The sequence below is a fragment of the Hylobates moloch genome, unplaced genomic scaffold, assembly GCF_009828535.3.
Source record: "Hylobates moloch isolate HMO894 unplaced genomic scaffold, HMol_V3 SCAFFOLD_6, whole genome shotgun sequence".
NCBI classification, from domain to species: Eukaryota; Metazoa; Chordata; class Mammalia; order Primates; family Hylobatidae; genus Hylobates; species Hylobates moloch.
In genome coordinates this window covers 96,992,738-97,064,826 of record NW_026652281.1, presented here as the reverse complement: position 1 = coordinate 97,064,826, position 72,089 = coordinate 96,992,738, and positions in this window count along the sequence as shown.

Genomic DNA, 72,089 nt, shown 5'->3' with positions numbered 1-72,089 from the left:
TCCTAGCAATGGGTATGTAGCTTATTTTTGGTCTTTTGCTCTTATTAACAACGTAGTGAAAATTTTACTTACAAATACGTGAAAAATCATATAAATACATTTGTATACCTCCATAGTATACCCCTTTTGTGTTTGATAACAAAAGTTATTTGCATTTTTAAATTTTGAATAGTACTGCCAAATTGACCACAAAAGGGATTGTAAAAATTTATTTTTCCACAAATAGTGTCTATTATCTTACATCCTTACCAAGTCAGTCTGTCCGGTCAACTCTGACCAAGGTTTAAATGGAGGATATGGAGATATGCACAAACAACAAGTAATACTTATTTGACATTACATGGCACATGGGTGTATTAGTCCTAGAAGAAGCAGATGGTTTATTAAACTCCCTTCTATCATGTTTTTGTAAGGCATCACTTTTTTACTGGGGCCCTGTTGAATTTACATATGCGTGAACGCTTTTGAATAAGATTATTTATTGGGCTTATCCACACATTCTACATTTAAACCTTGGCAAGAGAGCTGCTTGGCAGGACCTGTGTCTTTAGGTAGAAGAGAACATTACCAAAGTGCAGCTCAGCAGAAAGGGAGAGTACATTCCCTCTTTTCCCACTATCCAATCTCCCGCTTGTGCCTACCATGGGCCAAACCCAGCTGAAACTAGAGGGCAAGGGAGCCCAGTTGACACAGTCCATAGAGATGCTGAGGCATGAAGTGGGGTTCGTAAAACGTAGAAAGTAGATTTGGTGGAATAAATTTTTAAATGCAGGATATTACATATTCACAAATTTGTATATTCATATTCTCGTTTCTATTCCACCAGGAATGTTAATGACTTAGAAAAATCTAGAGACTCAAATGGATAAAATGTTTATGCTGGAATATGGTGGAAGGCAAGATTGTCAAACACAGGAGCGTAGACTACTTTGAACTTGAAATTCCCTATGAGATACATTTTTTTAACCACTTTCATTTTAAAAGGGGAAATGTGTGCCTAGAGAAGTAACTTGTAAAAATGTAGATCTATCAAGGGAAAGTGCTTGAACCTGTGCACAGGGCGTTGATCTCCTTTAGGTCTCTGAGCTTTCTCTTCACCTGTTCATGAAGACTGACTGAGGAATTTATACTTTTATTGAGAAACATTCATTTTGTGGTTCATCTTTCAGAACATCTCTTTTCAAGGTAATCTATGTCTGTTTTGAATAAAAACACTGGTGATTTATAAATGAATAGCTGGAATTATTTTAGACTACTGTCTTAGGCAACTTCCAAAATTACATTTCCTGCACAGAATACTGGGTTTCCAACAAAAATTTTAGTGATGATGTTTTAACAAAATAAAAATAAAAATGGTAGATGGGTATACATGTATGTAGGTGTATATGTGATTGTGTGTATGTACACACACTATTTATACATATGTGTGTGTGTATGCTTCACTATATTATAACAATAATAAATAAACAAATCACATCGCAAAGCAGAATCAACATATATAAACCCTCTTTAAAAATGGGAACATGCCAATAGAATTTGACATGAACTTATTTCATTGCAACGGTATTGTCAGGTGGATATTAAAAACAAACTAAAAAGTTCTTAGAGCTGGAAGATCACTTTCAAATTACCCCTTCCCCCACCATTTGACATATGAAAAAATTCAGGAGATTGGGTTAAGTAATTCTGATTCTCTGATTTGAGAATTAAAATTGAGCTTTACAAACATTTTCCCAGGATCAGAACCTAGAGACAAAAAAAAAATGTGTTGAAATAGAACAAAGAATGTATTTTGCACCGGACTATGTGATGGAGAATCTGAACACAGAAAAACTAGCTCAGCAGTGAAAGATGTATGCCTTGTAAGAGCAGAGAGTCAGAAATGAGAAAGATGATGCTAGACTATGCCTGAGGTACAAGGAAATGCAGAAAGTGTACTCACCAGCTTTCTGGTTCTGGCTCCCATAAAGCCTGGTTGTATTTCTGTTTCTAAAGCTACAAAACATTATTGAAACTATATTCTCACATGTAGAATTGAGCAAGCTTCAGTAGGTTTCTAGTTTTGATATTAAAATAGATTGGGCTGATTTAGAAGTTCTCTATGTCCCCAACCAATATTTTTTCTTGTATTTCAAATTTTGGTAACACTAAATTTAACACCACCTATAAAGATGGCTGGATTTCAGAAAGCTCTACAGCATGTTCATAGAAATCTCAGAAAAATTGATGTCATAGACACTTTCACACAAATCAGAAGTAATGCTTTTTCATTAACGGAATATTGGATCTAGAGATTTTCCTCTATGATTTTAGGTACATCCACTGGAAGTATTTTCTAAAACTCAAAGAACTTCTGTTTATTTATCTATTTTATTGTTTTATTATTGTACTCACTGTCACATTATCAAGCCCTAAAGACATTTTCTTCCTGGAGACAAATTCTTTGTGGGAGTGAAATTATAGAATTCAAGGGCATTAATGTCTTCTAAAGTCATATGGCCATTGTAAATGTTCAAAAGCTTTGATGAATTCTCAAAAGCAAGAATAGAGAAGCAAGTTTTCAGAAGCTGTAAAATCATTTAAGCACAACGTTTTGTGAATTCAGCCACACTTTCAGGTAGCTATGATCTAAGAAATAGTACAGTTTTGGAAAATCTTGACCATCTTTCAACTGGAAAGTAAAGGCTAAAAATTCTAGGTTCTTTCATTCTTCTTCTGGGTATATAATAACAAATAATATAGGAGTTTGAAGAAATCTGAAGCACTCCTACAATCACATTTTAATTTAAAATAATAGGAAAATAGAGAAATTGAAACAAACAAAAGAAAAAGGAAAAAGAAAAAAGTGTTAGACTTGGACCCTAAGGACTCTCAAGCTACTTTTAAACATTTACCTCTCCCCCTAAACATTTCTATAATGATCAAAGATTGAGAAAATGAAAGGAGTATTCTCCAGGGTTACACAATTAATTCCAATGACTCTACAGATTTGAACTCTCTAGTATCTTGCTTTATGGTATTGTTAATAAAGAAATGCGCTCAGGTCTAAATTATGCCTGGATGTCTAGTACAGGTGCCATTTGAATCAAGTGTATAGACCAATCAGTCAGCAACTCCTTGCCTAGAGGCAAGGCTGCTCAATTAGAAGTCTGTGGCTAAAACTTATCTACCTATGGATTGTTGTTTTTTGTTTGTTTTGGCCCACAGAGTCTTTAAACTATGCTATGTTTACCTTTTACCTGTATTAATCAGTTCTCTCACTGCTATAAGGAAATACCTGAAACTGGCTAATTTATAAAGAAAAGAGGTTTAATTGGCTCATGTTTCTGCAGGCAGTGCAGGAAGCATGGTGGCATCCACTCGGCTTTTGGGGAGCCCTCAAGCAACTTATAATCTGTCACATGGCCAGAGCGGGGACCAAGAGAATGAGGGGAGAACTGCCACACATTTTTAAACAACCAGATTGTGCAAGAACTCATCATCGTGCGAACAGTACCAAGGGGATGGTGCTAAACCATTCATGAGAAAAATATGCCCCCATGATCCAGTCTCCTCCCACCAGGCCCTATCTCCAACACCAGGGATTACATTTCACCATGAGATTTGAGTGGGGACACAGATCCACACCATATCAGTGACCAATATTAAAAAACAGAAAGCTTATAGAATTTTGGATTTTTGGCATCTCACAAACATAAACAAACACTGTCAACAGTGGGCCAGTATTGCTGCCTTTGAAGTGCATCTAGTCTCTTTAGACAGGATATACGTGATCTCATTCTCCTCCGTCCCCACTCTGATCCATTAATTTCTGTTTCTTATCTGGCACTAGCATTTGATATTCTCTTAGGTTTTATAGGAAGAACTTCATGTCATATTGGTGTTTCTTTGGAAGCATCCTCATTGTCTTTCCATATGGAATACTTTCATATATACCAATGTATCATATTGTACTATAGTGGCTAAAAATGTGGACTTTAAAATTATAGGACTTTGATTCAGATTCTAGCTTTACCACTTTTTGGTTGTGTGAATTTGGGCATATTATTTAACCATTGTTAACAAGCTACTTGGGTTATTGTGAGCATTCATTCATTAAAAACAGAATACATTTGCCAGAATATGTTCTATGTGTCTTTATATGTATGTGTTTTGGCTATTATGATGTTATCTGTTTAGATATAACTATTATTTCATAAAATGCAAATGTAATTCATGAACTAAACTCCACATGAGAATTATGGAGTCATGTTTGTAGAATGTAGACTTTGCTTACCCAAACAGCATGCACTTTTTCATCATCAAATGTGCAAGGGCAGTAAGCACAGTGCAAGGGCAGTAAGCACAGTACAAGTGCAGCTGCAATGTCAGAGGAGCTGTGAGTTGTCTCTGGGATTTCCTCTTCACAGAAATGCACAGCTGCTACTGACTTAAGTGCTTAGGCAGGAGCAGGGTGATTGTCCTGGAGGCCCTGGTGGAGAGGTACTGCCTCGTTTGGAGTAGTGGAGGTGAGGACCCACATGGAAAACAGGCTGGCCATTTTTCCATAACGCTGCTGCACTGGACTGGGGCTCCAGGTCAGTTCTCAGCCACGGCACTCCCTGCTGAGCCTGAGGGCAACAGAAGCAAGCGCTGCAGTTCGGCAAATTGGTGGCCTGGCTTCTCCCTCTTGGAACTCCGTACAGGGAAGTGAAGAGATTGTACTGGCCCAAGAGCCACCAGGGTGGGTGGCTGGAGTCCCAGGTCGGGAGGCCCTGCCCAGAGAGGGAAAGTAGAAGCAGGACAGGAAGCAGCGCGGAAAAAAACAGTCTGGCCACTTTTCCCTAAGGTAGTTGTGCTGTTCTGTGGGTCTGCGTTAGTCCCTAATCACTGCACACCCTCCCAAGCCTGAAGGCAGCAAGAGAGAGGGTCGCGGACCAGCAAAGATGGCAGCCCGCCTCTCACTCTGGGAGCTCCATTCCAGGGAAGTGCAGAGATGCTCTTAGTCCGAGAACTCAGGCGGGGTTGGAGTGGTCTTCTTAGCATCCCAGGCCAGTGGGCCTTATCCTGCGAGGTGCAGTGGAGGTGAGACCTGCATTCCCTCACTGCTCAGCCACATGGATTTGACCCCTTTCCTGGGGTTCTGCAAGGGAGTCTGGCCTCCGCTGTTGCTGGAGCTGCAGCTGCTGATGCTGGGGTGCCCCGTGAATCAGAGGTTCCTGGGATTCCACGTGTGCCTGAATGGCAGCTCTGCCTAGACTCCACGTAATTCTCCATGCGGGTCTGCAGGCCTGGGTTGGGAGGGTCACACAGGATCTTCTGAGCCCAGGGATTCAAAGGTCTGTGGCAGAAGTGTGGATCTACGGGAAACTCTCACTCATCCACCGCATCCCCGTGGGGAGGGACCTCCCCTTGCTCTGTGCCACTCCTGTGTGGGCAGTTGTCCTGTTTTGTTCTTCTCAGTTCTCCGTGGGTCATGCTGTTTCCTTGATGAATCCCAATGTGTCCACCTGGATGTTGCAGCTGAAGAGCTAGTGTTTGCTCCAGCCATTCTTTCTTCTCTCTCTGAGAGGAGGGCACGCTAGCGGTTTCTCATCAGTTATCTTGGCCCCATCTGTCAGTAATTTTTAGTCATTCAGGTTCTGACACGACTCAGAACAAATATGGAATTAAATTTAATCTAATAAATAATACGTTAATTTTAGCCTAACTACATATGTTTTTTCTTTACTACTTTACTACATTTTAAAAAAAATTTTTTTAAGTAAAAGTTTACCTCAAGATGATGCCAATAACAAGTGCCAATTTGAAGGCATTACTGGAATGAACATTTTTGTGATTGGCTCAGGTAGCAAGTGGCCTTTAGTCTTACTTCAGAAGTATGAGGGCAAGTGCTTATCATTTTCAATCACTTATTTTGCTTGCTGTTACTCCAGTTTAATTTAAAGTAGGGCAACTGATAAAATCAAAGATCAAAGGGACATAAAAGAGAGAGAAACAGAAATCATTAGCTTTTAAATTCTGATATTGTCTTTCAATGACAACTTTCTTTGTTTACTGTGAACATGACAACGAATTGTGCAAATGAGTGACTTTTTTTACCTAGCAATTCAGGGATTCTGTTTTCTCAGTATTTTGCATTTCTTACCAGACAATTTTGGCATGGATAGTCCTTAAGGTCATGTCTCAATAATTGTAATCTGGTAATAAAATTATATTTCATTAAATCTAAAAGTGGTATGATCAAATATGAAGTTAGCTGCAATGTGTGTTAGAAGACTATGTTCTAGTTCAGGTACTTACTAGATGTGGGATGTGGAAGGATTGGAATTCCAGATAGCTTCTAAAGGCCAAAACCTAGTTACTGGAACGAATATAGACCAAAAAAGGGAGGAATCCATTTGCCCAGCCTTAATTACAAGTTAATAAGTGACTGGTTTAGCTGTGAAGACAGAAAGGAGATAGATCAGAGAGTCTCAAATGTCACATCCTTTATGCTTGATAAATACACATACATATCCATACTTAGATTGATTTCCATAATACATGTCACACATTTCACGAAATCAAACTTTTTGCTCTTACAATTTGAATATGAAGCAATAGCCATCACAGTATTTTCTCATTTCCTTTGCTTCTGTCCTCCTGGGTTTTTTTACTTTCAAGAAGGAACATATGAGAATGGAAGAGATTAGTTTCAAATCCTTAGTTCAATGGATAGATCAGAAAATGTATAATGAATTATAATTTTTTAAAAAATGGACATAGTGCCCAATACATATGGTACCAAAATGTCTAGAAGAAAAAAAAAAATCTGGTTTGTTACCCACAATTTGAAATGTCCAGAGACTGTGTATAGGCAACATAATAATAATGAATTGAACTTGCTGTAAATTTCTGTACATTTTCTTTAGGAGAACATTGCAATTGTCTTTGGATTTTCAGCTATTGTGCTTAACAGGTAGTTCATGCAACAATACATCAATTGTTAAGTGAGCTCAATATGTCAGCAAACAGAGCTGGCCACTTAAGTTACCCAAAATCAAGACAGTTTCTTGGCTAGATGAGGGATTCACCACTCTAGTGGGTATTGTCACGTTCTAGTGAACACAGAGAGGCATTAACAAATGCTTCTCTCTGGGAGTTACGACCAATACAATATGCAAGAAGTGAAAAAACAGTAACATCAAACTGTTCATTTCAGTGGTGTCCTCAGGCTGACAAAAATCCCTCTTAGCTTGCCAACTTTTGTCAGTCTGTTTCTTTCAAACGCTTTATAGTTTTCTTGTTCATCATAAGTTTATGACATCCGTTAAGTAGTCTTACTACAAATCAGAGACTACAGATGATATTTGAACATTTCCACTACCTAGTGCTTAAAATGTTAATTCATTCTTGCCCAGGAGCAACTGGAACATCTGGTCTTACTTCCAAGTGAAGTCACTGGTGCAGTTCACCTTCTGAATAGGAATGTGATGGGCGACCTGGAGGGTAAACCAGTGGCATGAGCGTTAGAAAGCAGGCACAACAGAAAAAGGAAGCAGAGGTCTTAGCAACATGCTTCCTGTCGAAAAGACTGGAACATACGTTAGATTTTGATTTCATTTGCAAATGATGCTCATCCAGGTTAAACACCATTTTGAAAGTTGGCCTATAAATATTAAATATATCAAATCATTCCTTGATTGGTGATTGGAAATCTATTAAAAAAAATCATGAGGTGGCAATCTGTGCTTTTCTCACACTATATGGCTTGTTACCACACCAAAAGCTGAACACTTGAGTTCAAATTCAGTGGAAAAGTCTTAGCCACTAATGATTATAACTCTGAAATTGCTTATGTTTGTAGAAAAAAGAAAATGATGAGGCATTAATATAAAAGGTATGAGGCATTATAGATAGTGTTAAAAATGAGGATTTTGTGTGTGTGTGTGTGTGTACTAACTCACTAACACACAATTTTATTTACGAGAGAGTACAGTCAAGAAGAAGCATGGTTGTCCACACAACACACATCAGAAGTCGTAGTACTGAGGCTTTGGAATTTCTGTAAAAACCTATTTGAAAAAATCATTCTATAGCACAGAGGTGAGGATAATTTTTCTGAAGCAAAAAGTGAACTTGTCAAAGCCTATGGGGTTAATGTGAGTTGGAGAGAGAGAACTGTCCTTCTGAAGCTTTTTGTCACATTCAGGACTGCAAACCTGAGCTAAGCTTCTGAAATCCCTAGGAAATGGGCCCTGCTCAGAAAATGGGAATCATAGGTTAGACTAAGTCATCATCAGTTTTTATAATTTTTACCTTTCCTTTTCAAGATTTTAACTTTTTTGAAGATGTGGTACAAGTAAGACTATCACTCTTTGAATGTAATTACAAAGCCCTCTTTGTGGTTTAGTTTAGTATATTTTAGTGTATCTTGTTTATTTTCTGCCTATAACACTATAGTGTTAACTCTATATAGAGTCTTTTTCTTATTTTTATTCACTGGTATGTGACTAGCATTTCAAACATTGCCTAACACTTATTAGATAAATGGTTGACTGAACTCACCATTTATGGAATTGTTATTAGGAAGATTTTTTTTCACATAAGGAAAAGTACACTTGATTTTAAATGTAAATAACTGGTTCAAATCTGGACTATGAATGGAAACAATATGGTAGTGGTTAAGAAAACAGGCTCAGTAATCATCCTGCCTTTAGTACTCGTCTTGAAAGGGCTGAATCCTTCTTCTACCCCTTAATTACTTTAGTTTCCTTATCCTTAAAATGTGGATAATTAAAGTACCTAACTCATAGGGTAGCTATGAGATTTAACTAAGGTAATTTGTTCTGAGAGTGCTGACCATGTAGTAAGTGCCCAATAAATACTGTTTTTTGTTGTTGTTGTTTCAGTTCCCTTCTAAGTTGACATACGTCTGTATAATTAATGCTATGAATATTAATCCAAATCACTAAATGAGATTAAAATCTTTTTTCTGTTTTTAAATAATGATGGTGAAAATCAAATGTAATTAGGTAATAAAATGGTCAAAATTCATTCACTGTCAGTATCAATTCAATTTAGTTATCAGATTAACAACATTTGTTTTGAGTTCCCATAGTGAAAGGTGTTAGAGTTCAATAATAAATAATGTCTGGTGCCAGCCCTCCTATTTATTATAGCTTAATTACAGACAATGGATTCATAAGAGGAGAAACAAACTTTAGAGTTGCATATGTTAAGTTTTCACTAAGTAACATAGGGTTAATGTCAAAAGGCAGAACATCAGGGAAAAAGCATATTGAGGCAGGTGGTGTTTCGCTCAGGTCTTAAATAAAATAATGAAGAAGAATGTAATGAAAACAATATTTAAGATTTATTACTTTTATAAAAAAATGGCATGATTAGTTTGTTTCTAGCATTCTATTTTCTTTTAATAAAAACAAAAGTACCAATTTTTTCTTTTTACCCACAAATGTGCATATTTTGTGTCCCCCTTTAAAAAAAAAAAACATGATATTTAAATATGAAAGACTAGCTGATCTTGAGCTAAAGAGTCTTAACACCAGAGAAACTTAAAGTTGAATCAGTTGGTCACATTTTGCAGGTTTTATCATCAACAGGGTGCTTAACGGAAAAACTGATACATCTATCTCATAGGTTCATCTGAACACAAAATGAGATAATACATCTAAGTTCCATGGTCTCATGTCTCCTGTATATATACGTCGTACATGAGCATGCCATTTTCTGTAATTTTGAAAGGGCAAGAACAGTCTTTTTAACAGTGCTCCTGTGGAGATCAAACATGAAAGATAGATAGTCCTATCTTATTCTCAGATATTTGAATTTCTGTCTCCTAGAGAGAGTGGACTAGCCAGGTTGGCAAGGACTCTGCCAAAAGTAAAGTCTGCTTCCCAGAGCTATAGGTGATGATAAACTCTAGGGAATGCGAGGAATTGAGTCAGATGGAAAATGAGTGAGTTATAGAAGGGAGCACAGTTAAGAAGCAGGCATAAAAGCTTTTGGGTAAATCCAAAGATGCGAGGATAAATAAATGAGAGTGGGAAACTGTGGACAAAGGCCTTTGTTAAAAGTAGACTTTTAAGAAACAAATAATTCTCGTCATGACTTCTGTGATACAAATGAACTGACTGTGTTGAAAATGCTAGAGATGAAAATATTTACTGAAAAAATATATTTACTGAAAAGAAATACAATTAAAGAAAGTAGTGAATAGTTAAATAAAGTTATATAGTAACTAGTCTGAAAATCATAACTCTCTGTGGCAGTCAAATGCCACATGGAAGCCATAACTCCCCAAACACCCATAGTTCAGAGGCTCAGTCATATTCTATGGCTGACAGTCTCAGCTAAAGCACATTCTCCAGAATTTCTAGAATCTACTGGTAAATATGTTGCCTATGTAACAGCCTCTATGCATTCTTAAGAGCCTTCTAGAAAAGAAAGAGGAAAGAAATCATTGTCAAATTTCCAAATACAGCATTTGGGGATTCTCTATCTGTTGCCATCTTTTATTTTTTTCCCCTTTTTATTGCCCTGAATCATACTTTGTAAGTCATATGGTTGTTTTCTTTCTATTTGAAAGACCATTTCCAGTCAGATTTGTAGTACATCCTTTTCTATAGAATATTATTTTATCATAAACATACTATCATAAAAGGTGTACACAAAATGTTACTTTCCACTTTCCTTTCCATCTCCCCACCTTTTTTATTTTTTAAGATATATATGGGATGCATGGATGAAGACAATCTCAGGAAGGCTGTTAAGAAGACAACTTCTTCGTGTAGTAGAGAATAATAGTCCATATTAAATTTATCAAACACTGTATTCCTAATAAAATATCTTATCACCTCTCACTGTGTAAAACATTTAGAGAGATTCTAAAACATTATAAGGAGACTGCATAATGTATTTACTGGAAGCAACAGAACTACGTAACCTATTTATAGTTTAGCCAGTGAGTTCTTAAGCCATATACAACAAGCTCTTTAGTTCAAGTGAAAGCTTAGATTTTGATATCTAGAATATTGCATCCAGTACATTCAGTGGGTCTTAGTTTCCAGTACGAGATAAGTAAAAGTAAATATTTAATCACATGAATTAAATATATAAATTTTGGAATCACAATTGGGTTATAACACAAGTTCTATCTCTAGCAGATTTTGTGACCTTGAACAGATTAATTAACCTCCTTTAAGCCTTAGAGTCTTCATCTGTGTATGTCAAGAAAATAGTTTTGAGATATTATATATAGAAAAAGAAAGAAAATATTCGTCATTTCCTCTTTTCTTTTTCCACGATCTAGGTACAAGAATAGTTCTCTATTTATGGCTTGTGGGAGGAATGGGACAAGAAGGAAAGCAGGAAGCTCTTCAAGTCAGCTGTCTTTGGTTTTCCAAAGCTTAGCCTATTGGGGAGATTATGCTTTTGGCTCTGAGACTAAAAAAGAAGATAGTTATTTTTAGTAGGAAAAAAATGAATTTAATAAGGAGTTTAATAAGAATTTGAAGAATTTATCAAATTTTTAGACTAACAACCTAACTCCTACCCTCCTACCCCAGGGTGAGGGATGAGGATGTGAATGAGTAGCTAGAGAGGAAAAAGATTATAGAGGAAAAAATATTAAAATCTCCAGAGAGGTTAATGGATATGAATTTACCATGTGTGTAGGGACAACTAGGAAAATCTCAGCAATGTTTTAACAGGAATTGGAACTAAATCTAATTCCACAGATGGTTCAGCTATTCCCAAACAATCATAGCAAACTGTTCTTTAGAATGGTGACGTGTGACCTCAGGAACCAGCATCTCTTCTGTCATCTCCAATACAGCAAAAACAGTCCTACCTTGGGATTTTGGAAGAGGTTTGCCTATGTGAACTTGGTCATCTATAGACTGAGTAAGTTCCCAGTGCACTAATGCATCCCAAAATATGTCTTTGGCTATTGGTCACAGGGGGAGGAGGAAGAAAAACCTTCATCTGTGAGTGAGTTAGTACTATAGGAGTAGCGTTGTTTCAGTCCAGTTTAAGAGCCATACTGAGCTGGTGCAGTGGTTGAATATTACTTCTTTTTGACCAGCAGACTCAATATGCACATGAGAATAGGAATATTAGCCTAGTTAAAATTACTATTAGGATTAAATTATATTGAGAAATAGAAAAAATAACTATAGAGATGAGCCAACATTTAGAAGTCATGGCTGGATAAGTGCATGACACAGAGTATCTGTATAGTGCATGCCATTTCCTTTCTTTAATAAATTATCACCCTATTGCTCATTACCGTCACTATCATCATCTCCATCATCATCAGCCTCAGCATCACAGATAATAACACTGAGGCTTTAAAAGGAGGACAATCACCTTTCCAATAGCACACAGCATGTCAGAATGTATTTAATAAAGTGCTAAGTAGTGAGAATGAAAAGCCCTATAGTGGCGCATCTGGATACCTAGGCTTAGTTTTACAGTGGTTGATTGCTTGAGAAGTTACAAAGTCTAGCTTAACATTTGTGTATCCTCCCACACTGAAAAATAAGACACGCCTCCTGAATACAATCAGTTGTGCTTTATATTTGTTGTTTATTCTTATGATTATCAGAACTGATTATATTCAGCTGTCATATCTGATGAATACCAACATCTGCTACTCTGCATTTAATTTTGCTAAAGGAAAAAGCTCATCTGTGTGCCAGAGTGTCAGAAATGAGAGTACTGAATATGTGCCTCTGGAAGGCAAAGCTGACCCTTGTCTCTCTGTCTAGAAACTTTTTGTTTGTATATCCAGCCTATGATGGGCAATGGGTCAACTTGGGACTCTTATAAATTTAATCAACTGATGGTACCAATTCTCACAAGGAAACTGAGATAAATACCAAGTACTCCTCAGCTAAATCTAAATTGTCTATATTAGGGACTATATAGCCAGAGTGAGCACTGATTATTCATGCTCACCCAGATCTTTTTGAACATATTTCACATGTTTTCAAGTCCCAGCTGTGTCTTTCAGTTAGGAAAAAATACATATTTTAACATTCCCAGATTCTCTTGCAGCTAAAATATCAATGTATGATTCAGACTCTGCAGACCAGTCATGCTGGCAGTAGCCATTAATTTGAAGTCAGTAAACAGACATAATAAGGTTGGTGGCAGAGGCAGCTTGATTTTATCTGTGGTATTGGTGGAAGCTTCCAGGCTGCTATAGAGGCTCATGGTTATTAGAGATGACAGCACCTCCATGAAAGTTTAAATCTAAAGTTGTTCCTGTTACTTTGGCTTATAGCAAATGCTTAAACAGCCTTCCCAAAGAGTCTGCGTGATGCTCAATGTTGTATTAAATGTTTCCCTGTTTGCATGTTAGATTGTTCTGTCTGCAAAAAAAAGAGTTCTAAAATATGCAGTGGAATAGTCATAGAAGATCTGCCAACTAGGACTTTTGAGTTGAATTCTTTGCATTTGCAAGAGGGGGAGGTACTGATTATGGACTCCAGATATTGGGGGGAAAAGAGAAAGATAGATGAAAGAGACAGATGGAGAGAGAGAGAGGGAGAAAGAGAGAGAATTGTATCTGCAATAAAAACACGAGAAAAAAATGACTTTTTTTTTTCTGAATCCAGAAGCTCCACCTATGTCCCAGTAATTAATACCTCTACATCTTTCAGCTATTCTTATACTCTCAATACTGAAGTTATGAGGCCCCTAATTGAACAGAGACCATCTGCATTCTCATAGTTTTGTAATCTTAGCAAAAGATAAGTTAATCTGTCCCGCAGTTCCAACAATAGTCCGAAATTGTGTTCCTTTGGTCTCACTAGTTTAACATGCCAACTTCTCAACCAATTCAATGTGGACAAGAGGGTGGAAGGATCTGATTAGTCAGACAAGCAGCACAGTTTCACACAAACCACATGGATTAAAGATAGAGAAGTAGTTGTTCCCTAAGCAAAATCAGGATTCTATTCCTAGAATAAGAACTAGCGGCTGAGCAGATACAAACATTTGATTGATCCTAGCTGCATCTGCTTCCATCTTGCAACAGTCATAAGGTAACCAAGAGAGGACTTGATATCTTTGATCTTATTCTCCAAAGTGATTCTTTTTCAATAATTGTTGAGACATTATATTAGCCAGATGCTTTGTAATCTGTTATTTAAAAAAAAAACACACTAGAAAAATAATACTTTGAAAGCAAGACAGTAGGCCTGGCGCGGTGGCCCATGCTTGTAATCCCAGCACTTTGGGAGGCCAAGGCGGGTGGATCAACTGAGGTTGGGAGTTCGAGACCAGCCTGACCAACATAGTGAAACCCGTCCCTACTTAAAATAAAAAATTAGCTGGGCGTGGTGGTGCATGCCTGTAATCCCACCTACTCAGGAGCCTGAGGCAGGAGAATCGCTTTAACCCAGGAGGTAGAGGTTGCAGTGAGCCAAGATCGTGCCATTGCTCTCCAGCCTGAGCAACAAGAGCAAAACTCTCTCTCAAAAAAAAGAAAAAAAAAAAGCAAGACAGTAAGGCACATAGAGAAGTTGATCAAAGGATGACATTTGCTACAGGATAGCTATCCTAACATGCAGCAATAGTACCTCCTTCCCTCAGCACCATACCATGCTCTTCAGATGTTAGAATGAGAACCAAACCAGGCCCTTCCTTTTCTGGTCTTATCAAAGCATCATAAATCCCTTCCTCTTCACCATGAAAATAAGCACCTGTGGAAACAACACTGATTAGTAGGAGTGGATCTGTTTAAAAATAAATGCAATTAGTGCTAATTACCTTCCCCTTAGGCTCACAATGTTACAGATTATTATTATTATTATTATTATTAATTTTTAAATCACAACCAGAATGGGCAGAAAGGTCAAATTTACTCAAGAGGCCTTTGTGTCTAGAAGTTGAACCATGAATTTATTAAACATGTGTATCTATACAAATACCCTCACATTTGTACAGTTGCATTTAATAACCTACACATATGTTTCAATCAGATATCTTAATTATTCAGAAGGAGAGGAGCTGCTCTAGGTAATCCAGCTAACTTATGACACCATAACACTTACTGTAATTTACGCTTTACAAACAAGCCTAAATATATCCTCCCGTGAGCTAAAACAGTAATTCAGTATGTGCTCACTGTGGAACTTAAGGTAACATTTTATTTCTGAGGTTAGAAATTATGTCTAATATATGCAATGTTTCTCTTTTGTAATGCTAATTAAAACAAAGACTGAAAGAGACAACCAATTCAGGTTATTTATGCTGAACTACCTGCACTGCCCTTCATTTTCATCAAAACGAAATACCAAACTGCCTTTTGTTTGCACAGAGGGCTACATATTTTTCTTCCGTTTTTAATGTAACATTTTAAAAGAGAAATATTTCAATGTGACATTAATTGAATGTTAATTGTAAGGTCTATTTTCTTGCTATTGTGTTGTTTGAGCTCCTTATATATTTTGGATGTTAACTCCTTATTAGATACACAGTTTGCAAATGTCTTCTCCCATTTCATAATTATATCTTTGTTCTGTTGATTGTTTCCTTTGCTGTATAGAAGCTTTTTAGTTTGATGTAATCACATCATCTACTTTTACTTTTGTTGCCTGAAATTTGGAGTCACATGAGAAAAATAAATCATTGTTCAGACATATGCATGGCATATTCCTTCTATGTTTTCTTCTAGTAGTTTTAGAGTTTCAGGTTTATGTTTAAGTCCTTAATATATTTTAAGTTGATTTCTGCATATGGTGTGAGATAAAGGTCAAATTTAATCCTCCTGCTTGTGGGCATCCAGTTTTTCCAACACCATTTAACGAAGAGACTGTCCTTTCCAAATTGTGTGTTGGTGGCTTCTTTGTAACCTGATTAAAAAATGGGCAAAATACCTGAATAGATATTTCTCCAAAGAAGACATACAAATGGCCAACTATACAGCTTTAGGTATTTAATAACTGCAAGAAGCTGGTGTTTGTCGCTTTCCCCAAACAATAAAAAGATAGGGAGTTGAAACAAACAAGTAAGCAAGCAAACAAACAAAACCTGGAAATATTGTCCAGTTTAACACCTTATAGATATTTGTTCATCATAGTAATTTAGATATTCGCTAACATGTTAAATGATAAGCCTAAATGACTTCCTTCTCTATGCTTACAATGAGAGCCTTACCTTCCTTAGCGTGTTATAATAGAAACAGTGCTGGCTTGGGAGTACAAAGATGCTGGCCGTGGTACTTTCACTTATTTTGTGACCTCAGGCAAATCAGTGAAACCTACTGAAACAAAACTGGGTGAGATTCTGTGTTTGACATACCTCCTCTACATGCAAACTTAGTAGTTATTAATATGTCATTGTCATCATCTTCTCATAAAGCATGGATGTGCAAATGATTTCCTCCTAGGTTGCTCTAGAGAGTCTGACTTTAAACAGTATCACAAAAGGAAGTACTAGGGCTTCTGACCTCTCACACTAAAGAAGGCACCCATTTTCCTCCTGAGGAAGGGAGTAAAATAAAGCAGCTTTTCCTCCTGTCATTGTTATGCAGGCAGAGCCAACAAGGAACAGTTTCCACAGAGGGAAGCCTGAGCGCTCAGAAGAAGCAGCAAATAATGATTGTGCTCTACCTGCTGCAGAGTGAGGGGAAAATTGTTTCACAGCATTTTCATCAAAAAGATATTCTGCTTGAAGGCAACTTATATGTAGACATTTATTTTAGCCTTTGCTTTTATTTGTTCAAAGTAATCTCCCATGATACCTCAATGATTAGAATACAAAGTGGGGAAATCTATGGATTGGACCAGTGATATTCTGAGAACCTAAAGTATACCATGCGCATTAAAACTCTGATAATTGATTTTCAGTTATCAGAGATATCCTAAATGATTACCAGGTCAATAAGATCAATAGTGATAAAAGTATTAGAGGTAGTGGTGATAATGGTAGCTGTAAAATTAGTACTAGTAACTACTACTAGTAGTAGTAGTAGTAGTAGCAGCTAACATCCATGGGGTAGCAGATACTTAAGTTGTACCAAGCACTAAATTGAGTATTTTACATAAATAATTTCATTTCTTTTTTATACTATCTCTATTGTATAGATACCGCCATGCCCATTTTACAAATATGGTAGATTAAATCTTAAGGGTGTTACAAACTTTTCCAAGATTGCACAGCTAGTAAGACATGTAACCAATATCTAAACTTTCATCAAATGGGGTAGAGAAGATTTTCTCATTGCAAAGGGGGAAGGACAGTGGATCAGGAGAAGTGAGGCAAAAAGTGTAGCCAATTCACCAAGTTCAACAGGTACTAAAAAAAATACTGCTTGAGTCAATTCTGAGAGAATAAAAATGAATTGGGTGGCTTTCCCTCACCTAAGGTTAGGTATGCACTCTTCATGGTGTGGACAGGCTGGAGACAGCTAGAAAGAGTCAATATAAAGCAGATTAAAAGCTAAGCACCCTAACAGTCACTTGAACAGGAAAAATACCAATGTATGAGAGAAAGACAAACGGTTAGCACTTGGATAATTAAATGAGAGTACTGATTGGTCCAAAACAGAGATTATTATTCTCTTAGTAACAAATTATTTAATAGATATTTGTAGGAATCTTCCCAGATTCACCATTGTTTCTTAGCAGCTTCCTTCATCCTCTTGGGTGAGTCCCTTTTGCCATATTGTGTATTAAATCCCCACACCCAAGCTCCAGACACAATTTGTGGGTTCACCCCAGATGAAAATTAAACCTCTAACTAGAAATTTGGAGTTGGGACTATGAGATATTTATCACAGTTTGGTTACTTGCCGACAGCAAAAACTCAGATGGTCTATTTGGGATTTTATTTCTTGTGGACTGAATAGCAGAGAGTCAGGCTGAAGACTGGGAAGCAAATGGGTTCTTGCATGAAGGGAAGCACAGTAAGAGTTGGAGAAAATTCCATATGATTTCTAGTTTCTATTTTCTATCCTGTCTACATTCCTGACCCAAAATTTTATATTTTAATAATAATATATGAATTTTTTTAAAATAGTCAATTTTAGTTTCTGTAACTTGAAAATAAAAACTTGACTTAACACAATTGATTGAACCACAAGGTATCTTTTAATTTGTTATTATTATTATTTTGAGGAATAAGCTAAGGCTTTCCAAAAGTACTTTCTCATTCTTCATAAGAGTATAAGGCAGGGAACCCTGCCAAGTCTTATAATAGGCAGACATCTGGACTAGGTAAATTTTAAATAACTGTGGAAGATTATATTCCGGAGCTTCATCAGATTAGTTTTATTCCATTCAGTGTGCTACTTTACAAAACTGTAGAATGCGCTATATTTCATAATATTAAATGTCTTACATCTTCTTACTTTACTGGATATGAATACATTATGAATGTGCAATTTTAAAATTCAACTAAGAAGAAGAAAGAGCAGTTGACACAATCTATCACCTTACCCTAGTATAAAATTTGGTTTTAATTACACTAATTAGGAAATAGACTCTAAAAACTGTGCATAATTTTTAACAGGCTAGCAACATAACTTTTTATGTTTCATAATCAGTTACAGAGCTGTGAAATTCCCCATTGGTACCATTGCTAATTTATAAGCCTCATACTTATAAACTTATGTTAGCTTTTTTAAAAAAAGAAAACACACACACACACACACACACACACACACACACGATTGACTTTCTTTGTATAATACATAGAGATCGGAGGATGAGTGTCCAATACAGACTGTGCCTGGTTGTAGTCACTCTGTAATGCAGTAGAGTCCTGAAAACAGTCACCTGCTATTTGAGAATAATGTCATCTATGCTGTCAGTGTTCTTGTTGGTACATAATATTTTACATATTTATGGGGTACATGTGAGTGTTAAAGGCATAGAATGTGTAATGATCAAGTCAGGGCATTTGGAGTGTCCATCACTTTGAGTACCTATTATTTCTATATGTTGGAATCATTTCGAGTCCTGTCTTCTAGTTGTTTTGATATATACAAAATATAGTTGCTAAGCCTTAGTGTCCTATTCTTCTATTAAACACTAGAAGTTACTTCTTCTCTCTTACTGTATGCTTGTGCCCATTAACCAGCTTCTCCTTATCACACCCCTCACAACTACCCACCCTTACCAGTCTCTGGTATCTATTGTTCTATTCTCTAAGTCCATGAGGTCACTTATTTTAGCTCCCAAATATGAGTGAGGGCATGTGGTATTTGTCTTTCAGTGTGATTGATATTTACTTAAGTCCAGTGGTATTAGCAGTCTTGATTATGCCACCATGTGAGACTTTGATTCTGATCAACCATGCTTTTTGTTGAAACCATCATGTCACTATTGATGGAAATATGACCAATAAAGGTATCTAAATAATTAAAATTAAAACAGTGAAAATCAAACAAATATCTATTTATTTATCCATTATGTCAAAATGACAGCTAATATCCATAGCTATATCTCTACAGCATATTTATTTCAGCTGATTTTGACGGTATCTTTAAGATGGGCTGAAAATTATGTAGGTTATCAGACACACACTGGAATTCACCTCAGGGCAGAGGTTCTCAATCCACTAGAGAGTCAATTTTGTCCCCCAGGGAACATTTGGCAGTTTTTTCAAGACACTTTTTGTTCTTGTAACCAGGGTGGAGGAATGCAACTGGCATATAGGGATGCTGCTGAGCGTCATGCGTTGCACAGGATAGTCCCAAACAACAAAGACCTCTTCTGCCTTAAAACCTCAACAATTCTGAGGTTGCAGAAATTCTGCTATAGGGACACTTTATACACCCTAAATAGGTAGTTTCTGTTGTTTTGTCTGATGACTAAGATGCACGGTCCTTATCTTGCAACAGCTTACTGGAAAACAAAAATAGGAAACTGCATGGTGGTTTTAAATATCAGCAACTTGGAGACACAAGGCCATTCCAAGTTAAATATATTATTTTTTGACCAAGTTGCTTCTCTCACAGTCAGGTAATACATCCCAGAATGAAAAGCAGCAGAATTTTTTTTCTTAAAATTTAATGATAACTATTGAAATAAAGTGAGAACGGTTAGTATTAATCTATAAATTATGTAATGGTTTTAATAGAATGTCATAGATTTGTCTCAAGGTACTTAACAGACTTTTGTTAATTAGATACTATGAGATCTCTTAGATGTAAGAAAAATAGAGAGTTGCACTCCAATTTCGCATATGGAAATTATGTGTCTCATGTGAGTAAATAGCCAGGACACTGAACTACTTCTGCAAATGGAGTAATTTAATTGTGTAACACTCGAAGTGTCATGGCCCCATGCAAGGAAGCACAATTTTCATTTGAGTCCTCGAGAAAAAACTGACTCTGCCCATTAAAGGGTGAAACTATAAAGCTTCCCAGGAGACAATGTGGCAGAAAATGCTGATTGCGACGGAAAAGGTGACATAGGGAGACAAATATTTCAAAACACAACATAGCTGCAGCACAGTGAGGCTCTTCCTGGCTTTTCAAGTAAAATGAGAAACTAGCATTTGATAACGAATATTGGAAGGAAGCAAAGTTTCCATGGTAATCAATAGGTAATGGCTATATCTAAAGGAAACTTTATGCTGATATTGGTCACTTCCTTGTTTATGTACACCACATGGAAATAATTTTCAGCCTCTGCTAAAGGTCAGAAAATGCAAGAAAAGAATACCATAGAATACAGAGGGAAAAGATATAAGCAAGTCTTTAAAAAAATGATGAATGGGCTAATAAGAGACACAGTTATTCTCCTTATCCCCATGAGCATTGTTCTGATTCAAATTTTTGTCATCTCTTACCAAAATTCATGAACAATATGGCCCTAAATTGTCTATCACTTTTCAGGATCACCTTCTCCCCTCCACCTCTCTCTCTTTTACTCTGTCTTTCTCTCAAACACACATAGACACAAACGCACACACACACACACATACACACACATACATATGCACAAACACTCAAAATTTTATATTGAATGCAATTGTGGAAAGATGGCAAAAAGAACCAAAATTAATAACAGTTCCTATCAATTCACCGTCCTAATAAAGTATGCATGTTTCTATTCTTCCAATTCCTTTTAAAGTACCTATTTAATAATATGGATATAATTTTTTTTTTTTTTTGAGACGGAGTCTCACTCTGTCACCCAGGTTGGAGTGCAGTGGCGCAGTCTCGGCTCACTGCAAGCTCCACCTCCTGGGTTCACACCATTCTCCTGCCTCAGCCTCTCGAGTAGCTGGGACTACAGGTGCCCGCCACCGCACCCGGCTAATTTTTTGTATTTTTAGTAGAGATGGGGCTTCACTGTGGTTGGATATAATTTTTATTTCTAATTTATTTAATTCTAGTTTTATTAGAATTGTATTCTCTTATTATATAATAATATTTCTATTGGCTTTATGATCTCAATTATTATAGCTTTCATAGCTATATAATTTTCAATACAGTTAAATCTATCACAAATTAACTTCTCTAAAGAATGTTCCAAGAAAATCTTGCTAATTGCATTTTCCCTTCATTTTTTTAGATGAAGATGTTCATTATAATGTTACTTATTCTAGACCATGAGGATGTTTCTGAACGTTTTCCAGTAGAACATCAGGATTGCTAGTCAATGTATGCAAGTTGTTATTTTCCTAGCTTCCTTAACATAACCAAATTGCTCTCAAGAAGATGGTGTAGCAGTCAAGACAGTATATCGGTGATATATGAGGTTCCTTTGTAGAATATCTTCATTTGCCCTTAGTGTTTCCTTTATTGTTAATTTCATTAATAAAAATGATGCATTTTCACCTTGTGAAATTGGAGTTTTTTTGTTGTTGCTCTTTTTTTTAACTTTTAACTAAGTTCAGGGGTACATGTCAGGTTTGTTATATATGTGAACTCTGTTTCACAATGGTTTGACGTACAGATTATTTTGTTCACCCGGGTAATAAGCATCGTACCTAACAGGTAGTTTTTTTTATCCTCTCCCTCTTCTCACCTTTTACCCTCATGTAGGACACAGTGTCTGTTGTTTTCTTCTTTGTGTCCATTAGTTCCCACTTATAAATGAGAACATATGGTATTTGGTTTTCTGTTTCTGCATTACTTTGCTTAGGATAATGACCTCCAGCTCCATCCGGGCTGCTGCAAATGACATGATCTCATTCTTTTGTTATGGCTGCACACTATTCCACAGTGTGTACGTACCACATTCTCTTTATCCAGTCTACCATTGATGGGCATCTAGGTTAATTCCATGTCTTTGCTATCGTGAATAGTGCTGCAATGAACATGTGAGTGCATGCATTATTATGGTAGAACAATTTATATTACTTTGGGTATATATATCCAATGATGAAATTGCTGATTTGAGTGGTAATTCTGCTTTGAGTTCTTCGAGAAATTGCCAGACTGCTTTCCACAATGGCAAAACTAATTTACATTTTCACCAGCAGTGTATAAATGTTCCCTTTTCTCTGCAACCTCACCAGCATCTGTTATTTTCTGACTACTTAATGGTAGCCATTCTGACTGGTGTGAGATGGTATCTCATTGTGGTTTTGATTTCCGTTTCTCTAATGATTAGTGTTGTTGAGCATTTTCTCATATGCTTGTTGGCCATGTATATCTCTTCTTTTGAAAAGTGTCTGCTCTTGTCCTTTTCTTTCTTTTTAATGGGGTTGTTTATTTCTGTAAATTTGTTTAAGTTCCTTATAGATTCTGGATATTAGGCCTTTGTCACATACATAGTTTGCAAATATATTCTCCCATTTTGTAGGTTGTCTGTCTACTCTGTTGATAGTTTCTTTTGTTTTGCAGAAGCTCTTTAGTTTTAGTCCCATTTGTCAATTTTTATTTTTGTTGTACTTGATATTTGCATCTTAATCACGAAATCTTTGCCAGGTCCTATGTCCAGAATGGTATTACCTAGGTTATATTCCTGGGTTTTTATAGTTTTAGGATTTACATTTACACCTTTAATTTATCCTGAGTTGATGTTTGTAAATGGTGTAAGGAAGTAAGGAACGGGTCCAGTTTCAATCTTCAGCATATGGCTAGCCAGTTATCCCAGCACTATTTACTGACTAACGAGCCCTTTTCTCTTTGCTTGTATTTGTTGGCTTTGTCGAAGATCAGATGGGTGTGGGTATGCAGCTTTATTTCTAGACTCTCTATTCTTTTTTCATTGGTCTATGCATCTGTTTCTGTACCAGTTGCATGCTGTTTTGGTTACTGTAGACTTGTAGTATAGTTCGAGTTCAGGTGTTGTACATCCCCTGCCTTTGTCATTTTTGCTTAGAAATTTCTTGGCTATCTGGGCTCTTTTTGGTTCCATATGAATTTTTAAAAAGTTTTTTTTGCTAATTCTGTAAAGAACGTTATTGGTAGTTTGGTAGAATAGCACTGAATCTGTAAATCGCATTGGGCAGTATGGCCATTTTAACAATACTGATTCTTCACATCCATGAGCATGTGATGTTTTTCCATTTGTTTATGTTGTCTCTGATTTCTTTGAACAGTGTTTTGTAGTTCTCATTGTAGAGGTCGTTCACCTCCCTGGTTAGCTGTATTACTAGGTATTTTATTCTTTTAACCTTTTTTAGCTTTAATTTTTGTGGGTACATAATAGGTATAGTAGGTATATATGTTTATGAGGTATATAGAATGTTTGGATACAGGCATGCAATGCATAATAATCGTGGCATGGAAAATGGGTACCCATTCCTTAGCATTTATCCCTTGTTACAAACAATCCAATTATACTCTTAGTTATTTTAAAATGTCCAATTAAATTAATATTGACTATAGTTAGCCTGTTGTGCTATCAAATACTAGATCTATTTTTTGGTGCCCATTGACTTTTCCCACCTCTACCTCCCCAACCCCCGCCACTGCCTTTTCCAGCCTCTGGTAACCATCCTTCTACTCTATCTCCATAAGTTCAATTGTTTTGATTTTTAGATCCTACAACTAAGTGAAAACATGTGATTTTGTTTTTCTGTGCCTGGATTATTACATTAGAGTTTTGTATAGTGAGACTGATACTTAAATTTATCTCAGAAAGGCACATCTTTAGTATTTCAGTGTGTACTTTGCACAATGTTATTGTGCCTGATTATTCATCAACGCACAGCTGAGGATCAGTTTTGTTCAAGACCCAGTGCTAACCACAAACAGGAGGAAAAAATGTGGTCGCTGTCTTTCACCTGATTGTAACTGTTAAGGAAAGCAAGTTTTGTGTTCAACTAACTATGATGAAGGTAAAACATGATAAATGACAAAAGAAAGAGATTACAGCAATGAAAGTTCAATAATGGGGTAAAACAGGGACGACTCCAGGAAGTACGGCATTTTAGCTGGACTTGGAAGAACAATTATATGGGAAAAGAAGGGAGGACATGCAAGCAGAAGATTGAAGCAAATCCACAAAGACAGAAAACACAGAAAAATGGCTTCTAATGGTAGAAGAAGCTGTGAGTAGCCTCAAAAATTTGGTTTATTTATGTATTTATTTTTGAGTGGTTCAAAAACTTTCAGGAGATTTTCACACCCATCACCAACAACACCACCTTGTTTTTTTAAAAAAATGTAGATTTAGAATGCTGAGTACAAGAAGGTGAAATTAGGAGTATGTGGTTCTGCTTTACCTTAGGAAAACTGGGAATTTACAAAGATAATTATATATTTATCCAGTTTACAAATTAGCAGGAATAGGATTTTCTAACATACCCAGCATTTTGAGTTATATTCTTAATTTACTGTAATATAAATTTTTGAAGGGATAGGTTGAAACTAATGTATTGGGAGAAATAATGTGTCTATGCATGATTATTGTATTTTTTATTTAAGAGTATTTTACTTTTTTTCCCAACGTAGATCTTTGGAGATAGAACGGGAACCCATGTCCTGAGAAGCAAATATATGAAGACAAAATTAAAAACTAAGTTCATATAATTAAATAACTTTTTAAATATTTTATAACTATTTAGTTGCAGAGCTGAAACATCTCTGGAAATTTGCCTCCTCATTCCATTTTTTTCCTGTAACAAAGGGTAAAATTACTTGTAGTTTAGAAGTTGAGAATGTGGGGGATTAGTGCATTTAAAGTTCACTTTTATGCCACTTCCCCAACTTCCCTTTTTCTCAGATTTTTTTCTATTTTTAAGTTTTATTTTTAATTGACAAATAATAATTATATATACTGATGGGGTATAATGTGATATTTCAGTATACATATACATTGTGAAATGATCAACTCAGGCTAAATACTGTATCCATCACCCTAAATATTTCTCGTTTCTTTGTGGTGAGAACATTTGAAATCTTCTCTTTAAGCTATTTTAACATATAGAGCACATATTTCTCCCAAGATGGCATCTTGGAGGCTTTCAGCATGCCTCAGCCACTTGGAAATAGCAAGGTAGTTGCTTAAAAATCAACTCTGTGAGACTTAATTCAAGAAAGAAAATGGGAATCCACTATAATCATGAAGGACATCCCAGATCCCAGGGAGCAGAATGCTGGCAAACAGCCACTGTGATGGCATCCATCTGATAAAAGTGAGTGAAGCTCCAGTGCTTAAAAGCACAGAGCCTCCCTCTGTGACTCACCTTGCCCCTGGGGATCGGAGCAATTCAGGCTGAGGAAGAACATTTTGTTTCTCCCAATCCCTGGAGCTAACTTGAGGAGAGTCTTGGAGATGCATGGAAAGAAAGACACAGGAAAAAGCTGTGTCGCTTCCAGGCCCAGGACTGAGAGCAGGACACCATTTTCAATTCCAGGTACACACAAAGACAGCCATTCTTAGGCTACCCAGCAGAATGCCTGCATAGGCATTTTAGTCTCAGGCCAGAGACTGGAGTCCTGCTCTATAGTTTGGTAGAGGCCTCTACTGTCAGAACTGTGGAAAGCACCTCAGCAGTTGGTGCTGGAATTGTGCTCTCCCCTATTGCAAGCCTGGGGCAGGAGGATAACTGCTACAGCTGCAGCTTTTCCTCAGCAGCAAGACCTGCAACCACGACCAGCTTGGCAACCTGGAATTAATCTGCATGTGCCATTGCTGGGTGCCCCATTCTGCTCTGTTGAGATTGTGGGGCATCAGGGCCTGGTCCACTTCGTGCCTAGGCAGAAATCCAGGCAGGAGCATGCATTTACCTGGACAAGCAGCCTGAGCTTCCCCACCCTTCCTGTGCAGAGATTCCCGTGCAGGGAGGCCCTCCCTGCTTCATGCGCAAGCAGATCATCAGACATTCTGAGTACCTGCTTGTCTGATTCAGCAGACTGAGTTGCCCCACCCCTCCTGTGCACAGATCTTGTTGCACGGGGGACCCTCTCCCCTCCACATTTAGGCACATCTCCAGGCATCTGGAGCACCCACGCCCCTCGATTAAGAATTTAGGCTGCTTCCAACTATATGCAGAGAGCTTGGGGCCAAGGAGATTTCTCAGCTCCACAATTAGGCACACCTCTGACTGCACTGTGGCCACTCACTGGATTCTCCCTCAGTGCTGATGTTTCTCCAGCCATCAAAGATCTGTAAGTAAATCTGCCTGGCTTGGCCCTGCACTTTGTAGTCTGCCCTCTATGGGGCTGAGGAGGGAGCTCAGACCACAGCGTATTCCATGTATCAGCCCATTGTCTGGGCCAACAGAGAGCTTCTTCTGGTAAACAAAGATCAAGTATATACCCAGCCACACTGACTACAGGTGGCTCTCACCTATAAATGCTATCTACTGGTTGTAGGTCAAACTGTATAGACCAATATAAAGCCTGCCAAAAGAAGTGCATAGGGCCATAGAAGAAAAGCCAAATGTTGCTACTCAGCATTCTGTATACTCATACCACCTGGGGAGGGGAGATAAGGAAAAGGGGAAGGAAAAAAATAATAATATTCTAGAAAAAGAAAGAGGAAGAAAAATATCCTACCCACATGAAAATAATTAGAAAAAGTAGAAGTGTCAGCATCTTCACGAGAAGAAATTAGTGCAAGAATTCTGACACCATGAAAAATCTGAATGTAGTGACACCCCCAAAGTATTGCACTAGCCCTCCAGCAATGGTGCCAGTTAACTAAAATGGAAACTCAAAAATGACAGATAAAGCATTCAAACCATGGACTGCAATAAAGCTCAGTGAGATCCAAGATGAGGTTGAAAATCAACATTTAAAAAAATGAAAACCAACATTAAAAAAACTTCTAAATCAATCCAGAATATGACAGAAGAGATAAGCATCTTAAAATTAAATCAGAGCTTCTGGAGTTGAAAAACTCACTTAAAATTTTCAGAACACAATTGAAAGCTGTATCAATAGATTGAACCAAGGAGAATAAAGAATTTCAGATCTTGAAGACTGGTCTTTCTAACTAAACCAGTCAGACAAAAATAAGGAAAAAAAAAGTTTTCAAAAAATGTGGGATTACATAAAGTGATAAAACCTATAAATGATTAGCATTCCTGAGAGAGAAAGGAAAAATCAAACAACCTGGAAAACATATTTAAGGAAATAATTTAAGAAAACCCTTCTAATATTGTTAGACATGTAGACATCCACATAAAAGATATCTAGAAAATATCTGCAAGATACTACATAAAATGAATATCACCAAGGCATATAGTCACCAGAATGTCCAAGGTCAATGCTGAATAAAAAGCCAGATGAGGTCCAAAGGGAACCCCATCAGGCTAACAATGGACTTCTCATAAGAAATCTTATAAGCCAAAAGAGATTGGGGGCCTATTTTCAGCAATATTAAAGAAAAAATATTCTAACCAAGAATTTCAAACTACGCCAAACTAAGCTTCAGAAGCAAAAGAGAAATAAATGCTTTTCAAAAGCAAACAAGTGCTAATGGAATTTGTTACCACCGGATGAGCCTTACAAGAGATACTTAAGGGATTTCTAAACATGGAAACTAAAGAACAATATATGCCACTACAAAAACACATATAGCCCACAGATCCTATAAAGCAACCATACAATAGAAAATACAAAGCAACGAGCTAACAATTTCATAATTGGATCAAAATCTCACATGTCAATATTAACCTTGAATATATATTATTTAAAAGCCTCACTTAAAAGGCAGAGAGTGGCAAGTTGGATTAAAAAAGAAATCCATCAGTCTGCCGTTTCTGAGAGATCTATGTCTACACATAAAAACACACACAGGCTCCAAGTAAAGGGTTGGAGAAGGGTCTATCATGCAAACAGAAAATTTAAAAAAAGGACATGGGTCCACTATTCTCATATCAAGTCAAACATACTTTAAACCAATAACAGTACAAAAGGACAAAGAAGGGCATTATACAATGAGAAAGGGTTTGATTCAACAAGAATACTTAACTATCTTAAATATATACACATCCAACATTGGAGCACCCAGATTTATAAAACAAATACTTCTAGACCTACCAACAGATTTAGATAACCACATAATAAGAATGAGGGACTTCAATACCCCATTGACAGCAGTAGACAATTTATCGAGGCAGCAAACTAACAAAGAAATTCTGGGCTTAAACTTGACACTTAAACAACTGGACCTAATAGACATCTACACAATACTCTACCAATCAACCACAGAATATACAGTCTTCTCGTTGGCACAGAGCATAAATCAAGACCAACCACATGCATGACCGTAAAGCAAGTCTTAATAAATCCAAAATAAACACAAAATCATACCAATCATACTCTCACATCACAGTGGAATGAAAGTAGAAATCAATACCAAGAAGATCTCTCAAAGCTAAACAATTACAAGGAAGTTAAACTACATGCCCCGAATGACTATTGCATAAAGAATAAAATTAAGGTGAAAATTTAAAAATTTTTTGAAACAAATGAAATTAGAGACACAATATACTAAAATCTCTGGGATACAGTTAAAACAGTGTTAAGAAGTTTATAGTGCTAAATACCTACCTCAAAAAGCTAGGAAGATCTCCAATTAGCAATCTAACATTACATCTGAAAAGATTGGAAAAGCAAGAACAAACTAACCCCAAAGCTAGCAGAGAAAAAAAAAAAATAACTAAATCAGAGTGAAACTGAATGAAATTGAGACCAAAACATTCATACAAAATATTAATGAAAATAAAAGTTGGTTCCTTGGAAGTATAAACAACATCACTAGAGTGCCACCTATATTAACAAGAAAAAAAAGAGAGAAGTTTCAAATTAGCACAATCAGAAACAACGGTGACATTACAACCACTCCCACAAAAATATAGAAGACTCTCAGAGACTATTATGAAGACCTCTATGCACACATACTAGAAAATATAGAGGAAATGAATAAATTCCTGGTAACACAATCTCCTAAGATTGAGTCAGCAAGAAATTGAAACACTGAACATATTAAGTTTTGAAATTAAATCAGTAATCAAAGCCTACCAACCAAAATAAGCCCCAGAACAGGTGGATTCACAGTAAAATTCTACCAGTTGTACAAAGAAGAGCTGGTACCAATTCTACTGAAACTCTTCCAAGGAATTGAGGAGTAGAGACTCCTTCCTAACTCATCTTACAAAACCAGCATCACTCCACTACTAAAACCTGGCAAAAACACAGTGAAAAAAAAAACAAACTACAGGCCAACATTTCTGATGAATAGAGACACAAAAATCTTTAACGTAATACTAGCAAACCAAATTTAACACCATATCAAAAAATTAATTCACCATGCTCAAGTAGGCCTCATTCCTGGAATGCAAAGTTGATTGAATATATGTAAATCAATAAATGTGATTTACCACATAATCAGAATGTATACTGCTAGACACAGAAAAAACTTTCAATAAAATTCAACATCCCTTCATGATAAAAACCATCAAGGAATGAGGCATCAAAGGAACATAACTCAAAATATTAAGAACCGTCTATGACAATGTCACAGCCAATGTCACATTGAATGAGCAAAAACTGGAAGCATTCCTCTTGATAATTGTAACAAGACAAGGATGCCCACTCTTACCACTCCTATTCAATGTAGCACTGGAAGTCTTTGCCAGAGCAATTAAACAAGATAAAAAAGTAAAAAGACATCCAAATTTGAAGAAAGGAAATCAAACTATTTCTCTTTAAAGATGATATGATTTTATATCTGGAAAACCCCTTAGTCTCGCCCCAAAAGCTACTAGATCTGATGAACAACATCTGCAAAGTTTCAGGATAGAACTCAATGTACAAAATAAGTAGCTTTTCTATACATAAAAAATGTCCAAACGGAGAGCCAAATCAAGAACACAATATCATTACAATAGCCACAAAAAATAAAATACCTAGGAATACACCAAACCATCAAGGTGAAATAATATCTACAAAGAGAACTACAATCTCCTGAAGATATCATAGATGACACAAACAAATGGAAAAACATTCTATGTTAATAGATTGTAAGAATCAATATCATTAAAATGGTTATACTGCTTAAGGCAATCTACAGATTCAATCCAATTTCTTTAAAGCTACCCATGTCATTTTTCACTGAACTAGAAAAAACTATTCTAAAGTTCATATGGAATCAAAAAAGAGCCCAAATAATCAGAACAATCCTAAACAAAAAGAACAAAGCTGATAGCATTACGTTACCTCACTTCAAACTATACTGGCCTTCAAACTACAAGGCTTCAGTAACTAGAACTGCATAGTACTGGCACAAAAACAGACATATAGACCAATGAAACAGAATAGAAAACCCAGAAATAAAGGCATACTTCTATAGCGATCTGATCTTCAACAAAGTCAACACAACTAAGCAAAGGAGAAAGGACTCTCTATTTAATAAATGTTGCTGAGATAGCCGGCTAGCCATATGCAGAAGAATAAAACTGGACCCCTACTTTTTGCCATATAGAAAAATTAACTGAAGATGTATTACATATTTAAATATAAGACATCGAGATATAAGAATCTTGGATAAAAACCCAGGAAACACTGTTCTGGACATTGGCCTTTGGAAAGAATTTATGACTAAGCCCTCAAAAGCAATTGCAACAAAAACAAAAATTGAAAAGTGGGACCTAATTATACTAAAAAACTTCTGCACAGCAAAAGAAACTATCAGATTGGGAGCAGTGGCTCACGCCTGTAATCCCAACACTTTGGGAGGCTGAGGCAGGTGGATCACTTGACGCCAGGAGTTGGCGATCAGCCTGGCCAAAGTGGTGAAACCCCTTGTCTACAAAAAATACAAACATTAGCAAGGCATAGCAGTACACACCTGTAATCCCAGCTACTTGAGAGGCTGAGACATGAGAATCTCTTGAACCCGGGAGGTGGAGGTTACAGTAACCTAGATCGCACCACTGCACTCCAGCCTGGGGAATAGAGTAAAACTATGTCTCAAAAAAACAAACAAACAAAAAAACAAAAAAGGGAAACTATCAGCAAAGTAAACAGACAACCTACAGAATGGGAGAAAATATTCATAAACTATGCATCTGACAAAGGTCTAATTTCCCGAATCTATAAAGAACTTAAACAATTGAACAAGAAAATACAAACAACCCATTAAAAAAATAGCCAAAAGACATGAACAGACACTTCTCTAAAGAAGACATACAAGTTTCAATAAACATGAAAAAATGTTCCACGCCAATAATCAGATAAATGCGAATGAAAACCACTGTGAGATACCATATCGCAATAGTCAGAATGACTGTTATTCAAAAGTCAAAAAACAACAGTTGCTAGCAAGGCTGCAGAGAAAGGGGAATACCTATACATTGTCAGTAGGAATTTAAATTAGTTCAGCCAAGCAATATGGAGATTTCTCAAAGAACTTAAAACAGAACTACCGTCCATCTCAGTAATCTCATTATTGGGTATATGTCCAAATGAAAACACATTTTTCTACAAATAAGGCACATGTACTTGAATGTTCTTTGTAGTGCTATTCACAATAACAAAGACATTGAATAAATCTAGTTGTCCATCAATGGTGGACTGGATAGACAATGTGGTATATATACATCATAGAATACTATGCAGTCATAAAAACAAAAATATCAGATTCTTTGCCCCAAAAGGATGCAGGTGAAGACCCTTTTCCTAAGTTAATTAATGCCAGAAGATACTGCATAGTCTCACTTACAAGTGTGAGCTAAACATTGGGTACTCATGGACATAAAGATGGGAACGATAGAAACTGAGGACTACTGAAGGTAGAAGGGAGAGAGCGAGGCAAGGATTAAAAACTACTGGATTCTATGCTCACTTCCTGGGTGGTGGGATCATTTGTATCCCAAACCTCAGCGTCACGCAATATACCCAAGTAATAAACCTGTACATGTACCCACTGAATCTAAAATAAAAGACGGAAAAAAGAAAATATACAACTCATCTTCCATGTCTTACATCTTCAATCCCTTTTCCTTGTCTCTCTTCCTATTCTTTTGTTGTTTGCCACTTCTCTGTTTTCTACTCTTTCTTTTCTCCCTCTCCTCTCCCCCCCTCCCCTCTTTCTCTTTCTGTTTCTCTCTCTTTTCTTTCTTTCTTTTCTTTCTTTCTTTTTCTTTCTTTCTTTCTTTTTCTTTCCTTCCTTCCTCTTTCTTTCTTTCTCTTTCTTTCTTTCTTTCTCTTTCTTTCTTCTTTCTTTCTCTCTTTCCTCTCTTTCTCTTTCTTTCTCTCCTTTCTTGCTTTCATCCTTCTTTTTTTCAGCAGTGTCAATAAATTTCCTTTTAAATTTTTATTCTTATTATTGCTGTACAAACACTTAACATGAAATCTACCCTCTTAAATTTTTAAGTGTACTAATACAGTATTCTGAACTATAGGCAAAATGTTGTTTAGTAGATCTCTAGAACTTATTCATCATCCTTAGCTGAAACTTTATACTTATTGATTACTGATTCCACATTTGCTCCTCCCCCATAATCCCTGACAATCACTATTCCATTCTCTAAGACTAAGGGTTTTACTGGTTTTACTCTTTTAGATATGTTGTATAAGTGAACTCATGGTATTTTCCTTCTGTGACTGACTTATTTCACTTAGCATAATATCCACAAGATCCATCTACATTGTCACATAAATGAGAATTTCTTTTTAAAGGCTGAAAAAATATTCCATTGTATGTAAATATCACATTTTCTTTATCCACTCCTCTATCGATGCACAGGTAGGGAGAAAAAAAACCTACAGTAATTAAAACAGTATGGTACTAGCCTGTATATATACATGTTTTCTTAAATTGCATTTGACCTTTATTTCTCTTCTCTTTCCAAACATCATGCTGTGTGACAATTGATGATTAGTGACCTTAAGAAAGATTTCCTATTGTATAATATCTGTCCCAAAACATACACTTCTTCAATTATAAGATTCCCTGAAACTGACATCTTTTTTTATAGTTTAGATGTGGAATATATTCTAGGCATTATTTTTTTAAACCAAATAACTGAATAAGGTAAAAGAGAAAAGAGAGCTAATATGTCACCGAAGAGTATAATGGATGCACAATTACTAATTCTAAGTGTCTCAAATATAATAAAGAGAAGTTGCCTCTTGACAATGTAATGATGCAGAGTAGAGTAAGTTTGGAGAATTATCATTTGAAAGTCGAAAATTAGTGTTTTACAAAAAATATTGTATGATCCTGACTATTATTCAGCTCTAAGATGAATTCACAAGGTCTTTATCAGCCTGGGATTTCCAAAAGTACACATTTTGTAGATCTTCAAAGAATTTTCGTTTTTACACTGATTATCTGTCAGTATCTGAAACAGGACATAAAAGCTTCTTTGGTATTTAGTTTATGATTTTAGCTCTGCTTCCCTCTCATTTCTTTTTAAAATTTTATCAAGGGAGTAAACAGCTATTCTAACTCCTTTAAAATATACATTGTTCAAAGAGTCTATAAGAATTCATTTGAAAATTTTGGTAGAAAAGCCATAATATTTTTGCCACTTTGAAGAATGCTGGTAATAGGTAAGTGAATTGTACTTAGATTCTCCCAAAGCAAAGACCAAGTAAGATAGTTTCATGTCAGACTGTGATAGGGAAGTGATTGATACTTCTGGATACACTCTGATAAGCACAGGGTCCTCAGGTGCCACATATTAGCTGGGTATACTAAGATTAAATGTTTAACATTGTGGGAACTGGAGTAGCTATATAGCTGTCACGTCATTAAGGTCCAGATAGAATGACCATCTTGCCCCCACTTTCTTGGGCCTTTTCTGATTTAGCACTGAATGTTCCATGTCCTAAAAATACCATCAGTTCTGAGCAAATCAAGACAGTTGGCTATATTATTTCCACACCAGATATAAAGTAAAGCATCATGTAGACTTGTAAAATGATGTGAAAATCAAAAGATTCCCTTATATGTACTCCAATTTCTATCTTTAATAAAAAACTTACATGAACATGCTTTGCAACTCTTATAATAATACAGTGTCACACAGGTTATCATCTCAGTATTATGAATGAGAGAATGTTGATGCTTATGGCCAAGGTGCCGCAGTCTGTAAGGAGATCCAGATCTTAAACTTAAGAACCCTGGACCCCATGAAAAAAAATATATCTGTCTTCTTTGACAAGATATGTGGAAGTACAAGGGAGACCAAATCAACTGTATGGGCTCTTTTGTGAGAAAAAAGAAATGAACACACAAGCAAACAACAACAGAAAAAAAACTGGTGTTTTAGGTCTGGAACTTAAATGGAACATTCTGGGCATCTTGAAGTTTAAGGTTTCATTCCCTGATGATAAGGATGGGGAAAAAGTGAGAGGTTTTAATCAGTAACACTGCAAGCCCAATTACTCTTATTGTCCAAGCCTAAAATTTGAAGGAGAATGAAGACTCTCTAATACCAAAGATACCTGCCCATCCTGGGAGAGGCTATGAACGTGACTGAGGAATAATGCATTGTGGAAAAGACGGAGAGAAATGAAAGTCTGAAAGGAAAAAAAAAATATTGCGTGATGGTTAAAAGCACAAAAATAACAAACAGAAATAGGTTCAATTTCCTCTTAGGCCACTCAGTAAGTATGTGATATTGTGCATATTTTTGAATCATTTGAGTTTCAGTGTTTTTATTTTTGTATATATTCAAATTTGAAATTATGCATAATAATAATACCCGAGATGGCTTCTCTGAGGATTTATTAAAATGATTATAAAATATTTAGCTGAATGCTTGGCCTTTGGTAGTGCTTAAGAATACTGAACAGTGGTTCTTCTTGTTGTGTTAAGATAAATGAAAAAGTTTTGCTTAAAATTCAATGTAAACATATATGTATAAATGTGTGTATAGAAGTACATATAAAAATTTTAAAGACTATAGAAATGTTATAATATTTTATAGGTGGACTATGCATTTTCTTTGTCTTTGAGAAAGAGTGACAGTCATAGAAGCAAATGAACATTTCTGTTGAAGAAACAATATTTTTTAAACAGTTGAACACTCTAAACGATAGGAGATAGGAGGCCTGTGTTTGTGATGAAGCTCGTGTGGTTCAGTGGTATTTTCTTTTGGCGGTAGTTCATAAATACTTAGTGTGAATTCAATTAATATTTATCTATTTATTTTAACTGATAATTTATCTTTTATTCAGCTTTAGGCAAAGTCGAGCAAAAAGGTGGTGTGATTTTTGACGGTTATCTGTTCATACAGCCCAAAGGGACCTAATTTGCTTGGTCAGCCCTCGGATTTCAATGACTGCTGCTCCTGCTTCCCATTTGGCCATGCCCAAGTCAATTTCCCTTTGGAATCTCAATTTCCTGTCCTATAAACATGTAAGGATTAGATTAAATGGGTTTCACAGACTCAGCTATGCCATTTTGTTTTGTTTATATATTTTTGTGTAGCAACGCATTTCAAATTTTCTTATTTATGCCATCCAAGAGAGGAGCAGGGAAGTGACTCTAGGGAGGAATGGAGGCAAAGAAAATAATAAAGGTCTCATAAATCACCGAAAACAGAATGCAATGCTAAAAGGCATTGTTATGCTCTGGACAACAGAATTGCATTTATGGAGGCAGGATTTGAACTTCTGCACTTTGCTGAAACATCAACTTCAAATCCCTAGTTCGTAGAGATTCTTCCTATTCTACTTGAACATTCTAAAACCGTGTTAAGCCACAAGGAAATGGGATTGCCCCTGAGGGGCAGAGGTGCAGAGGGTCTATATATACAGAGAAATAAAGCTGATTTGGCTAAGGTGGAAGATGGTGACATGGGAAGGATTTAGTGAAATTTTGGACTTAAGTTATGTTCACAATGCCATGCAAGGTCGGCCTTTTGTTTCTTCAAGCTAAAGCATAACAGAGGCAGAAAATGGGGATGGAGAAGAAGGCAAAGAGTAAGAAGATTGAAGACCCAGGTTATTGGAGTAATGCTGATGGCACATTACATTGGCGGTTTCTTGCTGTTCTATACGTAATACTTTTATTTATTTGTTATTCCATTCATTTGACAAACACATATTGAGCATGTTAAAGATACTGTGCTAAGTGTTAAAGATACTGTGCTAGGCATTAAAGATACACATACCAGTAAATACCTTACAAATCGGTAGGAGAAGCAAAAAAAGCCAGCAAGTATTACCACATTGATATGTTATGAAAAGCAAGAGTAATAAAGAATTTAGAATTTGGAAAAGAAAGGGGTGTTGAGGTAAATAAAAGCTTTTGCCCTAAAGTTGTTTTGTGGTTTTAAAAGAGAGAAAAAGTCTGTGATATAGAAGTGGTGGAACCAGTAGTCAACCCAGGCCATTTGTTCCAGGATTTGTGTTCTCAGCCATTCTGCTGGGCTTCTTCATCTTCATCAGTGTCTGTCAGTTAGAGAATGGTGATAATAACAATAGCTAAAACTTATTGAAAACCAACATGTACACTCACTCTGAATTATCAAATTTAGTCCTTATACCATTTATGATGTAGGCATCATTTTTTAATTTTACAAAAGAGAAAACAAATTGAGAAAGATTAAATAATTTGCCCAAGGGTCATGAAGCTGGAAGTCACAAATCTAGCTTCTCAGAAAAGTTCTGATTAACTTTTGGAATTATGAGGTTTGTTTGTTTGTTTCTTTTTGAAACAGGGTCTCATTTGGTCACCCAGGCTGACACAGTGGCGCAATCTGTCACAGCTCATTGCAGCCTCAACCTCCTGGGCTCAAGCGATCATCCCACCTCAGACCTCAGGTAGCTGGGATTACAGGCACGTGACAACACGCCCAGCTAGGATTTTTTTTTTTTTTCTTTTCCTTTGGAGAGACAGGGTCTTGTCATGTTGCCCAAGTCTTGAAACTCCTGAGCTCAAATGATCTGTCTGCTTCAACCTTCCAAAATGCTAGAATTACAGGCATAAGCCCCCCTGCACCTGACCAGTTAATTATGATTGTAATCATCAACTTATATTTTGCCAGTGGGATGGCACATAAGCTATTCTTCCGTCCTAATCTGTGCCTTCTTCCCACATATTAATTGCGTGTTTAGTGAATATTTCAAATTTGAGCCAACGTGTTTTATAGAAATTTTAATACAACTTGGCAGTAGTTTATCCTATATATAGTCAATTAATCATGCTATTTTAATGAAAAGTACATTTTGTTCTGACTTTTTTTTCCACCAAAGCATTCCATGAATGGAAAATTCACAAACTATTGACATATGTAGTATGATTCCTTTAGCTTTGAATTAGGACCATAAGAAGGCTGACACAGTCCATTGGAGAGGGGAGAGGAATAGGTAGGCTTTTATTGTAAATCCATAGTTAGAATATATGAATAAAGCAGTTTCGCGTACCCTACTCCACCCATTACTATATCCCCAACATCCACCCCAGATGGTCCTGAACATCTCTCAATGAAGATTCTCCTTGTACTCATGGTGCAACGTTCAGTTTCTTTCTTATCCACATACCTAAAAATGCTATAAGGGCAAGGGCTATATCTGATTTATTTGTAGCTGTATCTCCAACATTTACACAGAGTATGATACTCCGAAAATATGTTTTAAAACTAACCATATCTCACCTCCTTCACATCATCATTTCTCATCAGATCTCTGTCTTTGTCCTTACCTTCCAATCATCTCTGTTCTGTAGAATACAGAGTGAATTTTTTAAAGCATAAAACAAATTGTGCCACCCTCTCAAAAGCCTCTAGTGACTTCCATTTGCACTTGGCATAAATCGACACTCTATAACTTGGCAGAGCATAGATCACCCCCCTGTTCTCTTCAACTTTATATCCTACATTGTTGCTTTTGTTTCACAATGGTCCAACCATGTTGATTCCTCAAATATACCAAGCCCATCCTCATCACAGAACATTTGACCCCGATTATGGCCTTGCAATATTTTCTTTTTCCTTGAATAATCCACAGGACCTGGTCCCACTTATCATCCAGAACTGGGAGTAAATTTCATCTCATAAGAGAGGTCTTCTCTGACAACCCTTTATAAAGTTATTCCTCTCTATCCCTTTGCTCATTTGTTCATTTGATCTTATTCATATCATACATATTATATTACCTAAGCAAATAAGATAATTTTTGATGAGTGGAATTTCATTTCACTAGAATATATGCTCTGAGAGCAGAAAATTTGACTATCTGCTAAGCACTGGGAATTCAAGAGTTAATAATGACTAGCAAATTATAAATATTTCAGTCTTAGTAGAATTACTGAAGTATGAAGCTAAGTATATCCTAAAAGGTATGTCCATGTGTAGATTTATCAATGAAAAGAACCAGATGAATAATTTGTAATGAACACTGGGTAATGTTGGCTTCATTTGCCTTACTGGGTGGATGGGCATTACTACCTCTTTGACCACTCAATGGGCAGGCTCTGTGTAGGCCTGTAATACCAATAAGGCTAATTATGTTTTTTTTTTCTTAAAACCATAGATTTGGAGGGAGACACACAGCTGCAGAAAGCAATTAGAAATAACTCTTTGATGGCTTTGAGAGCAGCAGAAACTCATAGACTAAGATTCCTTCAGCTAGCCAGTGTCTTCTTTCAGATGGCCTACCTGTTCAATGCATGTCTTCTACTTGTAAAAGTTCACCAGGGTTGGTTTCTATGATGAACAACTAAAGTATGTATGTGGGAGGGATAGGGCACAAAGAGCTCAAGGTGAAGAAGAGGCATTGAAGTACCAGGAAAGTTCAGTTGGAGGAGCAGGTGGATTCTTGAAATTTAATCAGTGGTGTTCCAATGATTCTAGCCGATGTTTAGACAGTTTGAGTGTGATCTGTGCTTTTGTGGGCAAATCAGTTGTATTTAAGAAGGAGTAAGGGCTAGAGAGTGGGAGGCATGGCAGTGGCCTATAGTCAGTGTGCCAGATGTACTATACATTATTTTTAAAAGCAGCAAGAAAAAAAAAGATAATTAAAGAAAAACGGAAATGTCTTTTTAAAGTTTCTTGTGACCTTATACCGTTTTGTGTCACTTGACATTTTAAATTTTGCTTCTGAGCAAATTTCTCCCAAGGTATTCTATTTATATTTTAAACAGCCAAAGTATGCAAATATCTCTATTTTGCATCTCTAATAATGTATGCTACACAATCCAACAAGATTTCTTGGGACCCTTTTGAAATTTCTTCTGTTTTCTTTCATATGTGTATGTTTTCCAAAAGTCTCTCCATAATTTGGGTCAATTGATTATTGACACTGAGTATCTCTCTTTCTCAGATGGGGAATTGCTATAAACACGGCCCTGTTAGAACAAATGCAATTTCATTACACTGGATAATTATTACACTTTTGGATATAATTGTGCCCATTGGGATCTCAGGAAAACCTAAAGTAAAGAAATATTAAGAGGCTATGAATCACCTTTTATTAATTGAAAAGATGATTTTTAATAGACAAAATTTCTATAATAAAAGTTTTCTTGTATTATATATCTATGAAACAATGATTTTCTTTCTCCCTTTGTTTTACCCCCTTATATTCTTATTCAGTGTTTAATTACTGCCCGGTGTTTTAAGCCCATTAAGGCTTTAATATTGGCAGGCAATTATAATTTATATGTATGCATGTATGCATACATACACACACACACACACACACACACACACGCCTTTCTCTGTAACTGTAACAGGAGAGATTGTTGACCTTCAACATCAATCATAACTAATAAGTCTGCAGTATCCCTAAGTCCACCACAGGAAAGCTATGGTCATGAGGCTAAATAGTATTTTGGGGAAAAAAAAAGAGTAGTCGATAAGCCAATTCTTCTCTCTTCACTGAGTTTATCTCCAAATAAACTCAGAATCTTAAATTTTATCTCATCCTATTCTTATTACTTATTAACATTAGTAATAGTAGGTATAACATATTTTTTAATAACAACTAATATTTATTAGTTGTGATTTACATGCAATAACTTTTTTAATCCTCACAACTATGTGCAACAGATATTACTATTTTCCTCATTTTATAGATAACAAAAACCGAAGCGAAAAAAGAAAAGCAATTTGCAAAGGTTATGAAAGTACTGATGTCCCAGGTGGTACTTAGAACTGAGGTAGTCTAACCTCAAAGCCTGCTTAATTACTATGTATCACTGCCTTTATTAAATAAATAGCTAATTTATTATTATTATTTCAATAGTTCTGGGGGAACAGGTGGCGTCTGGTTACATAAATAAGTTCTTTAATGGTGATTTCCAATAATTGGCCATAATGATGAGTGTATTATACTTACATGACTGACAAGCAGATGAAACCTGGGAAGCAAGTTAGTACACCCTACTTAATCATGCTGTTTCAAATCTCAAGCTGACTTTCCGCACACAGCAGCTTCTAGCGGTTCTCGCGAACAGAACAGTAATCCTGAATGTTATAAATAGGTTGTTTGGTCAAAATATTGACAACCTAATTGAAAAATATATATCCTACTGTTTCGCTGGTTGCTAGCCAGTGAAATGAGACAGAAACTCCAAGGAATCATAGAGGGCTTCATATGACCTGCCACTTTGACTTATGTAACTGCATTACCCCTGCGAATGAAAGACCTCGTTTATTTTTAGTTTCTTATTTTTTCCCATCAACTTGGTCTATGAGGCAACTGTAAACAACAAATGTTGAGAGGACAAAAAAAAGTTGTTAAAAAATTTCGGGGTTTAAGTCTTCATCTGTGTTCTCTTAAAGAGACAGGGAACAGAATCCCTAATGCATCTTTACGCCATACTAGATCCTCACAATAGAGCAGTGAAAATTTCTATAGATGGAAATAAAGTATATCAACTGCTGGGGAACAAAATTGAGATTGCTTAATGAGGTCGGAGTTTGGGAAGTGTCCTTTACATTATCCTGATTGATTAATGATGAATCATCTACATTTATGTACATTACAAAAGTAGAATCTGTTGACTATTTTGCTTTGTGATCATAAAACATATATATTGAATATTACTTTGAGCCAGGTACTGGGTGAAATTCAAACCTGAAAAAAGTGATAGAAATTAATATTCAGTGAATACCTACAAAACCTTGATACTCAAAGTGGAGTTCATTGGTGAGCAGCATAGACCCATTACTTAATTTCACTAAGCCATAGTTTTCTCTTATTAATTGAGGATAAGTCGTATTGACTTTATATTTTTTCGCTGAAACAAATAAAAACACAATATCTCTAGTATATCACATAATTCAACACTCGTCAATTTTTAACTCATGCCTGACTAACCCTAAGACTTTATTTACCACACCACACTGTATCTTAAATTAATAATTTTGAAGTCATTTGGGGAATGGCTTTCAATTGTCTCCAAACTGCTTGCACTTATTATCTTGTAGTAAAGACAACTAAAATATTTATTCTTCTGTTTTTAAATTAATGGTCCCTCAGTTTTTAGAGGAAAATAATGTGTTTAATTAAAATAAACAAAATAAAATAAAGCCAAATAAAGCACTGCATTTTAAGGAGCTTCCCTGGAAGTCTCATCTGGCAACTCCCGTGTGCGTTATCCTATCCAGAACATAGTTATGTGCTCCTGCCTAATTGAATGAGGGAGTAGAGATGGAAAGCCTCAGACAGACTATTTGGTAAGTAACTTTGCCACACTAAGACATAAGTTCCCAATTTTTTTAGTAAATAAAAAAAATTATTGCGTATATCTTACTGCAATGAAAAGAGAGCATAACTAAAATAAAAAAATGCATGAAGTATTGAAACATGAGATCTTCTGAGTAGAAATTGTGTTTCCTAAGAGAAATACGTATTTTTTAAAAAGAGAAACTTTTCTGAAAAGAATATCTTTCTCCTTGTCCCTTCATCCTATATAAAATGTGGATGTAATACTTGGCAACACATCATCCTTCTGTTTTATCTTGAGCCAACTAGAGTGAGGAAAATTTCAAATATCTTGCAGAAATGCTGATCCTGACATCACTGGGTTGCAGAACTAACAATAGCTGCTAGCACTGCAGAATGCATGTTGTAAAAGCTGTAGGCTCCTATTTAAGCTACCAGTTCCTTGAGTTAAAAATCATTTCTAATGCTGTCCCCGCCCCCCCCCACCCCCCACCCCACAACAGTACAGCATTAGGAGATATACCTAATGCTAAATGACGAGCTAATGGGTGCAGGAAATCAACATGGCACATGGATACATATGTAACAAACCTGCACATTGTGCACATATACCCTAAAACCTAAAGTATAATAAAAAAAAAAATCATTTCTAATGCCTAATGGACACACTTAATCAATAGGGCTGCATTTTATCCCAAAGAATTTATTTCAGAAACAAGTTCCAGTCTGTATGATATTCATGTTGTTCGTTTAATCTTTTCTTTTCTTTGAGGCCTCACAGTGAAAATGGCTATCACTCTCCCTGTTGATTATTTCAAAAAGCCCAGATAAGTAAAACAATTGATTAATTGTCAGTTGCAACCTAAAGAGTTAAACAGAGGGCATCTTCAAAGTATCAGAGGAGACCATTAAATTGGTTGCCGAATCTTAGAGCCTGATACAAGCAAGGTCTATGAGTGAGCATCAAGTCCAGCAGTTCCCAAACCTAGTTACCCATTGAGTATCCTAAGGAGAGAGTGAGAGGGGTGTGTGGTGGAAGACTAATTATCTGGCTTTTCTCTAAAGCAACAGAATCTGTGATGAAAAGAGATAGGTGGAAGGAAGTCTGATAGAATAAGATACACATTTATTTTTATCTAAATCCTTCCAGCTGGGTCTATGGTTTCCAAGGTTAGTTCATGATGGAGGGACTAAGGCCCATATAAGGGAACTGACCATCTTTGAGGTCATCAAGATTGAACCAACTAATGACAGAATCAACATTATAATCCTGTCTCCTGGATACCCATCCCAAATTCATTCCAGGGATGACCTCCCTTGTGAGTCTTTTGGGGATTTTCTTTTTTTCTGGTTCCTTATCTTTGAGACAATTGAAAACTGAATATTTGAAAATCCTTGCATACCTCCTACCATCATTTTATATGCACAAACTGAGATCCATGCTTCTATCCACCCATAAATAGAAACAATGGGGAGGGGGAAAATGGTAAGAACCACTATGTGAAGTGCAAGCATCATTAATTTGTTTTTAGGTGAGAAAACTAAGGCTTAGCTAGTTCCAAAAATTTCACAAAGCTCGAAAACAACACAGCTAGGATTAGACATATTCTGAATGCCTTCAACATCCGTGTGCTTCATCAGTGTTGTGTAGCTACTAATGAAGTATAAGGCTTACTGTACACACAGTGAAGAAATAAAGGATTATTAAAGCTGGGATATGAAATCCAAAACAGCCCTGATACACTTTATTAGAGATTTCTGAAAACTAACGGACTCCTAAGTGCCAAAGCTAGATTTTCAAACCAGTTTTGTCCAAATATAAATCCTGCACTGTTTTCCTTAAAATAATATTTGCACTGAGCTTGCTAAAAACCAGAAAAAGCAAGACCCCCCATGTTGCTGCTGTTTTCAGGGTCTCTAATTCAGTTTCTCTCCCCAGTTCTTCCCTCAGCTATATCCCACAAGCCTCCTAACTACATGGAATTTATGTCAAATGCAGAAAGATGAGAAAAGACAACATTCCTTAGAGTACTGATTTTATATTCTTTCCAAATAAAAATGGTTGAATGTAAATTTCTGTACAGAATAAGTGTGCTGGGGCAGAAACAAGACAGGACTATCAATTAAGTGAAATGCATTCCTAAGCCTCATTCTGCCTGTGTTATATAATAGTCCCCTCCAATCCTGTATGGAATCATACAATTATTAGATGGATAAATCCTGGTTTCCCAGCACTCAAGGAGAAATGCAGATTTGGGTTCTCTTAGAGGGGATGTGACTTATCCAAGTGACTCAAGAGCACCTCTTACTCTGGCTTTGAATAATAAAACAGCTCCTCACTGTAGTTTCTGTTTCTGTGCTTGCTCTCATAAAACTCTTTTCACATTAGCAAGAGATCAAAAAAGTCTATCAAATTAGACCATTTTCCTTAAAACTTCTGTTGCTTTTAAAAATTATTTTTAAAATGCAATCCAGCCTCCTTGCATATCCTACAATATAGGACAATTTTGACCTTGATGCCTTCATTGACCTCACCTCTACTACCTCCCTTGCTTCCTTATGCTCCAGCACTGACATCTCTTATTCAACACACCCACCTGGTCCTATCCCAGAGCCCTTCACTTTCTGTTCTTGCATCCAGGAAAGTTCTTCTGGATCTCTTCATGACTTTATCTTCAAACTCAGGTCTCTGCTCCCAAGTTCCTGCCTCAGAGAGGCTCTCCCTACCCACCCCTTATTCCTCTTCTTTTTGGAATTCTGGTAAATTATATATAACATAGCATTTGCCATCTCACCCATCTTTAAGCACACAGTTTAGCAGTGTTAAGTATATTCACATTCTTGTGCAACAGATCTCCAGGACTGTTTCATCTTACAAAACTGAAACTCTAGACCCATTAAACAACACCCCCCAAATTCTCTCTCTTCCCATCTTCTGGCAACCACCATTTAATCACTTTCTGTTTCTGTGAGTTGACTGCTCTGGAAACCTCCAGAAATCTGTAGGTGAAGTCATACAGTATTTTTCTTCCAGTGACTGTCTTATTTCACTTAGCACAATGTCTTTAAGGTTCACTCATGTTGTAGAGGTGTCAAAACATCCTTCTGTTTTAAAGGCTGAATAATATTCTATGGTATGTGTATACCGCATCATTTTACCCATTCATTCGTTTTGACGGACATGTGAGTTGCTTCCACCTTTTGGCTACTGTGAATAATGCTGCTGTGAACGTAGTTGTGCAAATATCTATTTGAGATCCTGCTTTCAAGTCTTTTGGATATGTACCAGGAAGTGGAATTGCTAAATCATGTGGTAATATTATTTTTAACTTTTTGAGGAATTGCCATGATGTTTTCCATAGAAGCAGTGCCATTTTACATTCCCACCAACAGTGCACTAGGGTTCCAATTTCTCCACATCTCCATAACACTTGTTATTTTCTGGGGTTTGCTGTTGTTGTTGTTGTTTGTTACAGTAGCCATTCCAATGATAATGGAATCTATTCAGATGTGACATATCAAAGTGGTTTAGATCTGCATTTCCCTGATGGTTAGTGATGTTGAGAATCTTTTCATGTTTTTTTGACGATTTGCATATGTTCCTTGGAGAAATGTCTATTCAAGTCCTTTGCCTATGTTTAAATTGAGTTATATGTTTTGTTATTGTTGTTGAGTTGTGGGAGTTCTTTATATATTCTGGTTATTAACCTTTTGTCAAGTATTTGAATTGGAAATATTTTCTTTCATTCTGTAGGTTGCCTTTTTACTGCATTGACTGTATCTTTTGATGACCAGAAGATTTAAGTTTGATGTTTTTCATTTTTTTCCTGTTTTAACTTTTGTTGCTCATGTTTTTGGTACCACCTTTAAGGAATCATTGCGAATTTAATGTCATCAAGTTTTCCCTCATGATTTCTTCTAAGACTTTTATAGTTTTAGGTCCTGCATTTAAATCTTTGATCCATTTTTGGCTTTTTTGTGTGGTGTATAGTAAGGGTCCAATTTTACTCTTTGGCCTACGGATATACAGTTTTCCCAAGAGTTTGTTTAAAAGACTGTCCTTTCCCAACTTGATTGTCTTGACACACTTATTAAAAATTATTTGACCACATATGTGAAGATTTACTTCTGGGATCTGTATTCTATTTTGTTGGTCTATTAGTCTGTTTCTTCATTTTTTAAAAAATCCTATTATCTTGAGTAACTTCTTTACAGTAATTATGATTGTTATTTTTAGTCAGAAAACTATTTTTTCTGATTGCTTCAGAAAATATATCCATAGTTAAAAAATAAAAAAGAAATACAAGTCATCTGTAAATACAACTACCAATAACTGCAACTAATATTATTTTCTGGTCATTTCTTTACTTTTGTTTACTTTTTTACATAGTTTTATCCAAATGAAGTTTATTATAACATTAGATTATTAATATAATCTTAATGTGTTTAGATATATAATATATCCTATCTATATATTTATATATACTATAATCTTTATATATATATGTGTATGTGCATGTGTGTGTGCATGCATGTGTGTACATATATATGTGTGTATATATGTGTGTGGGTATATATATGGGGGGGAGGAAGAGAGAAAAAGGGAGAGTATTCCTAATCTGAAAATCCAAAATCAAAATCTGAAATATTTTGAGCTCTGACACAAAACTGAAAGGAAATGATTAAATGATCATTAGAGCATTTCAGATTTTGGATTTGGGGATTAGGGATCCTGAACTGACAAGTATCATGCAGGTATTTTGAAATTTATTAAAATTCAAAACTTGAAACATTTTCTGTCCAAAGTATTTCAGATAAGGGATACTTAACACACACACACATGCACACACACGCACACAGCACAACATACACACACACACACACACAGCACAACACATACGCAGAGAGCTTATAACTACACTACAGCATTTTAGTATATCAAATATGTTATCTTAAGCTCCATTTTACATTTTTATTTCTCATGCCATTCAGTATTTTCACATAACTGAGTTTTTAAATATAGTTTTGTTAAATTCTATGTCTAATTTTGTAAGGGTTATTTACAGTGTTATAACTATTATAATTATTGATGTAATAAACACCATTGTACATACATGTTGATTAAAATATCTGATGTTCACCTCAGGATAAATTTGCTAGGAACAGAATTAGAATCACTAGGTCAAGATATATAAACATTTGGTAGGCATTTGATTCATGTTTCCCACAGATTTGGGGAAGTGCTGTACCAATTTACATTCCCACTAACAGGATGTAAAATAAATACTTCCACTTTAAAGACACAGTAGTAAGAGCGTTACGTGCAAAACTGAAAAAATAAAAATAAACAGTTGCTAATTTGAGAACTGACTAAATGTCCTTCTATTTTATTCTGACTCACTGGAATATTTGCCTTTTGCTTTCTGTAAACTGGCTTTATTACCTGTGATAATGGGGAAAATGTGGTGCTAAGAGACTTCTCAAAAGCTGGAACACCAGTTCTGTCCTGTGCTTTGTTGTAATTAATAGACACAGCTTCTAAAGAAAACGCTGGGTTTCTGCCGCATCATGTCCTGGAGACAGTAATGACTGAAACTCTCTCAATGGCGGGTGTGATCCATCCTCTTGGAACAGACAGAGCTAAAGAGAGACTGATTCTGAGAAAATTTTGAGAACTTAAAGAATACCTGGGAATTACTGATGATTTTTCTTCAGCATTTTAGCATTTCAGCTTTTGTATTTGTAGCACACTTTCAAATGTTGTTCTAAAATTTCCTACGGCATTATAAAAGGAATTGAAAACCAACCACAGACAAGTCAGTGATATTACGGTATAACATATCTCATAATGTCTATAATAATAATCTCTGGCTCTTTGACTTCTCTCTTGGTTGTCATAACGCATTGTGCAGCAGCTGGTTGTCAGCCAAGACAATAAAACCTCTATTCACTCATCTAGACTCCAAAACTACCAGTTGATTTTCCATAGACTTTATTCTTAACCAACCTAAGCCTCAGTTTTTTTCATCTGTAAAATAGGGGAAACAATACATTCTGTACTGGAAAAAGTGTCCAGAGTGTGATGGATACTTTTACCTTTGTTATCTCCCAAATGTGTTAACTTTGTTTCTTTCATTTTCCAGTCATTGTGTGATCTGACTAAACACAGATTATGTTAAGTTCAAATTATAAAGAGCTTTGGATTTTACAAACTGTGGTGTTCTCTAATATTTGGAGACCTCAGTTTATACAGTAATATTAGTGAAATAAAACATTAGATTTTCTTTCCCTCAGGCTTGGAGTAAAAAATTCATGAAGAAGCATTGGAGGATTAGCAGGACAGAGAGGTCACCCCTGGTTCTCTTGTCCCAATCAACTCTTCTTGTCCCTCTTCTCTTTAAGAGCTGAAGTTATTCCCTAGTTGTATTGCTTTATTATCATTATAAGATCTGCCTTCTATAAAACCACAGACCAGACTGATTTAATCTATTGTTGATCTAGAACTTCACTGTGACCAAATCATATAATTCATAAGAAAAAGATAGATAAGGAAAATACAGGAAAATGACAATGCATCCCCCATACTGGCCATGGTCATAGCCTTCACTATTTTTAATTTCCCTATTGAATCAAATCTTTTACTTCCTTTAGTAGCTGTCTTTTTGCCCTACTTTTGTCCAGATCTCGTCTTCAAGTTTCTCACCCATCCACCTCTTTTCTATGACCATAATTAATTATTTAAAGCTTATTCTTCTTTGCAATAATTTTCATTCTCCTTCTGAGAATATTGTTTCATTTTTTCATGCAAAACATTCCAGTTCTTTCTTGATTTATTTTTGTATCATTATCCACCATTTGCTGCCAGTGAAACAAAAGATTTTTTTTGGCAGCAACCATTCATGGGAAAGGGAATAGAAATAAAAGATGATTTGCAAAATGGAGAGAAGGACAATGGTGGTGGTAGTGGTGCTACAAGTTGTGGTGGTGGCCAGGAAATTATAATGATTATATAACTGAAAAACATGTCTAAAGAATTCAAATATAAAAAAAGTATTTAAAGTTGGTAGTTTTGGGAGCAGCAATAAACAAAAATGTAACAGACCTTGAGCCAATTGCTTATAATCTATGTAGATCTTATGTAAGATAGACATAGCACTGTAATAGAGGAAGTCTTGCATTAGGTCTGAGATAATTTGGTTTCTAAGCTCACTTTCACCCCTCATAGGTTGTATACACTTAAACAAACCATGTTTATCTATATGGACTTCTATTTCTCGATCTATAAATATGAATATGGAATTGTGTTGATAAATCTCAAATTGAGTTCCCTGAAGTCACAAGAAGTGCTGCAAAAAAATAGGTCATCACTTTTTTCTGGGGTGGCGGGGAGGGGCACAGTTCTGCAAAATCCTATAAACTGTACAACTCTTCAATAAAAGCAGCAATAATCTTTAAATTAGCTACTACACTGGATATCTTTCTAACTCTGAGTCTATGGTCCTGCGTTTTCCATACTGAACCTCATTACAGTTAGCAGCTGATGTTCATAATAGCCCTAGGAAGTAGGGAAAATAATTTCTGGTTAGTTATGTTTTGTTTTGTCTTTTAACTACTAATATGTATTTCATGTTACTAATATCTGCATAACTCACACGTCAGCTAGAGTCTTCTGATCATTTTCAGAGGGTCAGATCATGAAAACGTCTACTAAATCCCCTCTTTTAATCCTTGCATAAAATCAAAGCCCTATAGTAGGTATGTTTCAGCAAACAAATTTGGGGAAGACAATAAGGACGGTGAGCGAGCTCCTTTTCTCGATTATTCTGCTTCCATGCCAGCCTCTGTGCATGCTGTCTCTATTCTGAAAAGTATCAAATGAATTCCATTTCCCAGATCCCTTAAAATGTCCCTTTTACAGAAAGCATTGTGTAGTGTAATAGATATTATGGAATATGGCAGAATGGACTTCTATGATTTTTAGAAATAGAACATAATAGGAAATTGGATTATATCACAACAAAACAACTTCAACATGAACAAGGATTTGGCCTTAAAAATAAAATTTGATTACAACAACATGAAAGCATTTAAACTATTTTCAGTTGTAATCGCCCACCTTCATATCACCTCAAGATGTTCACCCTCTTTTCCTGTTTCTCTTCTACCCTCACTCCTGCATGAATTGACAGGGAGTTACTCTAGTCCTCTTAATAAAAAACAATAAATCACTTCTGCACACTTTCTGCTATAATTGGCTCCAGGCCCACCTTCATATATTCCAAATCCAGTAGCATAAAATAGTTTTTCATTTCACAAGATCCACCTTCCTAGAAAACAAACTGACTGAAAATAATCACGTTGTCTTTATTCTATGTATTTTTATCCTAAGCTCTTTGGCAAAGGCCCATATATGATGATATCCATAATCACATGAATTATATGACTATTATTTCATATGGGTCATGCTTCCAGTATATAGAATTTTGTACTGCTCTTTATTTAAACGTTTTGTTTCAAGTAGTTTTCCAAAGGTGTTTTGCCCTTCCATGCCCCAATGTTTCTTTTAATAACTCTCTTCCCTGGTCTCAAATGATTCACTATTTTAAGTGGGCATTCAAACACTGTGTCAAATCCATTTGTAAAACCTTTATTAAGTTTAACAGCAAAATCTCATAAGTTTGCCTTGGTTAATCTATCAATTTAAGGCTCATTAAGATAAGGAATGACAAAGCTGGAAGCAAATGCCTCTCTTTTCTTTGAAAATACTTATAAAACCAAGTACTCAGCTGTTTTCTCATTGTATGCGGCTTTGGAAATGTCAGGCTACATTGAACTGTCAAACATCAAAAATACTGCTGAAACCGCAATGGAAACAATGACTATCTTGGGAAAATGCAGTAAACTATAAGACCCAAGAGGCTGATTTTCCCAAAGGAAGAGAGGTATATTTTAAAAGGGTAAAGTTAGAGAACCAACTTCCTCCGTGTGAGGTCTACAGAAGGTTTCTCAGTTGGGAAGCTGCGTGATGAGGAACACGCCTCCCCTCCCCGACCCCCAAGGGGATCCCTATTTCCACTCTATTCTGCCGCCTTTTGCCAATTGTTTTTTCCCTGAAAAGCCTCAGGAAGTCTCTCTTTGTTTTTCCCCTAAATCTTCAGTTTCCCTTGTGTGAAGAGTTGCCCTGACATAGTGCAGAGAAGATGGACACCTCAGTGAAACAGGATGTTCTGAAGGTTGGATGCAGTTCTACCTAAGGAACCTCAGAATAATTACCCAGATGTTTTAAGAGTCTTAGAATCTTCCTGAAAGCAAAGCCTGAGTAATGGACTTAGTTCCCACTGTGGATGGAGCTGAATCCTACGGATGGCTTCTGAAGTAGCATGTAGAAAGCATCACTTTGAAGGATAAGAGATAGGAGACATTTATCATTTCCATTCTCCATTGGTAGAAGCAGCCACTAGGTATGTCAATTCCCTTACATGTTTGTGCTGTTCAATAAATCAGCTAAGCAAGCTCCTGAGCATTTGCAAAAGGATCTGAAGTAGAAAATCTGAGAGATATGGCAGAAATTTCAGATGCAGCACTCTTGGAATGCATGGGAACTGCCTGCCCTGGCTGCAGCTGATACCAAAGATTGATCTGCGAGATTTGGTATAGGTCACTAAGTGTGGGTACTACAGAATATCTTATTATACTCATTGTAAATATGGTGAGAAAACCTGTATCACTAGAAGAATTATAAATGTTTGTTGTCAAATGCTTCACACAATGAAACAGAGGTTGCTCAGTAAAACAAACTTGTTAATGTGCTAAGTTTGAAATTTTGAGCATGACATTTAAATTCCTCTGCTGGCTAACATCAGTTGCTTTTCATCCCTTATCTCTTGCTAGTCTCTTTAATATCATCTTTGTTCTAGCCAAATTAATCTATTAAAAGCCCAGGGTCTTTCTCCTTGACAATATTCATGGGTAAAGTCTCTTTCTAATCTAAAAGCTCTGAAAATCATGGAACTCCTGTGAGGGGAAGACAGAGTGGACAGTTACAAATAGCTTTATTTCATAAAGTGATACTCAGAATTTCTGTCTATTCTATAATCTCATTTTTGTTCCAAACATTTAGAAATCTCATTCTGTTAACATCAAACTATTTACATAGTACCCATCAAGGTTGTCAATATGCTAATGCTTGAGAAGCTGAATGATTATTTTTCAGTCTCTGCTTATAAGAATAGTTAGCTGAATTTGATACAGTTCGTTACACTTATTTCTTTAAACATCCCAGTCTTCACTTCATTTTCTGTCAGTCTTTTTATTTCTATCTTACTACTCTGTTTTCTTTTAGATCTCTCTCCCTTGCCTTAAATATTAGTGTTACCTGGGTTTTTAGCCTTGGCTTTCTGATCTTTGCTGGAAGTCATTTCGTAGATACAAAGGGAAAGATAATCTGGCCAGCAGAATATTAGCAGATTTTATTTTAAACGGCCACCTGCTCACAACAATGCATCGAGTGCTCAAACTTGTCATCTACAAGCTGAATTAACTGAGAAGTATGTTTTATTTCATTGATACATGTTTCTAGAGACAATGAAATATATCACTAAATAATCCAGATTTTCTGTTTCTCATGAAACATTAGACAACTTGGCAAAACTAGGACACCACCCCTGCATACAAATGGCTGTGTCTGAGTGACAGCCTTCTATGGCTACACTAGCGAGCTCCTAAAATACCTACACGTATTCACTTTTCCACCCACTTATGCTTTCCTCCTGTCCCTTGCCACCCTCTCCAAACTTTAAATGGGATGGTAAAGAGTAGAAAGCAAGACAACCTTCTATTAAATATATCTTCAGTGCATTATCCTATCTATCATTTTCTTCACTTTCAAAGTGGAGACTGTTAATTAGCCCTTCTTCTTAAGGTTATGAATATCTTTAGATGCCTTGACTTCATATTTTCTTCCTCATTTTCCATTTAACAATGAAAATGCTTCTTCTTAATCATCTTCCCTTGCTTCTACCCTGATTCAACATCCTTAAATGTTGACAGTTTTGTTTCCGTTTTTCATGAAAGCCTTTCTCTTACTCTGTGTCTCTCTTCCTCATTTGTAGCTAACATTTGAAGAGAAAGCATGGGTGAATGTAGCTGTGGATTTGGCTGATAAATGATGTGTCCTAATATTTTCTGTGCTAAGAAATAAAATCTTTGGAAATCACTTTACTCTTTTGAGCCTTTGCAAATGTCGAACTTAGGCGTTGAACTAGATTGTCAGGAAGGGCAATTTTGGATATATAGTCCTAATTATTCTGTCTTAATAACTGACAGAGGCAAAGTTCTCAATCTAAGAAGGTCTTCCAAGTAAAGTCTAACCAAACTTACTGTTCACTTTATAGTGCTTCTGACAACCATCTGTAACTTTACAGTTAGGTTCCTTATAGCCATCTTTTAGAGTAAATTGACAGTTCAGTTAATTTTGAAAAATACTTCCACTCTAGGAAATATGAATGGGCTGATATGCTTTTTCAAAAATTTCTTTTCCTCCCATGTATGCCTGAGGTAAATTATCTTAGAAGTGAAATAGAGGTCTCCAAGGAATCAGAGCTAAATCCTAAATGTTGAACTGTAGCAAGCATTTTTTAACAGAGCTAACAACCGCCTGTTTCTTCTTGGCTGGCCCAAGGGGTCAATCCCAATATCTGTGCCTGGATCCAAAAACACTGACCCTCCCTGACTTTCAACTGTCATTTTAGAATACTCTAATGCTTCTGAGAGGACGGCAGTAGAAATGGCCCTCCGGAGGTTAACATAATGCTTACAACATACTTGATACAATATTGAACACCAATAAAAAACCAGGTACATGTACTTTGACTGTTTATTCATCTGCACTCCCATCAATACCTATGAGGTTTGTATCTTTAGTCTTGTTGTAGCCAATGACTGTTTAGGTCTGTTGGCAAGTTGCAGAACTTTGGTTCCCAGAGTTTAATGATATTTGCCCTCCAGTGTTGGTGAGGACCCAGTGCAAGTATTGGCCCAGGTTTAATGACATATATCAACTGTGGAACCTGGGTAACTTATCTAAGTTATTTGGGGCTTAGGTTCTTTAGGAGACAAAATTAAGTATTTGGAAAAGATGATCTTTCATACTACTCTAGTCTTTCTTTTAGCATTCTATGATTTTAGCATATTATTTCAGGAGGTTCTCTCCTGGCATGTAAGGAAGATTCATGCCTGCGTTCCCTACTAATCCTGAAGTTCTGTGATTTATTCCCTCAAGTTTTATGAAGTAATTACTTGCAAGAGCTCTTTCTTGTATGAACTGTAATAAAAATGACTTAAGAAAAATGGTTAGTCTTTGCATAAAATTAAGCAGAAATTAAATTAAAAGGCAGGACATCTGTTCATTTCACATCAAGCCTTTGAGCATGTTCCCAGGGAGCTGCAGATATTGTAATGATAAGAAAAATATGGAAAAATTTGATTTCAATAATCCACCTTTTCTGTCTTAATGCCACAGATCTCCCCATTCTCTATTTTCTGCATGTTCTGAGCCAAAACTTTGCCAACTGGGACCTAGGACGTTCCATTGGCTGATGAATCAATTGGTTCAAGAGGAATTTTTTTTTCTCCCTCAAAAGAGACTTATCCAAAAAAATAGAGAGACATGGGTGTCTATGTAATATAAATATAATAAAAACTATTTGATTATTAAGAATTGTCATGCCTGGCCAACATGGTGAAACCCTGTCTCTACTAAAAATACAAAAATTAGCTGGGCATGGTGGCTCATGCCTGTAATCCCAGCTACTCAGGAGGCTGAGGCGGGAGGATCACTTGAACCCAAGAGGCAGAGGTTGCAGTGAGCCAAGATCACATCACTGCACTCCCTGGGTGACAGAGTGAGACCCTGTCTAAAAAATAAATAAATAAAAAATAATTGTAAGGATTTGGTATTATCATTTATATTCATTATTTTAGTAAATCCTGAGAAGAAACCAAAACATACTGAAACAAAGTCAGAGGGTTGGCTTGAATAGTGGAGTAGATCTTTATAGAAGGGTATCAAAAGACTGTGTAAGAAATATGAGGCAAGAGAATCTAAAGCTTATTAATTACCCATCATACAGCAAGTGACGTACCAAGTGTCTTTGACCTAAGTTTTCTATCTAAGTCTCTGACATTCTTATATGAGGTGTAGTATTATGTATCCCTCTTTTATATATTAGAAATATAAAATTTAGAGAAGTTAGTTAATTAGCTCAAGATCACATACTAATGTAGCTCAAATGGGGTTAAGAGGCTAGGCTTGGTGACTCACGCCTATAATTCCAGCATTTTGTGAGGCTGAGGCACGAGGATTACTTGAGGCCAAGAGTTCAAGACCAGCCTGGGCAACATAGGGAGACCTCATCTTTACAAAAAAAGGAAAAAACAAAAACTTAGCTAGAAATGGTGGCACACTTGTGGTATCAGCTACTCCAGAGGCTGGGGTGGGAGGATTGCTTCAGCCCAGGAGTTTGAGGCTGCAGTGAGCTGTGATTGCACCACTGCATTCCAGCCTGGGTGACAGAAAGAGACCCTGTCTCTAAAATAGAAGAAAAATGAATAAAACAAAAGGGATTAAGAGGTGATAATTAACTATATCTCTTGCCTTTTCAGCTTCAGAAACAATAGATAATACACATAGAAATCATATTGTTTTCCATGGGGTTGGGAATGAATGAATATTCCTTCATGGGGACATGAGGGCATTAGGAGAGTTATCTTTAATAAGCTGGATACAGAAACACTTGCCCTCATGACCACACTGTATAATTTCTAAGATAGACAAAAAAGGGATAGTGATCGGAGAATATTCTTGAAACTGATGTAATTTGGAAAGAAGTGAAGATAAATGCAAAACTGCCATTATATTTTAAATAAGTAATTTGATGTGACCTATTATAAAGCAGTTTAGTTTTCTTATAGCTTTCTTTGTCAGACTATTTTCCTCTGGGTCAGGAAACCAATCACAGAGAAGGAGGCAGTGTTTCTGAAGAGAACATAAGCCAATTTTAGAGATTAACAAAGATTTGATAATTTCATTGCCTTCCACTAATGTACTCTGAAAAATAAAGATGAGTACACCAAGGAACTAAAATGGCAAAGAGAAAACAAGAAAGAAAGAAAGAAAGGGAGAGGGGGAGAGAGAGAGATAGAGAGACAGAGACAGAGGCAGTGAGAGAGAGAGAGAGAGAGAGAGAAAGAGAAAAGAATGGCTTCAGGAAAGAGAAGTTTTCCTGCTAAGAACCACGAGAATTCAGGTAATGAGTTGGCAATGGACACTGTTAAAGGATTAATAAAAAAGCATCTGCTGGGGACAGGTGGCAGCCCAGCAGAAAGGGAAATAAATGCTTTTGGTGTCAGAAAAATAAAATGTAACTGAAAACACTCTTCATTTCTCTCTTTCATTTTTTAAAAACAACTTGGTGTATATGAATTATAATACTCCCATTTTCTGCAAGAATTGGAAATATGCAAGGCTTTAACTAAACTCCATGCGTTATCCTCACATAAAATTTTGTTAACAAAAGAGATGTAATCATAAGCATAGATACATAACCTCATTCTATATATAGCAGGCATTCCTAAAAGTTTAGGGAGGAGAAATGTCACATTAAATAGAGGTTTGCAGAAAACATGACCAGAAGAAATTGAACAAAATGTGCTGGGAGAAGTTTCACCTCATCGGTGAACTATGAGATGAGGTGAACTATGAGAGAGAAATTTCCTTTAAGGAAACACACTGTCCATTGAGACTCTAATGTCAACAGTATTTCTGCCATTCGCCAGCACGGAGGTGAGCTCTATCTGTTCTCATAGTTCCACTGGCTTCATCGTTGCCAAAGGGAAGTGTCCATTAGGATCTTCTCATTCCCTTTTCCTCATAATATCCTCTTCAAGTAAAATTTTTATTAGAAATTTAACAATTATATTACTTTAATTATTAGTTCATTTACTTTTTATTATTTTAATTATTTTATTATTTTAATGTTTTTTTCATGAGGTGTACAAGATGATAAATGTTTATGTAAACGAATAAATGGAAACCTTTTGAACTGTAAAGATGGGGGTTCTCTGTATAGGGGCATTGACAATGTAAATTGTAAATTTTTACATTAGCATCTATGCCCCAAAAGATAGGGGGTTCTATTGCCACAGGTCATGCTGTTATGAAAAATCCCACAGATGCTGAGCTCTGTGAGCAGCAGTCTTGGACTCCAGCTCCATTGAAGTGGCAGCAAAAGGAATTGATTTCATTCATCTTGTGGCTGCCTAGTATTTTGCAGCATATATATGCCACATTTTCTCAATGTGCTCATGTCCCCGTGAAAGAATATTCACTCCCTCAACCCCATTGAAGACAATGTGATTTCTATGCCTACTCTCTATTGTTTCTGAAGCTAAAAGGCAAATGTAAAAACCAAAACCAAATGCAAAACAATGGCAGTCCTGGGATTAAGTGGGAGCTACCTTGAGGGGGCTAAGCGATCGCTATCTTGAGGGTCTTGTAGCTTTGGTAAATTTTGGTTTGCTGATGTTTGCCCTACCTTTTAATGTTGGCCCAAGATAAATGTGTCCAAGCTCTTAAGTAACTCTGGGAGATCCTAGGAGCACTTTCCAATGTGCTTTCTGTTTACTTTTCTCTTCTATTTTTCATTACCCTCTTGTATCTGACTATAACAATGGACAGGAAAAGATAGCCAAACAGACTTATTTACAGTTGCTATTGGGGCATCTGCACGTGTGGCATTGTTGCTGCTTCCACCCGAAGTTCTCTCACATGCACTGGGGGTCTTGCATGTGGTCAAGACACCCTTAGACTCTAGAACAAATCTGTGAGAGTGGCAGACCTTCATGGATAAAATTGAAATAGCTTTGATTTAGTTAAGCTGTTAGGTCTAAGAAATTATACTTTTGAGAGCCCATTAACAGATTGTAAAAGAAGAGGTTCCCCAAGTTTGTCACAGAGCATCTTAAGGCCTTGATATCCAGAGCAACATGATTACTCATTCTGCATGAGAACAGTGTGGCATCTAAAAACCAAGGCTACCTATTCTAAGTTAATCTTGCCTTATTTGGTTTCTATTTATAATTTTTTATATTATTTTGGATTCAAGGGGTACATGTTTGTGACATGGCTATATTGCATACTGGTGGGGATTCTTGTGTACTCTACCCAAACAGTGAACATTGTACCCAGTGAGTAATTTTTGAACCCTCTACCGTCGCCCCTTTGAATGTCCCTAGTGTCTTATTGTTTCCATCTTTACATCCATGTGTACCCATTTATTACTCCCACTTATAAGTGAGAACATGTGGTATTCGGTTTCCTATTTCTGAATTAGTCACCTTAGGTTACGGGACTCCAGCTCCATCAAAGTTGCAGGAAAGAAGATGATTTCACTCTTTTATGGGTGCATAGTATTTCACAATGTATATATACCACATTTTCTTTATCCATTCATCTGTTGATGGACACTCAGGTTGGGTCCATGTCTTTGCGATTCTAAATAACACTGTTATAAACATACAAGTACAGGTTTCTTTTTTATATAATGCTTTCTTTTCCTTTGGGATTGCTGGGTTGAATGTTTGTTTTCTTAGTTACTTAAGAAATCTCTATACTGCTTTCCATAGAGGTTGAACTGATTTCCATTCCCACTAACAATGAATAAGTTTTCCCTTTTTTCCACATCCATGCCAACATCTGTTGTTTTTTGACTTTTTAGTAATAGCCATTCTAACTGGTGTGAGATGATATTTCATTACAGTTTTAATTTGCATTTCTGATGAATATTGATGAACATTTTTTCCTGTGTTTGTTTGCTACTTACATTTCGTCTTTTGAGAAATGTCTGCTCATGTTATTTGCCCAGTTTTTAATGGGGTTGTTTGTTTCTTTGCTTAGAATAATGAGTTCAGTCTCTGGAAGCAACTTGATCCATTATGTAAATTAAAAGGTGGGCAGGTCTATCATACCTCTGTCTCATTCAGGTTTATAAAATATTCAAAAATATCTAGGCACTGTGACAGCTCAAACAATCACATGTTTCCAGATTCTCTCTCAAGAGATATAGTATAAATAAATGGAGGAAGAGATACATGGTGGTTAGTAACGGAGATTCTGTAGTAGATAGATCAGTGTTTCCAGCATTATCTATGGAGAGGACACCTGGATATGGGCTCAAACATACCTGCCTGCTTGACCAACATGAAGATGAAAATGCAGTGCTCACAGATCTATAGCAACACCAAATGGTGACATCTCTGAGATAATCCCCTTTGTTCTGATTGCACTCTTGCCAAGCTATTCTCTAGTGACTATTTACAACCCTACTCTATCCACAAACACACACATGCACACCAGATATAGATGATTATAATGACCAGGAAAATAGCAATTAGCATTTTAATTAGAAACATAAGTACCAAACAGATTATAAAATACACATTTGGTTTAATACATATTTGCATATACATATATTCATATACTCTATAAAGAAATTTTAAAAAGTGTTATACCTGTCGTTTATATACATATTCACCAAGAAAGAGAGACAGAGTGAGGGCAAGAGAGAGTGAGAGTGAGAGACAGAAACTTGAAAGTATAGAAAGTCACAGAAAAGTAAAAAATATATCATCCCACTATCCAGAGATAAGCAATATACATTATTGGTTTATATTATTTGTGCTTACATGTCTTATAATTTCTTGCTTTTATTTCCAATTGGTAACATATTAGAAGCATTTCCTATCTTAAAAGATTCTTCTAAAATATAATATAAAGAAACTATTGAAAATCTTGCTACAGCATAAGATATTTAACTCATTTCATCTCGACAAACTTGTACCAGAAAATAAATTTGTTTCTTTGGGTTTAATAACTGTGAATTTTGAAGATTGGCTGTCAAACTATTTCTAGTCCTACTATGCTGAAGAACAGATTTTTGATGGTAGCACTGGAATGCACCCCCTACAGAAGATCCCAGGAGCAACCAGTCAACCACCCTCTGTATTCCTTTTACTTTTGAAACCACTGTATTGATTAACTAATTCAAAACATAATTTTTGTCAGCCAGTTATGTGCTAAGTGATCCTCTAGGTATAACGGATGCAACAACAAATAACACAGACTTTGGAGTCTCTACCTTCTTGGAACTTGTACATTAGTGGGAGGATTGGCTTTTATAAGAAGTAAAATAGTTTGAGTTAACCAGAGAGAGTGCAGACCTACATGGAAGCCCATGCATTGAAATGTATAAACATGACAGTTTCTCCACATGGAAGTCATTTTTGTGTTTTCTTGATAAACTAGGAAGCAAATCATTAGCTGATAATAAAGATTAGGGAGATCAGACTCACTTTGATGCACTTGGCTTCTTTCTTCCAATCCTCTTCTTTTGTTCAAACTCTCTCAAGCCACACTGAGTGGGATGCACAACAGGCCTTACATGTGCTATTCTTGTTGGAGCTATAAGAGATATGAATTCCTCAAGAGTTTGGAACCCATGCACAAATTTGCTCAGGAAAAGATGATGGCACTTATACTGCAGTCAACTATGAAACTTTTAACATGAACTCATATTTTTTTCCAGCCAGAATTGCCTAATCCTTTTTAAATGTTCTTCACAGAAGCAATCAGATCTAGAATTCATATCTTTAGAAAAGCAAGATCCTCTCTCTCTTTCTTTTCTTTTCTCAAAGCGAACCAGACGCCTAAGAAGCATTCTTGCAATAGCCAGCCCGCTAAGCCATATAAAACTGAATCATTATTACTCGTGTCTTTGTATGTATTTTAACCTTTAAATGGTGATACTATCGTTTTAATTAAAGATGATGTTTCTTCAGCATTCAATTCAAAAAGAGACTGCAAAGTCCCATTCTACAATAGAAACTAAATCCTTAGTCCAAAAGTAAAACGAAGTGTATGCATGAAGGTAGGCAGGGTTGGGAAGATTTCAAAATTTGATGGTGGGAGATTGGTGGTATTGATGGGTATAAAAATGAGATACCTCCAGAGCTATGAAAGTTATACTAGCAAAACTTCCTTTACGATGCAAAAAATAAGACATAGAAAAAGCTAAAATTTCAAAGTTATGTGAGGAGTAACACATACCAGGCAGAGAATCTTGGTCTGCTTTTTCTTTTTCAAATGTCTGTGCAGTATGAGTAACTTAATATGCCCATTTTACAGACACCATGTGTAGATACTGAGATCCTCCATCCACACAATCACACAGTATTGGAAAATTATATCATACCATGTATTTATACATATTATCTATGATAGGTTTCACAATGTTAGCACTATTAACATTTAGAGCTGGATAATTATTTGTTGTGGGAGGCTATCCTGTGTATCATAGTAAGTTTAGCTGCATCCCTGGCCTTTATATCAGGATGTCAGTAGCACCATCCTCCAAATTGTATCTAACAAAAATGTCTTCAGACATTGGCAAATCTCCTACATCCTGGTGCCTGGTGCCTACTTCTTGTCGTACTAAGAGTATTTCATAGAAAGAGCGAGACCTTTCCCCACTTTGCAATAAAATGTATGTGTGACTACATACAAAGCCATACTAGCAAAATTCTTCCCCTTTTGCCCTCGTTCATTTTACTTACTGTGTGGCCCATCTTCTATGGACACATTGAGTTCATTGGCTCTACTGAGGAAAGCAACTGACTTATCTCATTCCTCTTTTAAAAAAAATCCTAAGATTAAAGTGGATCTATCATATATAGATGTCACACATTACTTAAGGAACCTAGGCTCTAAAATTGTACAGTACATTTCCTGTGGTATCTGAATGCTATTGTATTCAAATAACTTAGTGTTTTTTCATAGATTGCCCTTAGCGAAAGGGTGGGTTGAAATTGAACATTCCAGTGTGTTTGATAATTCTGTTGACATGGATAAGTTTTGTTTGTTTGTTTTTGGTTTATGTTTTTTTGAGACAGGGTCTTGCTCTGTTGCCCAGGCTCCAGTGCAGTGAGACCATCAGTGCTCATTACAGCCTCAACCTCCTGTGCTCAAGCGATCCTCCAACCTCAGCCTCACTGTTCTTGAGTAGCTGGGACTGTAGGTGAACAGCACCATGCTCAAATAATTTTTTTGTATTTTTAGTAGAGACAGGGTTTTGCCATGTTGTCCACACTGGTCTGAACTCCTGGGCTCAAGTGATCCTCCTACCTTGGCCTCCCAAAGTGTTGGAATTATAGGCATGAGCCACCGCATCTGGCTGACATGGGGAAGTTTTGAAATTGGTGTATTATATCATACACCAATCTTCTGGCTGATTATTTAATGTAAATCTCTCCCTCAAAGTTTCACTAGCTATTGGACACAATGTTGCCTTAGGGCCCACAGGCAGGCCCTGTATATGGAGCATTGTGTCTTCATGCTTTAAAGGAATTTCTTGAAAAATTTTTAAAATCCCCTCTGTTGCATGGGAGCCTCCAGGCCTAACAATGAAATCACCATTAATTTGATTAATTAATTCAAAATATAATGGGTGGATTGCCTTGAGGCTGAACCAGAACCCATATTGAGTCCAGTGCTCAGGGTCTCATATACTTCAGAGAAGGCCCTATCTGAGTACGTAATGCAACTGAATATAGACATCTTCAAGTATTTGCCTCCATTTCTCCTATGACTCTTTTGTGGAATACAAACATTAGCTAGAGAGGACAATTATTGACCTAAAAACATGTTAACCGATGTATGCAATCATGAACATGTATTAGCTGATAAATAAACCAGTTGTTCTTTATCTAAGGAACATTGTAAGTTTCAAGGAGTTTTTGATGCTCCCTAAACTAATTAGTGTATGTGTCCTTATGTGACTTATTCTTGAGACAGTATCAATAATTCTCGTCAGATTCTGAATGAATAACACAATTTCCATAATAGCCTTAGGAAAAAAATTGGATTTGGGACATGTGGACCCACCCTGAGCATCTATATACACTTACGTGCTGTCCTTACAAAGGTATTTATCTTCCAGGAATTTTTGGTGGCTGCCAAATTTCCCTGCAAAAGTTTTTAAGTTTTGTGGATAATTTTGAATCACATGAGGGCTCTGCATGTTCAAAGAAAGTCAAGACATTTTACGGTTACAATGATATATTTTTTATCTTGTTTAAACCTTAAAAAATATTAGTCTGACCTCTCCTTCAGAACATCCCTGGTCTCCTTGTCTGTTTCTGAAAATATCTCACTTTGCTATAGGTGGCCTTATAGAAAGCAACAGATTCCCTGGCATATCTTTTTGTAACCTATTGCAATTTGTGCATCATTTTTGCTATACATATGAAAGATCTTACTAGGTCAGTTAATGTTTGCTTTCTTAGACATCAAATGTTAACACATCATTAAGGGAGGTCAAATTAAAGTTTTCTATTCCAGGCCCCGTTCAATGGCTCACTCCTGTAATCCAGCACTTTGAGAGACCGAGGCAGGCGGATCACCTGAGGTCAGGAGTTCGAGACCAGCTTGGCCAACATGGTGAAATCCCATCTCTACTAAAAATACAAAAAATTAGCCAAGTGTGGTGGCACACACCTGTAATCCTAGCTACTTGGGAGGCTGAGGCAGGAGAATCGCTTGAACCCGGGAGGTGGAAGTTACAGTGAGCTGAGATTGTGCCATTGCACTCCAGCATGGGGGAAAAGAGTGAAACTCTGTCTAAAAAAAAAAAAAGTTTTCTGTTGCAGACATTTTGTGGCAATTGAGTATTTATACTACTGAATCCATGATTTTTTTTCAGTATCTTTGTAAAAGACATGGCTTATAGAGAATTTATAATACACATTTCATATTCCATTAGTGTTACATTACTAAATCTAAGATTTTATTAACCCATTTTTAATAAAGCAGAATTCTCTTTCTAATCCTATAGACTACCTGTGGTCTTACATTATTTGTAATACATTATAGTTAAGGTAGAAACCTGATTTTAAAAATGTGAATCTGAATAGAAAACTAATGTTTATAAAACATTAACAACAGGACAAACAAAATTCTGATTTGTACTTAATAGTAATTCTGTGCTGGAGGTACATGCAATCCCATTTTAAAGGTGATAAAACTAAAGTTCAGAGAAACACCCAACTGGTTAATTCTAAGCATAGAAGCAAAACCCCAATCAGTATGTCACCAAAGCACATACTCTTTCCTAGGATATTTTGAAATATTTCAAAAGGGGGAAGAAAATAATAAAAAGGGTCTTGTTGGGAAAACAAAGGTCAGGAACCACAGGACCATCTGGCTGTGGTCTTCCAAACCCATGGAGTTTATTAAATAATAATTGACTACAAATTTATTATTAATCAAAGGCATATATAGCCCAGAAGTCATAACCCTTTTTGTTTCCATGAGTAGACCAAAGTTACCAGGCTGAGTTCAAGTAAGACCATGCATATTAACAAAAATAGGAGGATGCTTTGGTTTGGGCAGGAGTTTCCCCATTACATCTATGATTTTTAAGAGATATTTGTAATTTAAGTTTTAAAATAGACTAAGTCTCTCATTGTTATTTTTGTACACTTTTTAGAAATTCAAGAATTTAATTTAAAACCAATACTTGGTTTGTTTTCTACATTTGACTAAATGCATTTTATTTTCACTAAATACCACAAGACAAATTAAAGGCAGAGGTAGGAATAGAACCTGTGTCTATTGTCCTTCAGACTAGTATTCTCATGATTACTTTCTCCTTTTCATAAACCAAGTACTAACCAACATTAAATTTATTTTATTCCTGTTGTCTCACTTTTATTACGTATATATGAATGTATGTATTTTCACAGTAAGTCACAGTAAGTGTAAAATCTAAGGGAAGAAGACAGAGTGATAAAGAAAAGAGGAAACTAGCAAAACAACTTAGATATTTGTTTTGACCCATTTTGTTTAAGACAGTTTGAGTTAGATGTTCTTCTCTAATGAATTCAGAGAAGGTTCTTTACTAATCCCAGAAAGTTATGGAAGAATAAAATAGAAAGGAAGAGAGGGTGAGAGACTTATTGGCTTATATAACACAACAGCTAAGAAACAGTTTACTGCTGACATCGCTGGATCCCTGTTCTCCTATACCACTTTCAGGGTTCTGCACCTCCATCTGTTTCTTGATGCTGCTTTCTTCTGTGCAGACTTTATTCTCAAGCAGGACTTACTCATGCATTTTGAAAGATAACAAAAGTATTATCAGGTTTAAGTGGGTCACGAAAATTGCCATGCACGATTTACTAGCTTGAGTACTTTGAAATGACTGTGATGAGTAGTAATGTTTAAACTAATAGTTGTGGAAAGACAGGGTACTCTATTGATTCAAGCCAAGTCACTGATTTACACCTGCAACCAGGAAACCAGGTGATACTATGATTTGCAGTCTCTCTCTCTCTCTCTCTCTGTATGTATATATATATATGCATGGAGAAGAGGTAATTCATTAAAGTTGGGGAAACAGGGCAAATATCTTTCCCTTACAATGTTCCATAGTAAAAACCATTGAGATTATATAGGGCCATTTGACAAAAATCTCCACTATAATAGTGTCTTTCTATAGTTACCCATATTTTACGTAAGGTTAACACTGCCCGCTAAACGTGAAGGCTGCATATTTTATATTCTTAAGCATTTGGAACTTATCATGCATGTCTACCTCGCCCCGCCCCGCCCCGCCCCACCCCGCCTCGCCTCGCCTCTTTTCTTTTCTTGCTGTGTCGCCCAGGCTGGAGTGCAGTGGTGTGATCTCGGCTCACTGAAACCTCCACCTCCCGGGGTTCAAGCGATTCTTCTGCTTCAGCCTCCCAGGTAGCTGGGACTACAGTTCATGCTACCACGCCCAGCTAATTTTTGTATTTTTAGTAGAGACGGGGTTTCGCTATGTTGCCAGGATGGTCTCCAACTCTTGACCTCAGTTGATCTGCCCACCTCGACCTTCCAAAATGCTGGGATTATAGGTGTGAGCCACCATGCCCAGCCCCTTTTTTTAATGCAGTAAATGGAAAATTGTTTGGACCTGTTCTTTCAGGTAGTAATGATCACATTGATGATACCCATAATATCATTCCACAAGAGCAGCCGCCGTAAGTCTTGTGTTTACTTTCCAGATTTTCCTTTTCTTATTATAATGTGTAGTTTAAAGCATGGAAAATCCACTTGTCTAGGTCAAAATCAATCTTCTACATATGGTTTCTGCAGTACTTGCTTCAAATTCTCTTCAATTAATAGGTAATAAGTAGAGTGTAACTCCCTATCCCTAAATCCCTGTAAGAGAAGGGGGTAATAATTTGCATTTTAACAAGTACCACTTTGTACTAAGCATCTGGAATGGGAGATAATAAAACCCAGATGATTAATGTACTGATTGCCTTTCCTCAACTTTTCACTATGTCATTATGTTTACTCACCTGCATCCATTCAACTCTGTGTCCCCACGCATCCAGAGAACATCAGGCTCTTATAGCAGTTCAGTAAGATGTAGTGTCTTCCCTTAAGGAAAGAGAGACCAATAAGAAAATCAATGATTATAATGCAAAATATTAAGTGCTTGGATGAAAGAAGTAGAACAAAGGAGAAGGACCTAATCAAGCCACAGGAAGAGCCATACAGTTTCTACAGAAGATACTGGGAGGCCACCTACCATGAACCTCTTGTACTCCCACACATCTTTCTGCAAACGTCAAAATTACAAGATCTTGATGGTTCTTTCACTCAGGCCACTTCTCAGGATAGTTTACGCAGTTGGAAATTCTGAAAATGATAAAACATATTGGAGGAATATACTATGAGATTCTACAAGGGACCTAGTCTTATTCTATACAGCTAACATGCTTTATATGTTTATTAAATGTGGAAGAAATTTACTCTAAAGATAATATCCAACAATACAAAAATATATGAGCTGTGGGAAAGTGAATGATACTTCTCTGAATATAACTTTTGGAAGCATATGAATGTTTTTCACGCTCAACAATAGCAGTTTTTTGAAAAAAAAAAATTATACTGGGTAAACACCCTAAATCCATTACAAAAGACTCAAATCATGTTTCAACTGAATGACAGACAGCTTTGTTGAAGAGAGAAAGACAAAAAGTAACTTTTGAACATAATATTTACAGAAATGTAAACAAATATTGAACTCTACTTCATGGGTTTGCTTTTCACAGTGGTATAGGTTACTGCCATGGTTTGAATGTTTGCATCCCTCCAAAATTCATATTGAAACCTAATCTCCATTGTGGCGATATTAAGAGGTAAGGACCTTAGGGAAGCATGTAAGTCATGAACACTCTGCTGTCACAAGTGGAATTAATGCCTTTATAGAAGAGGCTTCAGAGAGCTGCCTGGCTCTTACACTCAACATCTTCTGCTAAGTGAGGACACAGCATTTATCCCTATAGCCCGCCTGCCCTTCCACCATGTGAGAATCCGCAAGAGGCACCATCTATGCAGCAAAGACAGAGCTTTCATCAGACACAGAATCTGCCAGTACCTGGATCTTGGACTTCCCAGCCTCTGGAACTGTGATAAATAAATTCCTGTTATTTATAAATTACCCAATCTATGGCATGTTGTGATAGCAGCTCAAAGGGAAAAAGAAGGTACCAATTCTGACTCAACTTTATATATATTCTAAAATTAAACAAATTAGTAAATATATCATAGATGTCTGCAACTTTCAAATTATTCAGTATAAAAATCATAATTATGTGTATGCATGTGTGTATTATATGTGCATGAATGTGTGTATTCAGAATAAAAATTATAATTGTGTGTGTGCATGCATATGTGTATTAGAAGGGCAAATACAAGTTTATTTAAAAAAACATAATTTTCTTGGTTAAAATTAAAGGAAGATACTCCTTCCCTCCCTTTTCTTATGAGTATTTACTTAAGAAAATGTGTAAGTTTCTTCTTTGTTTCTTTGAAATGTACATAAATCTTTTTAAAGGTAAATACACCTCTTGCCAGCTTTATGATCTACGAATATCTTTCTTAAGGATCTGGAAAGCATTTTTAAAAAATGTAATCATCAAGAAAGATAGTGTTTTTATTTCCTAATTTCTGCAGTAGAGTAGGAACCTAACTTTAGTGGTCCTTTCCCTCCCAGTTGTAAAATTATCTCTTATATGGGAAGTATATTTTTTCTTTGGGTAAAGCTAATTAGTTAATACAGATAGTCACCCCGATTACTAAGTGAATTTAGGATGAACTATATGCAACAATCAGTGCTGTCAAGCTCTTGTTTGAAAACTAGGTATTGTTTACCTTGAGAACAGGTAAGCAATGACTTGTGTCTGCTTGGGTACATAAAAGGATGGGATTTCTTTCAGTCTAGGCAGTCTTTTAGTAGATTTCTGTGATGCACAGCATATTCTAGTTAAACACTTATTCAACAATACAGTTGTTTTCTTTCTTTTAAAGAAAAATGTGGAGGATTATCTATGTTACGGGTCCCTCTTTGTGGCATACCCTACTGTGTGTCCAGATTCCATCTGACCATTCACATCAACCTGTGGGAATTGGAGCTTGAGTAATCAGCATGAATAGACAGCCGTTAGGAAGATTGTTTTATTGGACAAAACCAGATTGCAGCAATTGGTGTTATTAATACATATGTTAAAAAAGAGTTGTGAGAAAGCAGGTGCAAGGAGTGAGGTAAAACCTCTCTTAGTAAAGCAGAAACAATGAGAGAGAGAGAATGAGAAAGTTGGATTTTCTTGACCTACATCATGTTCCAATGTAAACTTGGAACAGTATGATGTCAGTTACTAGACACTAGACCTGCAATCAACACTTGGTTCAAGTAGAGACTGGTATCTGTGATGTGTTCTGTATGATGAATCAAGCACACTTTGTTAGGCAGAACAGTAAGATCAAGTTGTTATAACACTGTGAATCATATCAGATAACCTTATTTTATCTTTCTTATTTTATCTTATTGTACTTTAAGTTCTGGGATACATGTGCTGAACGTGCAGGTTTGTTACATAGGTATACATGTGCCATGGTGGTTTGCTGCACCTATCAACCCATCATCTAGGGTTTTTTTTGTTGTTGTTGTTTGTTTGTTTTTTTTTTCGAGATGGAGTCTTGCTCTGTCACCAGGCTGGAGTGCAGTAGCACGATCTCTGCTCACTGCAACCTCTGATTCCCTGGTTCAAGTGATTCTCCTGCCTCAGCCTCCCGAGTAGCTGGGATTACAGGCATGTGCCACCACTCCCGGCTAATTTTTGTATTTTTAATAGAGACAGGTTTCACCATGTTGGCTAGGATGGTCTCGATCTCCTGACCTCAGGATCTACCTGCCTCAGCCTCCCAAAGTGCTGGGATTGCAGGCATGAGCCACTGCGCCCGGCCACATCATCTAGGTTTTAAGCCCCACATGCATTAGATATTTATCCTAATGCTCTCCCTCCCCTTTCCCCCCACCCCACAACAAACCCCGGTGTGTGATGTTCCCCTCCCTGTGTTCATGTGTTCTCATTGCTCAACTCCCACTTATGAGTGAGAATGTGCAGTGTTTATTTTTCTGTTCCTTTGTTAGTTTGCTGAGGATGATGGTCCAGCTTCATCCATATCTCTGCAAAAGGACATAAACTCATTCTTTTTTTTAATGGCTGGATAGTATTCCATGGTGTATGTGTGCCACATTTTCTTTATCCAGTCAATCACTGATGGGTATTTTGGTTGGTTCCAAGTCTTTGCTATTGTAAATAGTGCTGCAATAAACATAACCTTATTTTAAATTTTGGCTTCAGCTGTATGCAGTTACCTCATGCAGTCCTGACATGTAAGCACATTACAGAAGAGCAAACAATATGAAAAGTAAGTAAGTGAATGAAGTCCAGCATATCTTGTACTATGCTTGGTTCATAAATAATATTAATATTTTATTATATAGCTAATTAGGACAATAAAGCAGAAAATGATATCAATGATTATATAATTATGTATGTAAGAAACAGTACAGACACTAGCAAAATATTGCTAAACCGCTTAAGGTTTCCACAAGATGGTGATACAAAAAATACGTATGTTTTAGATTAGGAAGCAAACTCAGAAGTGCTAAGTGACTTGCATAAGATTATATACAAATGATGGATGAAGTTGGATTTAAATTTGAATCTGTTTCAATAAAAGACAATGTCTTAATGGCATTTCATATATCCATATTGGACTCTGTCACCATTTCTGTGTCATGGGGGTTTATGAGTTCTATGCAGCCTGGATGGAGTCCCTCCTCCTTTTCAAGTGGTTAACCAGAATAGCCTTGATGTATTTGATTGCCATACATAATCGTCCTTTTATTAAAGTAGAATTTTGCTCTTTAAATAAGATGAATGTACTTTCTAATCTCACAAATATATCTGTGAAAGACACAGATAGCCGTGGCATCTGTTATTAATTTGTAATGTTAGGTCTTAGAAGGCTTTAGAATGCGTGAAGCTTGATGAGAGGTGTTTATATGAGGAAGCTGAGAATAAGTAGATTTGACCCTGGGTATCCACGAGACATTGGATCCAGGACTCCTGCAGATATCAAAACCTATGGATCCTCAAGTCCCTTATATAAAATGGCATATTATTTGCATATCATATATACATATCTTCCTGAGTACTTTAAATCATCTCTAAATTATTTATAAATACCTAATGGAATGTAAATGCTTTGTAAGTAGTTCTTATACTTTATTTTTCTTTGTATTATTTTTATTGTTATAGCTATTTTTATTGTTTTTTTAATGTTTTTGGTCTGCATTTGGTTGATCCAATGGACGTGGAACTCACAGATAGCACAAGCTAGCTGTAGTTCATTTTTAAAAAATTACATTTAGAATCTAATATTTAATAAATAATTGATATATACCAGTCCCCAATAAAGTGTTGTACCCATTTTATCTCACAATATTTTAAAAATACCTTCTGACTGGGTTATTTTAACATTATAACAACCATTTTACATGTAATGCCAGCATTATACTATTACTAGTGGAAGGCCAAATGTTATGTTCAGTAATCACTGTGTGTACACACTCATGTACACACATATACATGCTGATAAACATGAGAGTGCAGAAGAATATAGCATGCTGCATTTTAACATAGATTTGAGAAATGTCGTGAGAAGGAAAGATAATGGGAATTGTCCTTCTAATATTCAACTGATCCTTATGTTCTCCGAAGACATGGGAAATTTGACATATATTTTGGGCCACTCTCCATGGCCTCCATCAATGATTGATTGTGAACAGAACTACATCTCTTTGAAATAAGATTTTAGTCCTCCTCTTTCCACATCGGAACAATTTTTCTTCTATTTTTTCGATTCATCTTAGTTCCATTAAGTGCAACAATGGTCGAATGGGCAGAATGTGTTAATAAAGAATTGATTCTTCTTATAATGCCCATCAGTGATAGACTGGATAAAGAAAATGTGGTACATATGTACCAAGGAATATTAAGCAGCCATAAAAAAGAATGAGATCATGTCCTTCTTAGGGACATGGGTGGAGTTACAGGCCATTATCCTTAACAAACTAACCCTGGAACAGAAAAGCAAATACTGCAGGTTCTCACTAATAAGTGGGAGCTCAAAGTTGAAGACACATGGACACTTAGAGGGGAACAACACATGCTGGGACCTATCAGAGCATGAAGGTTTGGAGAAACCTTCATGCAAAAATAATGAATCAGTACTAGGCTTAATACCTGGGTGATTAAATAATCTGTACAACAAACCCCTCATGACACACGTTTACCTATGTAACAAACTTGCACATGTACCCCTGAACTTAAAATAGAAGTTTTTTAACTATTTGATCAAAAAAAGAAAGAATTGATAAGATACTTGTTGAAACTTCAACAAAACAAATCTGGATCTTTCTAATCAGGGCTCATAATCACAGTTGTGCTGAGAAAGGTCACTAATAATACAACTCAAAGATAGGAACAACACTTTTTTTTTCATTTGTATTACTCTAGCTTGTTATGTGTATCCCTGAAAATCGAGTGTGGATGACCGGGGTGGGGGTGGAAATTGTTGTCTTCCTGAATGCAT